At 37.3% G+C, this 60,948-nt stretch overlaps 1 protein-coding gene across 2 annotated transcripts; it reads right to left on the minus strand.

Moving 5' to 3' along the window:
* Positions 1-18,615: 18,615 nt before the first annotated feature.
* Positions 18,616-60,696, minus strand: LOC135229097 (zinc finger X-chromosomal protein-like). 2 transcript variants are annotated; one of them, XM_064278897.1, is made up of 9 exons: positions 60,630-60,696; positions 44,201-44,386; positions 42,891-42,979; positions 31,784-32,353; positions 24,581-24,730; positions 24,227-24,370; positions 23,733-23,888; positions 23,092-23,232; positions 18,616-22,330 (listed from the first exon to the last, which is right to left on the minus strand). In XM_064278897.1, exons 3-9 carry the CDS (start codon positions 42,949-42,951, stop codon positions 21,147-21,149), a joined length of 2,406 nt encoding a protein of 801 aa, XP_064134967.1. In that variant the 5' UTR covers positions 42,952-42,979; positions 44,201-44,386; positions 60,630-60,696; the 3' UTR covers positions 18,616-21,146. The 2 variants fall into 2 exon arrangements, with proteins under 2 accessions (XP_064134967.1, XP_064134968.1); XM_064278898.1 differs by lacking the exons at positions 31,784-32,353; positions 42,891-42,979; positions 44,201-44,386; positions 60,630-60,696 and adding an exon at positions 26,111-26,217 and having other exon boundaries at positions 18,617-22,330.
* Between the last annotated feature and the right edge of the window lie 252 nt (positions 60,697-60,948).

Raw genomic sequence — 60,948 nt, forward strand, 5'->3', positions numbered from 1 at the left:
TAACCACAAAGGAAACTCACAATCCTACACATCAAAATAAAAAAGAAAAACATGAAGACTCATCAAATGCAAAAGCAACAATAAAAAAAAAAAAGAGGAAAAGACAATATATAAAGAAAAACAACTCAGCACAGAAAATTAAGTGGAACAAAGAAACCGTCAGCAACACACACACACACTCACACAAGACATCAAAATGACAGCATTAAACTCCTACCTATCAATAATTATGCTGAATATAAATGGACTAAATGCACCAATAAAGAGATAGAGAGCGGCAGGATGGATTAAAAAAAATCCATCTATATACTGCTATAGGAGACACACCTTAGACTTAAAACATAAACTAACTAAAATTCAAAGGCTGGAAAAAATATATTGAGCAAACAACAATCAAAAAAGAGCAGGAGTGGGAATATTAATTTCTGAGAAAAAAAGACCTTAAAGTAAAATCCACCACAAAGGATGAGGACAGATGCTACATAATGATTAAAGGGTCAATATACAATAGGATATAACCATAATAAACATTTATGCACCCAAAAACAGGGCTCCAAAATACATAAAACAAACTCTAACAACACTGAAGAGTGAGATAGATAGCTCCACAGTAATAGTAGGCGACTTTAACACACCACTTTTGGTGAAGGACAGAACATCCAGAAGTAAGCTCAATAAAGATACATTTAGATTGTCTAAATGTAACAATCAACCAACTTGATCTCAAAGACATATACAGAACACATCACCCAACAGCAGCCAAGTATTCTTTCTGTTCCAATGCACATGGAAAATTCTCCACAATAGACCACACATTAGGCCATAGAGCAAGCCTTAAGAGAATCCAAAACATCAGAATATTACAAAGCATCTCTTCTGGCCAAAAAGCCATAAAAGCAGAAATCAATAACAGAAAAAGCAAGGAAAAAAATCAAACACATGAATGCTGAACAACATTTTGCTCATAAACTACTGGATTACAGAAGAAATTAAGGACAGAATAAAGAAATTCACAGAATCAAATGAGAATGAAAACACTTCCTATCAGAACCTTCGGGACACAGCAAAAGCAGTACCCAGAAGTCAATATATAGCAAAAAATGCACACACCCAAAAAGAGGTGCACACATTCAAAAAGAAGAAAGGGCCAAAATTAAAACATTAACCATACAACTCAAACAAATAGAGAGCAGCAAAAGAAGCCCTCAGGCACCAGGGGAAAGCAAATAATAAAAATAGGAGCAGAATTAAATGAAATAGACAAGAGAAGAACAACTGAAAGAGTTAATAAGATCAAAAGTTTATTCTTCAGAAAGATCAACAAAATCAACAAGCCACTAGCCAAATTGACAAAATATTTGTCAACTGATGCAGAAAAGGCATTTGACAAAGTCTAACATCCACATATGATAAAAACTCAGCAAAATAGGAGTACAAGGGAAATTGGTCAACATAATAAACAGCATTCATATAAAGCCAACAGCCAACATCATCCTAAACAGAGAGAGACCAAAAGCATTCCCCTTGAGAATGAGAACCAGGTAAGGATGCCCTTTATCGCCAATCGTATTCAACATTGTGCTGGAGGTCCTAGCCAGAGCAATTAGGCTAGAAAAAGAAATAAAGGGTATCCAAATTGGTAAGGAAGAAGTAAAGGTACCTCTATTTGCAGAGGTTATGATCTTATACACAGAAAACCCAAAAGGATCTACAAAAAAGCTACTAGAACTAATAGAAAATTTCAGCAAAATATGAGGATATAAGATAAACATACACAAATCAGTTGGGTTCCTCTACACCAACAAAGAGAACTTCAAAAAGGAAATTACCAAACTGATACCATTTACAATAGCCTCCAAGAAGATAAAATACTTAGGAATAACTCTAACCAGAGACTAAAAGACCTATATAAAGAAAACAAGATTCTACTGCAAGAAACCAAAAGAGACCTACATAAGTGGAAAAACATACCTTGCTCACTGATAGGAAGACTCGCTATTGCGAATACGTATATTCTACCCAAAGTGATCCACAGATACAATACAATCCACATCCAAATTCCAATGGCATTTTTTAATGAGATGGAGAAACAACTCACCAATGTCATATGGAAGGGGAAGAGGCCCCAGGTAAGTAAAGCATTACCAAAGAAGAAGAACAAAGTGGGAGGCCTCACACTGCTTGATTTTAGAATGTTTTATATCACCATGGTAGTCAAAATAGCCTGGTACTGGTACAACGACACAGAGACCAATGGAACAGGATTGAGAATCCAGACATAAATTTATCCACTTATGTGCAACTGATATTTGACCAAGGCCCGAAGTCCATTAATTGGGGAAAAGACAGTCTCTTTAACAAATGGTGCTGGCATAACTGGATATCCACCTGCAAAAAAATGAAACAAGACCCATACCTCACACCATGCACAAAAGCTAACTCAAAATGGATCAAAGAGTTACATATAATATCTAAAATGATAAAGATCATGGAAGAAAAAATTGGAACAATACTAGGAGTGCTAATTCATTGCATAAACAGTATACAAGACATAACAGTGCACAAATACCAGAAGAGAAACTAGATAACTTGGAGCTCCTATAAATCAGACACTTAGGCTCTTCCAAAGACTTCACCAAAAGAGTAAAAAGACAAGCTAGAGAATGGGAAAATTTTTTGGCTATGAAAAGTCCAATCAGCATCTAATCTCTAAAATCTACAAGATACTGCAAAATTTCAACAACAAAAAGACAAACCAATTAAAAAATGGGCAAAGTATATGAAAATGCACTTCACCAAAGATGATACTGAGGTGGCTAACAGATATACGAGGAAATATTCACGATCATTAGCCTTTAGAGAAACGCAAATCGAAACTATACTGAGATATTATCTCATGCCAGCAAGGCTAGCATTAATCCAAAAAACACAAAATAATAACTGTCGGAGAAGTTGTGGAGAGACTGAAACACTTACACACTGCTTGTGGGAATAAGAAATGGTACGACCAGTTTGGAAATCGATTTGGATCTTCCCTAAAAAGCTAGAAATAGAAGTACCACAGGATCCAGCAATCCCACTCCTTGGAATACATCCTAAATAAGAACCCTCATGTGAATAGATACATGCACACCCGTGTTCATTGTAGCACTGTTTACAATAGCAAAAACATGGAAACAACCAACATACCCATCAAAGAATGAATGGAAAAACAAATTATGATATATTCACATGATACAATACTACGCAACAGTAAAGAACAATGATGAAACATCTCATAACATAGACAAATCTGGAAGACATTGTGCTGAGTGAAATTAGTCACAAAAAACAGATATTGTATGAGACCATTATTATAAGAACTCAAGAAAAGATTTAAACAAGAAGATAACACTCTTTCATGGTTAGGAGGGTGAGGGAGGGGGGTATTGACTAACTAGATAGTAGACAAGAATTATTTTAGGTGAAAGGAAAGACACCACACAACACAGGGGAAGTCAGCACAACTGAACTAAACCAAAAGCTAAGACGTTTCCTGAATACAACCAAATACTTCAAGGGACAGAGTAGCAGGGGCAGGGGTCTGGGAACCATGGTTTTAGGGCACATCTAGGTCAACTCACATAACAAAGTGCATTAAGAAAATGTTTTTCATTCCACCTTGGCGAATGGCATCTGGGGGGCTTAAAAGGTAGCAAGCAGCCATCTAAGTTGCATCAGTTGGTCTAAACCCACCTGGAGCAAAGGAGAATAAAGGACACCAAAGACACAAGGAAAATATGTGCCGAAGTGACAGAAAGGGCACGTAAACCACAGACTCCATCAACCTGAGACTGGAAGAGCCAGATGGTGCCTGGCTACCTCCAATGACTGCCCTGACAGGGAACACAACAGAGAATCCCTGATGGGGCAGGAGAAAAGTAGGATGCAGATCTCAAATTCTAGTAAAAAGACCAAACTTAATAGTCTGACTGAGACTGGAAGGGCCCCAGAGGACATGACCCCCAGACTCTCTGTTAGCCTAAAACTAAAACCATTGCCGAAGCCAACTCTTCAGACAAAGATTACATTGGATTATAAGACATAAAAAGCATACTGGCGAGGAGTGTGCTTCTTAGCTCAAGTAGACCTATGAGGCTATGTGAGCCGCTCCTGTCCAGAGGTGAGATGTAAAGGCAGAGGAAAAAAGGAGCTGGTTGAATGGACATGGGAAATACAGGGTGGACAGGAGGAGTGTGCCATCACATTATAGGAAGAGCAACTAAGGTCACATAACAATGTGTGTATATGTTTTTGTATGAGAAACTGACTTGAATGGTAAACTTTCACTTAAAGCACAATAAAAAAATAAAATAAAATAAATAGAATTAAGGTGAAATTAAGACATTCCCAAATATAATCCTAAATATATAAAACAAGCACTAATAGACTTGAAGGCTGTGTACTAGTAGTAGGAAACTTCAAAACACCACTTTCGATAATGGACAGCACACCTGGAAAGAACAATAAAGAAAGAGAGCCTGAATGACAATAAAAATCAACCAGACTTAACTCACATAGACAGAACACTCTACCTAACAAGACTATACTATATAGATTCCTCTCCAATGCACAGAAATCATTCTGCAAAATAGATGACATGTTAGATCACAAAGCAAGTCAAAATAGACAGAAAAATATTTAAATCATGTGAGTTGTTTTCTCTGACAAAAAAGGGAAGAAGCTAGAAATTAGTATCAGTTAAAATATACAAATACATGGGAATTAAACAATACACAGAGCCCTGGTGGTACAGCGGTTAAGAGAATGACTACTAACCAAAAGGTTCAGCAGTTCAAATCTACCAGCCACTCCCTGGACACCGTATTGGGCAGTTGTACTCTGCCTGTCGGGTCACTATGAGTTAGAATTGACTCAACAGCAGTGGGTTTGGTTTTGGGTTTTTAAACAACATGCTGTTAAACAACCAACAAATCAGGAAAGAATACAAAAGAGAAGTCACAAAATATTTAAGACTGAATGAAAATGACAACACAACGTATAAAAATTTGTGGGATACAATGAATGTAGTGCTCAGAATCATAATTATAGCTGTAGATGCCTACGTTACGAGAAGAAATATCCCAATCAGTAATCTAACTTAACAACTTGAGGATTCAGAAAAAAAAAAAGCAAACCAGACCCAAAGGGACAAGATCAATACAATTTACAAACCTTTATTTACATAGATTTGAAAAGAGAGAGAGAAAACACAAATATCTAAAATCAGAAATAAAAGCAGGGTCATTAAAACTAACCCTACAGAAATAAAAAGGATTTTAAGAGAATACTCTGAAGAGAGACTTGTATGCCAACAAACTAGATAACGTATGTGACATGGACAAATACCCAGAAATAAATAAAATTCCTTCATTAACTCAAGACGAAATAAAAACATCTGAATAGATCCATTACATGTGAAGATACTAAATCAATTAAAAAAAAAAAAATCTCCCAACAAAGAAAAGTCCTGAACCAGATGCCTTCACTGGAGAATTCTACCAAACATGTACAGCAGAATTGGCCCTAATCCTTAAGCTTTTCGAAAATGTGTAAGTGGGAACATTGCCTAACCTAGTCTTTGAAGTCAACATTATTCTGATACCAGAACCAGACAAAGACACCACAGAGTGAAAAAAAAAAGGTACACACGAACATCCCTTATGCATATAATTGCAAAAATCCTCAACAAAATACCAGCAAACAAATTCCAACAGCACATTAAAAAGTTTACACTTTTATGTTAACAGTGGAGAAATAATTCAGAAAAGAAGGATGAGAATGGTTACACACCTTGAACAGTGTAGTCAGTGTCACTGAATTGTACATGTAGATTTTGTTGAATTAGTGTATGTTTTGCTGTGCATATTTTTAACACCAAGAATATAATAAATTATTTTTAAAAAAGACAATATGATCAAGTGGGATTTATTACAGGAATGCAAGTGTAGCTCAACATTAGAAAATCGGTGTAATATACCACATTAATAGAACAAAGTAAAAGAACAACAGGATCATCTCAATAGATGTAGAGTTGGCATTTGACCAAATCCAATACCTTTCTCTGATAAGAAAACACACAGCTAGGAATAGTAGAGAAATCCCTTGATATAATGAAGGCCTCTTATGAAAAACCAACAGCTAACATCATACTTAGTAAAGATTAAGAGCTTCCCTATTGTGTGTTTCTGTGTAAAACCAAAACTAGACCAGGCTCATTGCTGCCAAGTTGATTTCCACTCATAGTGACCCTACAGGACAGGGTAATACTACCCTACAGGGTTCCCAGGGAGTGGCTGGTGGATTCAAACTGCCGAGATTTTGGTTAGCAGCCTTAGCACTTAACCACTGCACCACCAGTGCGCCGTATACATATATAGAGCTTGTTCTACTCTGTAACACATGAGTTCACAATAAATCAGAATTGATTGGATGGCAGCGATATATGTATCTGTAAATATATGTGTATATATGTACATACCACACATATGATGGCACTGGGGTTTTTTTTGTGGATTATATATAATATTATATGTATTACTTTGGCTAGTAGCCATAAACAAATATATATATATATACATACGTACATACATTTATATGCATGTAGGAGACCCTGGAGGTGTAGTGGTTAAGTGCTATGGCTGCACACATACACACACACACAGATATCACTGCCATCCTATGTGTGTGTGTGTGTGTGTGTGTGTGTATACCATTGCCACTAAATCAGTACCGACTTGTGGTGAAGCCGTGAGTTACAGAGTAGAATGAGCTCCATAGTGTTTTCTTAACTGTAATGTTTATGGAAGCAAATCGCTAAGCCTTTCTTCCGTGAAGCCTCTGAGTGGATTTGAGTTACTAACCTTTTGGTTAGTAGCTTAGAGCAAACCATTCACACCTCCCAGGTATCTCATAAAACATTACTAAAGTAAATTAAAGAAGACCTAAATAAATGGAAGGATTAAAGAAGGCCTAAATAAATGGAAGGACATTCCAGATTCATGGATCAAAAGAATTCATATTGTTATGCCTACACTACCTAAAAATAAAAAATAAATTAAAAAAAACCCAAACTCATTGCCATTGATTCTGACTCATAGAGACCCTATAGTATGATACTACCTAAAGCTACCATAAATTCAATGTAATCTTCATCAAAATTCCAACAGCTTTCTGTGCAGAAATGGAAGAGGCAATTCTCAACTTTATATGAAACTTCAAAGAGGCCTGAATTACCAAATTCTTCTTGAAAAAGGAAGAACAAAGTAGGGGGACCCACACTTCCTGATCTCAAAACAATTATAAAGCTAGACCATCTAACAATCTTATACTGGTATGATAGGCATATTGATCAATTAAATAGAGCTGAGAGTTCAGAAAAAGCCCATACATGTATGGTCAATTTTCAACAACAGTGCTAATTCCATTCAATGGGGAAAGAATAGTCTCTTTAATAAGTGGTCTTAGGAGAACAGATTTCCACAAGCCAAAGAATGAATCTGGACCCATACCTCATACAATATACAAAAACTAACTCAAAATGGATCAAAAACCTAAATATAAAAACTGAAAACACAGGGATAAGGCTTCAGAACCTAGTTTTTGACATTGGGTCCTTAAATATGACACCAAAAACACAAGCCAAAAAAAAAAAAAGATAAATAGGACCTTATCAAAATTAAAAACTTTTATCCAACTTCCGATCAGTGCCTGACCTCTAAAATCTACATGATGCTGCAAAAGCTCAACTACAAAAAGATAAATAACCCAATTAAAAAATGGGCAAAAGATATGAACAGACACTTCACTAAAGAAGACATTCAGGTAGCTAGCAGATACATGAGGAAATGCTCTTGATCATTAGCCATTAGAGAAATGCAGATCAAAACTACAATGAGATTTCATTTCACTACAACAAGGGTGGCATTAATCCAAAAAACACTAAACAATAAGTGTTGGAGAGGCTGTGGAGAGATTGGAACACTTATACACTGCTGGTAGGAATGTAAAATGGAAATTGATTTGGTTTTTCCTTAAAAAACTAGAAGTAGAAGCACCATACGATCCAGCAATTCCACTCCTTGGAATATAACCTACAGAAATAAGAGCCTTTACACTAACAGATATATGCACACCCATGTTTATTGCAGCACTGTTTACAATAGCAAAAAGATGGAAGCAACCAAGGTGCCCATCAATGGATGAATGGATGAATTGTGGTATATGGAATACTACGCATCGATAAAGAACAGTGATGAATCTGTGAAACATTTCATAATGTGGAGGGACCTGGAAGGTATTATGCTAAGTGAAATTAGTCAGTTGCAAAAGGACAAATATTGTATAAGACCACTATTATAAGAACTTGAGAAATAGTTTAAACAGATAAGAAAATATTGTTTGATGGCTACAAGAGCGAGGGGAGGGAGGGTGGGGCAGGGGAATTCACTACTTAAATAGTAGATAAGAACTACTGTAGTTGACGGGAAAAACAACACACAGTACAGGCGAGGTCAGCACAACTGGACTAAACCAAAAGCAGTTTCGTGAATAAACTGAATGCTTTGAAGGCCAGCGTAGCAGGGGCAGGGGTTTGGAAACCATGGTTTCAGGGGACATCTAAGTCAATTGGCATAATAAAATCTATTAAGAAAACATTCTGCATCCCACTTTGGAGAGTGGCATCTGGGGTCTTAAATGCTAGCAAGCTGCCATGTAAGGTATATCAATTGGTCTCAACCCACCTAGATCAAAGCAGAATGAAGAATACCAAGGACACAAGGTAATTATGAGCCCAAGAGACAGAAAGGGCCATGTAAACCAGAGACTACATCATCCTGAGACCAGAAAAACTAGATGGTGCCTGGCTACAACCAACAGCTGCCTTGACAGGGAACACAACAGATAACCCCTGAGGGAGCAGGATAGCAGTGGGATGCAGACTCCAAATTCTCGTGAAAAGACTAGACTTAATGGTCTGACTGAGACTAGAAGGACCCTGGTGGTCATGGCCCCCAGAACTTCTGTTGGCCCAGGGTAGGAACCATTCCCAAAACGAACTCTTCAAACAGGGATTGGAATAGACAATGGGTTGGAGAGGGATACTGGTGAGGAGTGAGCTTCTTAGATCAGGTGGACACTTGAGACTATGTTGGCATCTCCTGCCTGGAGGGGAGATGAGAGGATAGAGGGGGTTAGAAGCTGGCAAAATGGACACGAAAAGAGAGAGTGGATGGAGGGAGGGGGCGGGCTGTCTCATTAGGGGGAGAGCAATTGGGAGTACGTAGCAAGGTATATATAAGTTTTTGTGTGATAGACTGACTTGATCTGTAAACTTTCACTTAAAGCACACACACACAAAAAAAAAAAACAACACTTTTATCCAAAGGCTTTATCAACAAAGTGAAGAGACAACTTATAGATTGGAAGAAAGTTTTTGAGAACCACGTGTCTGACAGGGTTTTCAAATAACTCTCGCGTTTAACAACAAAAAAGACAAACAACTCAATCCAAAATGGACAAAAGACTTGAATAGACATTTATCCAAAGAAGGGATACCAATGACAAACAAGCACATGGAAAGATGTTCAGTGTCATTACTCATTAGAAAAAAGCAAATAGAAAGGACAACGAAATATTTCACACTTACTAGAATGGCTGTGATTGAAAAAGAAATCCAACAGGTGTGGCAACAATGTGGAAGATTAGGAACCTCATCCATTACCTACGGGACTGTAAAATGGTTGCAGCCACTGTGGAAAACAGTTTGGAGAGTCTCAAAAGTTAAACATAAAATTACCAAGTGATCTAGCAATTTCACTCCTAGGTATATACACAAGAGAATTAAAAGCAGGACTGCAAACATATACTTGTACAGCAATGTCCACTGCAGCATATTCACACAGTGGAAACAACCCAAGCGTGTACAGACAAATGAATGGGTAAACAAAGTGAGGTGTATATACACATATATACAAACGCATATATATGTATATATGCGATGGGATATTATCCAGCCATAAACAGAAATGAAATTCTGATAAATGCTATAACATGAATGAGCCTTCAAAACATTTGCTGTTGAGTTGCAGGAGTTCTGTATATGTACTGGCTATTACAGCACAGAAGTTTTTGTGGTTTTGACTCCCTAATGACTAGAGGAGTTCTCGATTCTATGAAATCCATTGGTCTGTAGGTCTGTACTTACTCCAGTACCACACTGTTTTGATTACTGTAGCTTGATAGTATGTCTTGAAATCAGGAAGTGTAAGTCCTCCTACTTTGTTCTTCTTTTTCAAGATTGCTTTGGCTATTTGGGGTGCCTTGAGATTTCTTATGAACTTCAGGAGAAGGCCTATATACGGCAATAATAATTACCACAAGGAAATAAGTATTGGGGTGAGTTTATTAACTTAGTATGCATACTTTTGGTGTTGTTCTACAATCACTACAATAACAAGTATTGTCTGTAATTTCAAAAAATCTAATAAAAATGGATAATCCCATACAGACCTTTGAAAAGGAAATTATAATTGTTTCAGATAATGGGTTAATTCGACACACTTTCCTTTCTTCTGTGCACCGTTCTGAACTTAAAAATTCTCTCCAAAATGAATATACACTTAAAAAAAAAAAAGAGCATGGGTGAATAGTCAGTAGATACAGGAATACTTGATCCTTGAAAGAAAAATTGCTGAACACAAAATATTATCACAAAACATACGGCAAAGGCTGTAGTGAAAAGATAAATCATTCACTGAATAAGGAGGATGACATGGTGGGTGATTACTTAATGTTTATCAAAACTTGCAATATAAAAAAACTTGCAACAGTTTCATCAATATATGGTAAAGAATTTTGCCACTATGACACTGTAAATCATGTGGTTTCACCTGTATGCTCTATAAGCACACACTGTTGTTTTTCCTGCTGCTGGTGTTCATATAGTCGCTGACTTTGGCAAATTTTCTGGTGTTTTAGCTACAATATTGTGGTAATTAGCATGGAGGGGTGGCCGCTAGTGACACTGTTATTTTCTCCCACAGAGTGGGATGGTGAGTTCAAACCACTCAACTTTTGGTTAGCAGCTGAGTGCTTAGGATGGCAAACTCTGCTTTGCTTTTCCCTGGACTATGGAGGACCCTGCAGCCGTTCTATACCACTTGCTGCACTTCTCTGGTGAGAGGGCAACCAGTCTCTCTACAGCTCACTCGGAGGAAGGTAAGGTACATCCCAGGCCTTCACATCATTGGCTGCATTATTAAACGGCTAGGCAAGGCCTAGATTTGGAGAAAATAGCACATAGACACATTTTAGCCTCCAAGTATCCCAATCCAGTTTTATTAGATTAAATCACACATTCGGCGTGATTAGAATTCAAAAGGCAGAACGTATGTGATTAGCACCATCAAAACCTCAGCAGATGTCTTTGCAATACCTTCCATTATTTCAAGTAATCTCCAACTAAAGGAAATAGATTCTGCATTTAAAGGCAAACATAAGCATGAAGCAATTGGATAGCAAATGTAGGTTTAACGAACTAATCAAGTTTAATTGATACATTTTGAAATTTCTGTCATAATTCACATAGCTAAATATCATCTAGAATTTCTAAGCATTTTTTCTGACTTTTCAATATCAGGAGGTCACTATGATGACAAATCCTTTGTTACTCATTACCAGCAATACAAGTAACACAGGATACCAAGTAGATCCAAAAAAAAAACCCAGAGCTGTCGAGTCGATTCCGACTCATAGCGACCCTATCAGACAGAGTAGAACTGCCCCATAGAGTTTCCAAAGAGTGCCTGGTGGATTCGAACTGCTGACACTTTGGTTTAGGAAAAGCCAAATCAGAAAAAATAATTCTTGATTTTTTAACTCAAATTTCAGTAATTTACTGCATATTGCCACCTCAGAACTTGAGAAAATGATTTTAAAATCTAAGTGGGCACAAATATTATGGCTACATGGATGCAACAGTCATTCATAGTTTCACTGGTGCTAGAAATGCCAAACTACTCAAGGGGTCACATTTCCTGAATGTAGAACATGTAATTTTAAGCAGCCTTATTTCTCTGCGTGTGTGTATCTGTGTATGCATACTCATGTATATATACATATACAGTCACACATACATATATGCCCAATAAAATAGTAAGTTATTTGTAAATATTAGCAAATATTTTTAAATAGCAGGAACAATATATTTAAAATTTAAAACTTGTTTTATAGGCAGAACAAATAATATATGTACAACAAAGAAAAACATAAAATCCAAAAACAGTACTGATGGCTGCACATGATGAACATAATGTCTCTAAATTGTGCAAGTGAAAATGTTGAACTGACAAATGTTGTGCTATGTATGGTTTTTGTTTTCTGTTTTCACACACAAAAAAACAAATCAATAAAGGTCTACTTAATTTTGACCTTAACTAAAATAGCTACAGGATGGCGGGGGGAAAGTTTTCTAATATGAATTACTTAAGTCTCCCTACAACTACTGAGTTGAAATTACTTATTTCCCTATGACGCACACAACTTTTTAAGTCCTTCACCTTTACTTGCCTAATATGCCTCTGACTTCTCTTTACCTTTCAAGAATTTAATTTTTGAGAGTCTATACAATCAACTCTTTGGCAACGGGTTTTATTTTTCATACAAGGTTTGAAAGGAGCCCTGGTGGCACAGTGGTTAAGTGCCTGGCTGCTAACCAAAAGGTGGTGGTTCAAACCTACCAGCTGTTCCACAGGAGAAAGATGTGGCAGTCTGCTTCCACAAAGATTGAAGTTGTTGTTAGGTGTTGTTGAAATGGTCTAACTCACAGCAGCCCTATGTAGAGTAGAATTGAAAACACTGCCCAGTCCTGTGCCACCTTCATAATTGTTGTGATGTGTGAGTCCGTTGTTGCAGCCACTATGTCAATCCATCTGGTTGAAGGTCTTTCTCTTTTTTTGCTGACCCTCTGCTTTACCAAGCATGAGTCCTCCTCCAGGGACTAGTCCCTCTCGATGACCCACCCAAAGTACGAGGTGAACACTCTTATTCAACATTGTGCTAGAGGTCCTAGCCAGAGCATTTAGGCTAGACAAAGAAATAAAGGGCATTCGGATCAGCAAGGAAAAAGTAAAAGTATCTCTATTTGCAGATGACATGATCTTACACACAGAAAACCCTAAGGAATCCTCCAGAAAACTACTGAAACTAATAGAAGTGTTCCGCAGAGTCTCAGGTTACAAGATAAACATACAAAAATCACTTGGATTCCTCTACATCAACAAAAAGAACATCGAAGAGGAAATCACCAAATCAATACCATTCACAGTCGCCCTGAAGAAGACAAAATACTTAGGAATAAATCTTACCAAAGATGTAAAAGACCTGTACAAAGCAAACTATGAAGTACTAGTGCAAGAAACTAAAAGGGACCTGCATAAGTGGAAAAACGTACCTTGCTCGTGGATAGGAAGACTTAACATAGTAAAAATGTCTATTCTACCAAAAGCCATCTATACATACAATGCGCTTCTGATCCAAATTCCAATGATATTTTTTAAAGTGATGGAGAAACAAATCACCAACTTCATATGGAAGGGAAAGAAGCCCCAGATAAGTAAAGCATTACCGAAAAAGAAGAAGGAAGTGGGAGGCCTCACTCTACCTGATTTTAGAACCTATTACACAGCCACAGTAGTCAAAACAGCCTGGTACTGGTACAACAACAGGCACATAGACCAATGGAACAGAATTGAGAACCCAGATATAAATCCAACCACATATGAGCACCTGATATTTGAAAAAGGTCTAGTGTCAGTTAATTGCGGAAAAGATAGTCTTTTTAACAAACGGTGCTGGCATAACTGGATATCCATTTGCAAAAAAATGAAACAGGACCCATACCTCACACCATGCACAAGAACTAACTCCAAGTGGATCAAAGACCTAAACATAAAGACTAAAACGATAAAGATAATGGAAGAAAAAATAGGGACAATGTCAGGAGCCCTAATACAAGGCATAAAGAGAATACAAAACATTACCAAAAATGACGAAGAGAAACCAGATAACTGGGAGCTCCTAAAAATCAAACACCTATGCTCATCTAAAGACTTCACCAAAAGAGTAAAAAGACCACCTACAGATTGGGAAAAAATTTTCAGCTATGACATCTCTGACCAGTGCTTGATCTCTAAAATCTGTATGACGCTGTTAAAACTCAACCACAAAAAGACAAACAACCCAATCAAAAAGTGGGCAAAGGATATGAACATGCACTTCACTAAAGAAGATATTCAGGCAGCTAACAGACACATGAGAAAGTGCTCTCGATCATTAGCCATTAGAGAAATGCAAATTAAAACTAAGATGAGATTCTATCTCACTCTAATAAGGCTGGCATTAATCCAAAAAACACAAAATAATAAATGTTGGAGAGGATGAGGGGAGATTGGAACTCTTAGACACTGCTGGTGGGAATGTCAAATGGTACAACCACTTTGGAAATCTATCTGGCGTTTTCTTAAAAAGTTAGAACTACCATACAATCCAGAAATCCCACTCCTCCGAGTATACCCTAGAGAAATAAGAGCTTTTACACGAACAGATATGTGCACACCCATGTTTATTGCAGCACTGTTTACAATAGCAAGAAGATGGAAGCAACCAAGGTGTCCATCAATAGGTGGTTAAATAAATTATGGTACATTCACACAATGGAATACTACACATCGATAAAGAACAGTGATGAATCTGTGAAACATTTCATAACATGGAGGAATCTGGAAGGCATTATGCTGAGTGAAATTAGTCAGATGCAAAAGGACAAATACTGTGTAAGACCACTATTATAAGTTCTTGAGAAATAGCATAAACTGAGAAGAACACATTCTTTTGTGGTTATGAGAGTGGGAAGGGAGGGGGGGGGGAGAGGGTGATTTACTGATTAGTTAGTAGATAAGAACTGCTTTAGGTGAAGGGAAGGACAATACTCAATACCCAGAAGGTCAGCTCAACTGGACTGGACCAAAAGTAAAGAAGTTTCCTGGATAAACTGAATGCTTCGAAGGTCAGCGGAGCAAGGGCAGGGGTTTGCGAACTACGGCTTAAGGGGACTTCTAAGGCAATTGGCATAATAAACTCTATTATGCAAACAAACAAAAAAAAGAAACAAAGTACAAGGTGAAGTCTCCTCTTCCTCTGTTCTAAAGAGTATTCTGGCTGTATCTGTCCGTGACAGGTTTGTTTGTTCTTGTGGCAGTCCATGGTATATTCAGTATTCTTTGCCAACGCCATAATTTAAAGGCATCAATTTTTCTCTGGTATTCCTTACTCATTGTTCAGCTTTCATATATATATTAAACCAAAACCAAATCTATTGCCATCAAGTAGATTTTGACTCATAGCAACCCTATAGGCCAGAGTAGAACTGCCCCATAGAGTTTCCAAGGAGCTCCTGGTGACTTGGTGATCCGTCAGTTAGCAGCCATAGCACTTAACCACTACACCACCAGGGTTTCCTTTCATATGTATATAAGGCCACTGAAAATACTGTGGCTTGGGTCAAGCACACCTTAGTCCTCAAAGTGTTGTCTTTGCTTTTCACCACTTTAAAAAGATTTTATCCAGCAGATTTGCTCAATACATTGATTTGACTGTTGCTTCCATGGGCTTTCATTGTGGAGCCAAGTAAAATGAAATCCTTCACAACTTCAATCTTTTCTCCATTTATCATGGAGGCAATGGCTGCAATGTTATCAGGTTGCTTATTGGTTCAGCTGTCAGAAGTTTTGTTTTCTTTAGGCTGTAGTGTTTGATCTTCATCAGCAAAGATTACAGCCTTGGAAACCCTGTGAGGCAGTTCTACTCTGTCCTATTGTGAGTCAGAATAGACTAGAAGGCAATGGGTTTTTTCGGATTTATATAAGATTTGAAGGAGCCCTGGAGCACAATGGTTGAGTGCTGGTGCTATCTTAAGTTATCTATCTAGTGCTGCTATAACAGAAATAAGACAAGTGGATGGCTTTAACAAATAGGAATTTATTCTCTCACAGTTCAGCAGGCTAGAAGACTGAATTCAGGGTGCTAGCTCTAGGGGATGGTTTTCTGTGTCAGCTCTGGAGGGAGGTCATTGTCTCTTCAGCTTGTTTCCTGGTTCCTTGGAGATCTCTACATGGTTTGACATCAATCTTCCCCAATCTCTGCTTCTTTGTTTGCTTTTTAAATCTGTTTTGGTATTTCACCTTTGCTGCTTATTTCTGAAGAAATTGTTGGTGTTTGTTATATATATTACAACACAAAATGCTGCACCAGTAATTCTGTAAGTTCCGTCAAGCACTCTAAACCATGGGCTATCAGACTTAATAGTATACCAAAATCACATTAATGACTTGCTAAAACACAGATTTCTGGGCCTATACATAGTTTGATTTAGTACATCTGAGGTGAGGCCCAAGATTTTATATTTCCAACAATTTCCCAGGTGAGGCTAATGCTAGCTGTCCCTGGCCTACACTTTGAAAACCACTGCTCTGACATACCCTCACAATATTGATTGGTCATACTGCTTTCATTAATATGAATCCTAGAATTTGTGGTAAACAAAAGAAACTGTTAATACTGATTCCCAAAGAGCAGAACAGTGTCATCTGACTGGTTGGGCTCACAGATTGATTGCTATTTGTTAATCCAAAACCAAATCCCATTGCCATCTAGTTGATTGTGACTCATAGTGACCCTAAAGGACAGGGCAGAACTACCCCATAGGGTTCCCAAGGGGTTCCTGGTGGATTCAAACTGCTGACCTTTCGCTTACCAACTGTAGCTCTTAAGCACTATGCTACCAGAGTTTCCTGTTACTTGTTAAGTGTTCTATTAAAACAAAATTGTTCAGCATAATATTCAGTCATCTTACCAATTTCTGGCTCTTGAAGTGATGTTCACCACATGAAAAGGCAACGCTGTAAGAATGAACACAACATTGGTTCACATGAGGCAGAGGTCATGTATATATAACCCCATTTTCCAACATCACAATTTCTAACAGCTGCCCTGGCTTCCCTCCCACTCCTCCCTCTACCCATGCTCCATTTGTTCTGATAATTCATTGAGAGACAGGAGAGATGTACTTCCTTTGGACACAGACCCAGAGCTGAAATTCTGCTGCCATCACAGGTTTACCTGGTCTAAATTTCAGCTCTGGGCCTGTGTCCAACGGAAGTACATCTCTCCTGTCTCTCAGGCGGCCTTATCTGAGCCTCCACGTTATAGGATTTTTATCAGTCACTGGGCAGATCCCCAACCCAGGAGTGGTGAGGGAGGGAGGGGAGCCCCAGCAGGGCAGTCAAGTCAAGCATAAAGATCAACTACAGGGCCGGGCTCCCAGCCAATCCCAGTAAAGCCAGTAAAGGTCAGGACTCAAGAACTGCAACCAAAATGCCAAGTTACTTTTTGGCAAGGTGATTCCTATGTCTTACACCATGTCCTCCTGATGATTTAACTAGTTTTAATTATTTACACTTTGAAACTCTTGTTTCTATATAATTTAAGAACTGCGAGAGCTTCATCAAAGCTGTTTTATAACTAGATCGATGTGATTGCACAATTTGACATACTAAATGACACTGAATGCAACTTTAAAAAGTTAACCTTAGAAGAATTTTACCTTCATTTAAAAAAAAAAAAAAACCAGGTGTCTCAATTCTTTTTCTACGTCCTCGACTCCTGGTAACTTTTACCAAATCGCACCATGATAAGGGCCCATTTTATGTCAATGTCTACTGTTATTCGGTACCTTGGTGCCACAGAGTCAATTTCTACTCATAGTGACTTCATGTGAGAGTAGACCTGTCCCCACAGTGTTTCCTAGGCTGTAATCTTTACACGAGTATAGCTGGTCTTTCTCTCACAGAGCTGCCAGGCAGGTTTGAATTGCCAACCTTTTGGTTCGCAGCCCAGTGGCTTAACCATCCCGCCACCAGGGGCTTCTTCAAGCCCTCCAAACTGGGCACAAAGGGATATTAAGGTACAAAGTGGTAACTGACTCCAGGGAAGGCTCTTGTGATGCAGAGGTGGTGATAATCTCTACAGACTCAATATGCTGTGAATTTATGCTGAACTTTTAAGTGCTCTCAAAAACAGAAAACTTATCTAAAAGAGAATTAGAAATACTAATAAAACAAACTCTTTATGAAGGTAAATGGAAAAAATAAATTTAAAGGATATGCCCGTCAAAGAACTCACAAATGACTTCTCTGAAATACAAGTTGCAAATTCCCAGGATTATCAATATAGCCACAAAATGAAGCAATCTGCATCCCACTGCTCCATAGATTTGTAGTGGTTAACAGCCTGGCTGCTTACCAAAAGATCAGCAGTTGGAATCCACCAGTCGTTCCCTGAAAACTCTATGGGGCAGTTCTACTCGGTCCTACAGGGTTGCCAAGAATTGGAACTGAGTCAATGGCAACAGGTTTGATTTTTTTGGCCCCACAGAACGAATTAAGAAGTGGGTAAATGAAGACAATCAAGTACGTTTATGTTTATCAGATTTAATAAAACTGCATTTTTTTCCTTAACAAAAAGCATTAACTTAGTACTGGTATCAAACAGACTAAACATTCATTAACAGGAAAATATTCTTATTTTTATTTTTGCATGTTATTCTCAAGTACACATTTACAATAGTGTCACACTTCCCTATGTGAATTTCTTTTAAAGTATTTTATACTTATTTTACAATGTATACAGAGAAGGAACATACAATATTTAATCGGATATTTCAATAGAACAATAACTTATATTATGTTCTTGTAAATATCTGTACCTCTTTAAAGCATTGAACTGAAACAACTACTTTTTTAGCTTCGCTAATTAAATTGTCTTAAGTATAAAACCAGCCTGTAACAAATGTTAGTATGTAACGGTAACTGCAATTTTTTTATACATGTTTTACCATATTCACTTGACCAAACCCTTTGTTGTCTTTTAAAGGTTTCAGTATTGTGCTTCAAAACAAAACAACTGTGATGACTCCAGACTATGTAAAAGAAACGAAGTATGTCAAGTGTTGTGTTCTTTATCTTTCAGTTTGTTTCTTAAAATATATTTAAACGGCTAATTATATTTTCTCTATTAATTTTATGGAATGTTTTCAAATTCTTAAATTTCAATTTTTTTAAATTTTCTCTTGTATTACTCTAGGGAAAAATACAAAATCAAGGAAGATTTAAAAGACTTAAAAAAAAAAAGGAAAAAACAGCATTCAGGACAATGGATGACATTTAAAATGTGCGGGCCAGGTATGGGAGTTAACTCAGCACAAAGGTTCCAAAATTCATGCCTCGGCTTTGGTTAGCAATAGATTTGAATTCCTACGTGCCTAATGAAATTAAACAAACTTGTACTTAAGAGGCTGCAACACCAAATATTTGTATTTCTTACTCTATAAATAAAACTCTTGGCTATGATTATTAGTGGCACAGAAAAAGGTAAAACCTGACAGCAAGAATGGAACGTAACACCACAATGAAGTGGAGCAAAGTAGATATTAAGTGAGAAGAAAAACCTCTTAATATATGTTGCTAACACTTATGTTAAAGGACCTAAAAAGTGTTTTATTTTCCAAAATTGTTAACGCAACCAAATTCTAATTAACTGCTCAAATTCATTTTATATTATATTCATGTTCATAACGGCTTAAAATACATCAATTCAATAAAAAAACAAAACTGTGAAAGATTTGGTAATGTCAGACCTCAGGTTTTCATTGTATATTTAAAACACCTTTATCTTCTAATCAAAGCCAACTTTTAAACTTTGCTAACAGTAGCCTTTTCTGTCTAAGACAGAACAAAGCACACTAAAATATGCCAAGTTTTAGTTCGCTAATTAGCAACCATCCTCAGTTACTGGCATTTAGTTCACTGGTGGGCTCAGAGAGAAAACTGAGGGTGGTTATGTCTACACATTCAGCTTCTCAGAAAAATACAAAGCCATGAAGCTGAAACTGTATGGAAAAACATTTTATCTGGAAACATCTTCTATTTCTCAATTACCAAAGAAATTTAAAATAAAGTACCTTTACTCTTTAAAGATCCTGAAGGATAATTAATAATTTTCCTTCTATTTCTTCACCAGAGTAGTCTCGCTGAATAGCAAGTTTACAAAATGCTGTCATGAATCCCTAGATCTTTCAGGTTACTGTAAATTTGATACTTTTCATGCAGATTTAAAATTTGGGATTGTGTATAAATATGTAAAATAAGCAACACACAGCTAGACTACATTTACACATCAAGTTTCAAAAAGATCTTGTGAGCCTAATTTTCCTCAAAAAGATTCCAAAATTTAGTGTACAATAAGCCTCACTTTCAGAATGCAACTGTTCCAAGACAAACAGCATGAATGGAACAATAAAATGAACAGGAATGAGCAAAGCTTTTCAATGAGATTTTCTAAAAGTTTGCTCTGCTAGAAACCTAACAATACAAAGAATGTCAAAGGAAACATATTTGCCTGCTAAACAAAATGAAAATTAAATACAAATCTAACTATTCTTCCATGTTCAACAATGTCCGGCTCAAACAGGAAGTTTCACTGTCATGTCATCGGAAAATGTTAAGGCAAAGGAAATGATTTTTTTATCACAATTAAAGCTGACAGTACAATCTCCCCTTTATATTAGCAGATGTCTCTGTTGTATGTAAAGATTTTTTATGTGTGCGAGGAAAAGCCGAAAAAATTATCTTTAGAGTTACCAACCTTAAATTATTTTAGCTTTAAGTCAAGAGTCTTAGAAGAATACCATGAAGGTGAATGAAGTATTTAAATAAACAGTAAAACTTCTAAGACTGTAAAGTTCATTACAGTTTCTGGGGCTATGAATTAAAAGCAACTGAATTTTTGTCACTTTTCCTCACTATACAAACTGGAAAGAATTCAGAACACTATCTTGAATAACAGGTAAAGAAAAGTTAACTAGAGGCAATAATCCTATTGGCACACAGCAGAAATCAATGTACACAGTACTGTATGTGAATGACACTGCGTTTAAAATCAATTTTCTGTTTTACGGTGGGTATCTCTACAAAAGACTGTAAGGAGTACAGTTAGGGCAGGCCAACTTCTTTATGATGCCTCATTATGTGCTGGTTCTTTTCTGAAGGTCTCCGGAACCCTTTCTTGCAGTGCTCACAACGGTGAGGATAGTCTTTCGTATGAATGGAAATAACGTGCCGTTTAAAGCCTGAGGCATCCGTAGTGCTATACTCACAGTACTCACACTGATACACTTTCCTGCCACTGTGGGTCTTCATATGCTTCTTAAGCTCATTCTGTTGCCTAAATCCCTTTCTACATCTCTTACACCTAAATGGAAGATCCTTTGTGTGGACTGAGAGAATGTGGCGACTTAGAACAAATGGGTCTGCAATCTTAAAGTCACAATGTCTACACTGGTGCATTTTTTTACCCTTGTGGGCAGCCACATGTTTCTTGAGTTCTGAAGGCCTGTGAAAGCCCTTATCACACATGTCACACTTGTGGGGGTAGTCCTTCGTGTGAACTGAAATTATGTGTCGTTTCAAATCACTTGAGTTCGAACTCTTGTGGTCGCAATGCAAACACTGGTGTGTTTTGCTTTCTTGGTGGATAACAGCATGTTGCTGCACCTCTTTGGTATCCGAGAAAGTCAGAAGACAAATGTCACACCTATATGGCATCTCTTTACTATGCTTAGTTTTTACATGAGTTTTCAAGTTAGAAGAGTCTGCAGACCTATATTCGCAGTACTGGCATTGGTAGGGTTTCTCCCCAGTATGGATTCGCATGTGCTTTTTCAGCTCTGAAGGGTGACGAAAACCTTTACCGCACTCCACACAAATATGAGGAAAGTTCTTGCTATGGACTGCCAAAAGGTGGCGATTCAATAGCCCCTGCTCAGCTGTCTCGTATTCACAGAATTTACACTTGTGCATTTTGCTGGATCCCTTTTCCTTATGCACCATTTTGTGAGTAAACAAAGCCCCAGTGTGAGAGAAATGCTTCCCACACTCATCGCATTCAATGGCCTTCTCGGCCTTGCTGGTCAACTTGTGGCTCTCTAGGTGGTTGTGTAAACTTATCTTCTTGTTGGTAGTGTAATCACAGTCAGTACAGCGGTATTTCTTCTTGGTAAGATGTTCAGGATGGTTTTTCATGTGCCTTTTCAAGAAGCCTCTCGACTTAAACTTCTTCCCACAAATCATGCAAGGATAAACAGTCAAGGGATGTCCATCAGGGCCAATAATTATTGCTAGCAAAAGGAAAAGAAAGGCAAATGCAAGATCAAAGTTGTTTTCTTCAAGAATTTAAATTGTGTGTTCTGAACCTAAAATATACCATTTACCACTTAAAATTCCTTTGTTTTTCAACATGAACGATTTAACAACCTAGTCATAAAGAAAACCTGGTCTGGAAAGTTCATTCAGTATTACTATACCAATCTATCTCCAGTCTAAAAAATATAAATCAGAAGTTACATCAATTTAGAGACCTGCATAAAAATCATTTATTAAATTAAAATTCACTACTTCTGCTTTGATTATTCAAAGAAAATATATGCTTAAAGTTTAACTACACCTATAAAAATCTTTTAGTATGCAAATATATACACAAAATATACAAGAAAGGAGTTTGTCCTATGTGCAAGTACTTGTCCTGCTCCTCTGTAAATTATGCTTGCTCTATACTAACATAGTTAGATTTTTAAATTTACGTTAATTAATCCATTTTAGGGATCCTTGTCTATATAATCACTGTGGGGGGGGGGGGGAGATCACCTGAGCCTTTTAACTGTTTATCCTGAAGGTTTTAGTCACCATTTGTTTCTTTTTATCTAAGAAAATCATTCATGAATATCACTGAATTCTTAAAATGATGTTTTATGATTCAATACAGAAAAGCTGGATACGGTCTAGCAGCTAAAATGCCATCAGAACACCTCTGTGGACACATACTAGATTCAGTCTGGGAGCTGGCACAGAACTCTGTGCTGTGGAACTTGTGAGCCCTCACCTGTTTGGTACTGCCTGGAATCAGGTCTTCTCCTTTTCTTTGGTTTCTGTTTAGTCACTCTGCCAAGCCCAGCAGACTCATCTATGTGCAAGAGGGCACTTGCAGTGCCATTCCGGTTTTCAATTCCATCAGAATTATTACCTAACAATGCGCATTAGAAAAAAAATTATACAGTATTATAAATGATAAAGAACTAGGGATTCTTTATTAAGCACAACAGTGAAAAATAAGTCATGACAATCATGTCAGGAAACGTCCCTTTCTCAGTAATGGGCTTTGTGAGCACATTTAGAGCAGGATCGTAGGAAATGTCTAACTTTCAGATATTGTAAGAAGTACACAGGCTTTCACAAGCTGAAACTTTTCATCTTGATTATAGCTGGCACATAACTTTAAAATTTTGTAGACAACCAGGGAATCCACAGGGCAGAATGCTGACATGGGTTTTTTAGGTTTGAAAGCTAGACATGATTCCAGGCATGAAGGAAGTGGCTGTTAATATTAAAGGCAAAAAGTAGACTTTATAATGCCGTTCTATTTTTACTTATATAACAATATTGGCACTTCAGAGATCTGAAATCTAAGACCATGAATTCAAGTTAAAAAACCAATGCAAGCCTAAGAGTGGTTATGTGACTTACCATAAGCAGCTGCCCATGCTATCGGCACAAAAGTTTTAATTTCACTGTCATCCATTTGCTGTTCATGCACAGCAGCAGCTGCTGCTGCAGCAACAGCAGCATCCTCCTCTCCTACTATCACTTCCATATAAACTTCATCAGCGATTTCAGCAACATCTAAATACAGAATAAAAAAAAACTTTTGTAACTGTCTTTAAGGAGATCACAAAGAAAAGATACTGATTTGAATTCAATTAACAGACAAATACAAAGTTCAAATGTTGCACATCTAGAACACTGCTTTCCCTTAAGAAGCATTCAATAAATGAATCACATTTATTGGATTTCACATTTTTTTTTTAAAGCAACATTCTAAGAATATGCAGTTACTGATGTACTTCCTTGGAATGTGGCATCGTAATTATCTCAGAAATAGTGCTGCTTGTTTCCTTGCATACAAAAGAAAAAAAAAGTACAGAAACAAAACTGTCTCCCACAGAAAGGGCGCTACTTACTTAAATCTTCATCTTCTTGCTGAGAGTCATTTACAGTCATATAAACCATCTTTTCCCTTGGAACACGAATACTGCTATTCTGATCAAGTAGTTCAACTCCATGATCATTCTCAGGCTCACTTTCTACAATGTCTACCGTCCCACCTACAAGGGAAGATGAGAGCTCCAAAATTTTATTTCCACCTGTTTTGCTTTCTACCTTTTACAATAATTTTATATTCCTACATTGGAATTCTTTTCTAAAAAGTTATCCTCAGAAAAGATTTCAGATGTTCTCAAATTAAGTAACAGCAAAGTAATCAGACTGAAGAATTTGGATCAAGGTATGTCCCTATGCTGAAGGTTTCCTCTTACCTAAGTCATCTTCCCCAGGATCAGCTTTAAAAATATAGACTTTGATGACTTCAGGACAAGTGCCATCTACTTTACAAGGATCGATTTCAGACTCTGTGTCCATGGTTATTCCAGAGGTACCATCGTGTCCCAGTTTGCGGGCATCATCCACTAAAAATGCAGGAAAAACACCACAAATAGTAGCATATACTGAAACAAAATGTTACAGTTTTCAAACAAATATAACCTCTTAACTGCTTCACATAACACTGGATGATTTCACCTAGACAATTAGATGATTCAATAAATACAATTCTAAAAGACTTTTAAAAATGAACATATTAAAGAAAAATCTGATGTAAAGAAAACTTTTGTAAGTAATGAAAAGGTACACTTTGCTTATCTGTAAGGTAAAAACATTGCTGTATTATAAATATTCTTAAAATACTGACAAGTGAAGACACTGGAAGAAATGTCCTAACAGTAAAATCAGCAACTCTTCATGTACATAAATTATCAGCACTACCTCATGGCCACTATTTATGAGTATTATTTGTTCTTATCTGTTTCCATTAGACTGTACATTTTTAAATAATCAAAACTTGACTGCCTGAAAGGTACACTGCAATGAAATAGCCAATGTAAACTCTAGTATTGTTTAAATTTGAAACTACACACACATTACATACACACAAATGCACACATACTTGAGTTCATGAAGGTAATAAGTCTGGTTCTTAGCTGGCAAATGCAGCAAATTATATCAACATTTTTTTCATGTCTTAATGAAAGCAGCCTGTTTTATGGTTATTTTACTTCTTACAAAAGCCACCCTTAACAACAGAGTTAAGTATAACTTCCAATAGTACACACTCAAACAGTATACACAGATGGCACAAACGGTTAAGTGCTCAACTACTAATCAAAAGACTGGCAGTCTAACCCACCCAGAGGTCCCTTGGAAGACAGACCTAGTGGTCTGCTTCCAAAAGGTTGCAGCCCTGAAAACCACATAGAACAGCTCTACTCTGTACAAGTGTGGTCATCATGAGTCAGAATCAACTTGTAAGCAAATAACAACACAGTGAATACAACAAACATTATATATTTCAAGCTTTATATAGTAAATGTGATATGATGCTTAGGACTTGGAAAATTAACAAAAATAAAAAACGCTGTCATAAAGCAACAGATTCTGGATTGGATTAAGTACCAAAAATATAAGCTCCATGTAATGTAACTTCTCAGTCCCACCCAGTCCTAGGCAACCACTGATCTACTTACTTTGTCTTTACAGGTATTCCAATTTTGGGCATTCTGTGTTTTTTCTTAGCATAATGTTTTCAAGACTCATCCATGCTGTAGCATGAATCACTGCTTCATTTCCCCTTATGTTTGATATTCTATTCTATGGATAGACCATTTTGTTTAACTCATCAATTGAAGAACATTTGGGTTGTTTCCACTCATTTCCTTCAAATACCGGTTGCATTTTAAAAAAAACCTTACAGAAACATAAAACTGTCTCCCACAGAAAGGTCACCTACTTACTTAAATCTTCATCTTCTTGCTGAGTCATTTACAGTCAAATATGAATGCTGCTATGCACATTCGTGCACAAGTTTTTCTGTGGACATATGTTTTGAATTCTCTTGTGTATATCCCTAGGAATGGAATAGTTGAGTAACATGGTAACTTTTTAATGAACTGCCAATCTTTTACAAAGTTGCTGTACAGTTTTTCATTCCTATGAGCAATTTATAATGGTTACAAATCCTTCACATCCTTGCCAACACTTTTCTTTTTCATCATAGCCATCCTGGTGGATGTGAAGTGGTATCTTGCAGTTTTGATTTTCATTCCCCTATTAACACATGAGAGGTCCCTGGGTAGGACAAACAGTTTGCATTTAACTAGAAGTCTAAAAGTTGGCTGTTTTAACTCACCCGACAGAGCCATGACAGAAAGGCCTGGCAATCACTTCCACAAAGAGCCCAAAACACCCTATGTAGCAGTTCTACTCTGAAAAAGATGGTGTTGCCATGAGTCATGATCGGCTCATGGCAACGGGGTTTTTTTTTTTTTTTTTTAAAGGACTAACACGGGAAGGCAGGGTGGTTCACCGGGAGAATTCTATCCTTCCATGAAGAAGATCTGGGTTTGATCTCAAGCCAATGAACCTCAAGTGTACCTACCATCTGTCTCAGTGGAGGCTTGTGGGCTGCTAAGATCCTGAACAGATTTAAGCAGAGCTTCCAGATTAGGAAAAGGCCCGGTGACCTACTTCTGAAAAATCAGCAATGAAAACCCTGTGGATCAATGGTGAAATACACACAGCTTGACAAAGCTAAACTGTCACTAAAAAGCACACAAGAAAACAGGACCTGAAGGTGATTGCCATGCCACATATAATTTTGAAGCAATAGCAAAAACAACCAAACAAAATAAGGTGTGGCTATGTGTGTGTGTGTGTATATATATATATATATGAAGGCATATATGTGTACAGGTATGTACATATGTATATGCATACAGGTTTATGAATAAACACGTATATGGATCTATGTGACTATGAACATGTACCCATATATGATACGGCTCATAGTTAAATACTTTAGACTAACAAAATACAACCTGTGACTGGACTTCTGGATTTGAAGGATTAGGACCACAGCCTCATGGGACATACCAGTCAGCTGGCATTATACAGTTCATGGAGTTACGTTCTATATCCTAGTTTGGTGAGTAGTATCCGGGGTCTAAAAAGTATGTGAGTGGGCCATCTAAGATACAGCTATTGGTCTCTACTCACCCAGAGCAGAACAGAAAGAAGGAAAACAAAGGCTGAAAGAAGAAACCAGCCTAAAGGACAAATGGTCTATACAAATCACATACTCATCTACTATCCTAAGAACAGAAGTACATAGTGCCTGGCTACTAATACCCAAATATTCTAATCAGGCCCACAACAAATGGACCCTGATAGAATAGTAGATAAAAGTGGAATAGAACCTCAAACTCCTAAAAACAAAAAAAGCCTTACCGGACTGGCTGAGGCTGGAGGACTCCTCAAGACTAGTGCTTGAAGTAAATTAATGGAAAAGGAACAACCTGACGGACATAACTACTATGTTCACGTATTATGAAGAATGTAATCTATGTCACTGAACAACCTGAGTAGAAATTCTTGAACAGGAGCATAAACTACTGTGTAAACCTTCACAGAACACAATAAACTACTATTAAAAAAATAAAAACAAAAACCTATGGATAGAAATGATGCAATCCTGCTGTGCATGGGTTTACCATGAGTCAGAGACCAACTCAATAGCAGTTAACTACAACAATCACTAATGAATGATGTTCAAGTTTCTCTTCATGTACGCATCTGGCCGCTTGTAAATGTGCTTTTAAGAAACGTCTATACAAATCATTCGCTCATTTTTAAGTTGGATTGTCTTTTTGTTATTGAATTTTTAAAGTTTTTATATATATCCTGGGCCCTCAATCTATTTATTGGATGTACAACTTGCAAACAGTTTCTCCCATTCTCTGGGTTATCTTTTTCTTAACTGTGTCCTTGAAACGCTACACTTTAATGACAATGAAATTCAATTTTTTTTTTCTCCTTTTGTTGCTTCTGCTTTTGGAGCCATTGCTGACTAATTGAAGATAAAGAATATTTACACCTGTGTTTTTTTCTTAAGTGTTTTATAATTTTAGGTCTTTTCATTGAGGTAGCTGATCTGTTTTGAGTGAACTTTTGCATATGGTATAAGGTAGGGGACCACTTTCATTCTTTTGTATATGGATATCCACTATCTTAGCACTATTTGTTAAAAAGGCTTATTTCCACACTGAATTTAGACACCCTCGTCAAAAAAAATCAGCTGGCCAAAGGATCGTGGGTTTATTTTGGACTATTAATTCTATTTCATTGATGCATGTATCTATCCTTCTGTCAGTATGAATTACTGCAGCCTTTTTGTGTAGCTGGGATTATAGTTTGGCTGGATATAAAGCTCTTGATTGACAAGTGTCTTCTTTCAGCATGTTTACTGTTATCCCATTGCCTTCTCACCTGTTTCTGATGATAAATATCAATTTTTTTGAAGAAGGATCACCTGCATGTGATGACTGACTTTTTCTCGCTATTTCGAAGATTCTTTGGGTTTCAACAGGTTGATTATGCTGCATCTAGAGGTGGAGCTGTTTGAGGCTATTCTATTTGGAGTTTGTTGAGTTCTTAGCTTACGTATGTAGGTTAACGTTTTTCATCAAATTTAAAGTTTTCACACCCAGTACTTCTTTAAATATTATTTTGACTCAGCTCTTTCTCTCGTCTCTTTTGATGCTTCCATTAGGCACGTGTTAGTATGCTAGACGGTATTCCATAGGTCCCTGAGGCTATCCACTTTTCTCCAATCCTTTTGTTTCTCAGCCTGGAAAATCCTTCTTTAAATTTACTGATTTTTCTGCCTCAAATCTACTTTTCAGCCCAGTTTGTGAGATTTTCATTTCAGTCATATACTTTTCAAATTTAGCTTCTTTCCTGAGGCTAAGAGTTTAATATCTACCTCCCTTTATTGCCTAGTGTATCTTTGTTGAAACACTGTATCTCTTGTAAGATTTTCTAAACACATTTTAGAGTTCTATATAAAAACACATCAATTCTAGTGTAACAAACGCCTCTTTCTAAATTTTATCAAATTTAAAAAAATGATCAACATTCCTCTATAAAATATCCAGTAAATAAAACTTTTCTCCCTTTTCAGAAACATTCTCTTGTAGATATTTATTTTTTAAACTCCAAAATTTATTCTGTGTTTTAACCAAATGGTCTGATCGGGAGCATACAATGGCAAGATACATACATATCTAATAATTAGCCTACAGAAGAAAGGAAAAAACAAATAAATGATTACTTATACAAAAAAATAAAATAATGACTATTTCACCATACTTTCTGTACTGGTAGGCACTAGAATCAAAGTAACCGTTATGCTGAATGAATACTCAGAATGTATGCATTAAACACCTAATATGCATAGGGTTTGATGGGGAAAACACATAAGTAGGTAAGACAGAAGTACGTTAAGATCGTGTCCTCAAGAAATATAATCAAAGAGAGGCTAAAGAGAGGGAAATATAATAAGTTACTGATTGATGGATACCGAGTTTGTCTGGGGTAAGGAAAAGTTCTGGAAACAGAGTGGTAATGACTTTACAACATTGTGAATGCATTTAAAGTCACTGAATCATACACTTACACATGGTTAAAATGCAAATTTTATGTTACAATATTTTACCACTATACATATAAACACATACACGCATATATAAAGAAGAAACAATCTATTTAGAATCAAGTACGAAGATTAGATAAAGACATCATCTTGATCTCAAAGGCATTTATGCTGCTACAAAAAGGATTCAGGTCTAGATATGCTTCTGATATTGTTAGTTGCCACCAAGTTGATTCCAGCTTAGGGTGACCCCATGTTTGCAGAGTAGAACTACTCCACAGGGTTTTCAAGGTTATGACCTTTTGGAACCAGATCACCAGGCCTGTCTTCCAGAGCACCTTTGGATGGGTTTGAGCCACCAGCCTTTCAGCTACTAGTCAAGCACTTAACCATATGCACCACCCAGCCACCTATGAAAACAGTATAAACAATGCAAACTCTTCTTTGTGAGTCTTCATTCTTAAGTGAGACCTTCCAAAGAGACAAAAACAACCAAGATGGATACCAAAGACTTTATGAAAACTCTATGTTAGGCTCTTAAATAACTTACTGAAAATTCTAAAGACAAAACAGTACTTACACATCTATTTATTTTCTTTGGCCAATTATACTAAGTAGATATACCATAAATTCAGAGACAGTATCATCTCTCCTAACATTATGAAAAGCATTAAGACTGTCAACAGCATCTGAGTTTTCTCTATCATGTATAAAATTTGGCAAAGTTCCTCTAAACACTTACAAAAACCCATCAACCCTAAATACGGTTTTAAGTTATAAGGCATCATGAGAGAAAGTATCTTCCAGGGAGGCAAAAACAAGAGAAATACCAAGAAAACAAATCTCTAGATAACTTCACCTGATGAAAGTACTTTAGATTACACCGTTAAATAGTTATGATAAATAACCCCTCTTCCCTCTTTGTCTTTCACACTGGATTGTAAACTCAAGGGCAAAATCTGTAAGTTCTTCTTAAATAGTCGGTAACAGTCCTTTATAAAAAGAAGTCAATCAATGATTATTAAACCAGGCTCTTGGCACTTATTAAGCAAGTTCAGCTGCAGGTAGAAATTCATCATCATCAGGAAGAAAGGACTTATTATATAAGACTTAAGAATGTCTGTTATTCTACACCCAGCAAAATGCCTGCAAACTCTTTTGCTGTGCTATGCTCAATGATAGTGGGTAAGCGGAAGAGACCTGCAACTTGTATTAATGGGAAAACTGAATTCAATCTATACTATAAATTATTATTCCAAAGACATTAGCAGTCACATAAAATGGTGATTAAGGATATGTTAAAGTTATTTAAATCAACAGACTATGAGGCTAGTCTATAAAGCTGGAATTTCATTAACGTTCTCAGAACGTACGTAAAAATTGAAGTTATAGAGACACCATTGAGGTATTTTAATAACACTGAATTATCATGATTTTCTACCTAAGCAAAACTATGTCCAATCATGTCCTGGATGATAAAGAGGTAAACACAGTCAAGGCTGTCAGCATCCCACAAGGGCAGTGGACAGAATACAAAACCAAATAATGCTAAATTTCTATCAATCTAAACTCACTGTAAGTTAGTTGTTTATAGTCTTGTTCATGGCTACTTTATTTTAGATACTTTTTTTCAAGTTGAACCCCTTTCAAGTTTTAAATGGTAATTCTGACAAGGAGGGTCACAGTTTAGCCATGTCTTTCATGATTTCACAAAGCCCAATCTTATCCAATTAAGCCATTATCTTTCTCAGGAAATTTCATTTTTCTATTCCTTTCTTATATAGAAACAAATCTTTACTCTTAACATCTCACTTTTCTTAACTTTGGCTTATCTCACAAAATGCAAACTGAAACAACAACGTATGTAGGTTTACCCTGATTTTTGAGCTTTAAGTCAAGAATATGTCAACCTTGATTCCAGTTAGAAAAGACAGTACTCAAAACCACCTCTGACAATCACGTTAACCTCAGCACTTACAGGAAATCATAAGGTAGTCCTCACAGTTGCCTTTGTCATCATCTTGCTGGTCCACAGGGATCCCATTGGCATCTATGACTGCTTCAGATGTACAGTCTGCTACCAACACTTCTTCTGAAACTATGTCGGTTGTCAACGTATCAGTGACGATTTCTGCTTCTACTACATTATCATGAACCACATGTTCAACATTCCCAACATCAGGCACACGTATAGGTTCATGTGTCAAGACATGTTCTGGCATAGACATTGAGGCTGAAGTAACGTCAGAAGCTAAAACATCATTTGGCACTGTGCAATGTGTTAAAGAAACTTCTTCGGATATATCTGACTCCAGTACTTGCTCAGGAATAATGACATTTTCAGATACATCTGCTTCTTCTAAGATATCTGAGCACTGAACATTCTCTATAACAACATCCTCAATAACATCTTGGATTACAACGGAGTCGGGGTCTTCAGGAGGAAAGTTATGCACGGTTATGTCTGAATCCACAACATCTGAAACAAAAACAGTTTCTTGTACCTCCACAACAATTTGATCACCAACCATGTGTGTAACATCAGCTCCTTAAAAAAATAAAAATTAAAATGACAGTTCAGGTAGGCATGCAGGGTTATCTCAAATAATATGTTATTTAATTTCTACAGGGAATACAGACTATTTCCTCAGTTTTTTTCAAACATTAAAATAGAGTAAAGAAATAAAGAGGGAATCCATTTTTTATTCTTATCAGAAATTGAAAATTATAACTTAAGAACTTTATTTAAAAAAAAAAAAAAAAAGACATTACTAATCAATGAGCACATAAAGAAATACTAGGGAAACAAAATATGAGGCAGCCACAAAAGAAAAAGACCTATAGAGGGAAAAATCCAGAATATCTGCATAAAAAACTTCCTCAACCACTAAATTTTAAGGGATGATTATAAAAACTGCATAAGTAGCCAAGTTTAGAAAACAAGTATATCACTTTCCTTGATTGCATATGTTTCATTCCTTCTTTTCCTGACTCCCTTCAACACATGGTTTTTCTTTTTTCCATCACTCTTACAGATTTTCTTTTAGTCTTTGTTTTTTTGCTTTCACCTGTCATAATTTTCTCCTTTTGATCTGATGCACTATTCCACCAGTATCTCTCCCCTGTTGCTATGCAAATTTAGAAATCATACTTTGAACCCAGGACTAGAAAGGACTGATATAGAGGGAAAGAAGGCCACAGATAAGGAAAGATTATTCACTGAGGGACCTCGGTGGATAGGTAAAATGAATAAAATTATAGCTGCTTTGGTGTGACTGAAGGTGAGATTAGTTGGAGAAGGGCCTGCCACAAATTCATGAGAATGAATCAGGTCTAACTACCTCCATACCTCTATCCTCCTCCCTATTCTTCCAGTCTCTAATACCCTGCACATTTCCACAGAATATAATAAACTCTAATCTAGTCCATTCTGAGGTTAAGGAATAAAGGTACAAGGTTAAACTAATTGAAACCCAGTGAGATTAAAGGATTTAACCAAAATCACTGGGTTTGCATACAGTATGGTGCTCAGGAAATATTCTCAATGAATGCTATAGATGAAAATAGAATTTATGTATCTTAACCAAAGATATTAAAAAAAAAAAACCAACTGGGTATTGTGGCTCCTGGTTCAAGAAAAGCAAGCAGTGTATTATGAAAATTTCACATAAAATGCAATTAGTCAGTCAATTAGTGCTTCCAGCTGTGACTCAGAACAGGCTGGAGCCAAGCAGTGCCTAATTCAATGACTGTGTGCCACTGACCAGGCCCCAAAACAAATAAAAGGCTTTCAATAAACAAAAGTGGCCAAAGAATAATAAAGTTGTAAGAAGTTTTTAAAGTCAGTTAATACCCACTATAATTTACATATAAGAAGAATGTGTTTGCTTTCTCCTCTATAGTACAAAATGCTTTATACTCATTTGTCTTCAGTAGTCATAATATTAACAAAAGGCCACTTGGATCTCCATTTTGCAATGAAACATGAAAGCATTTAGTGGCCAAGAGCACTGACAAAAGGTCTAAATTATAGAGCGGATTTGGATACATTATTTTTGTGATCTCAGGCAAGTCATTTAACCTGTGAGTTTCGGTTTCCTCATCAGTAAAATGAGGACAGTAGCGTCTGCCACACATACCTCACAGGACTGTTTTGATAATCAAATGGGAAGGTATGCAAAATGTTCTGAAAAACTCTAATGAGAGATTACATTATTATTATAACATGAAAATGGAGGCACTGGCATATTAAGTGACTTGCTCAAAGATAAACATCGGAAGTGCTAACAATCAGGACTGAAATGGAATAGCCCTTCAATCTACCTTAGGCTATGACCCATGACTGCTGTGACAAAATTAAACTATTAAGTACTAGCTTTTCCCTGAAGAACTTTCAGGCATATTTATACCAAAGGGTCAGCAGTTCACAAATCCACCAGCCACTCCTTGGAAACCCTATGGAGCAGCCCTACTCTGTCCTACAAGGTCACTATGAGTTAGAATCAACTCGATGGCAACAGGTTTTTTTTTTATATTCCAGTAAAGAAAAAAATCTTAACTTTGTATTTACCATTATCAAAGTGAAACTACCAAATGTGAGTTAAGACTATCCCAAGTTGTTCTCTTTCTCTCTCTCTCTCACACACACAGCGATACATAAATTATACATAACATACCTTGTATTTCTTGCTAAGGTTAATTGCTATCATTAATACATAGCAAATGACCACTTAAAACTTAATGAATAAAATCACTGCAATTTATAAGAGTAGCTATATAGTATAATATAATTTTATATTACAAAATCAGCTGCCATCACCTACATTATTATATACTTTGAACTAACAATAATCTGAAATTTGGAATACTTTTTTAATACTATTACAACTCCATGAATATAATCCTTCTTGTGCAGTCTGGGTGAGCTAGCATTATCTGCCTGAGGCAGAAGGCTCCTTTGAAACGAGATGACCTTGTTTTATATGTTACCTCTTGAGCAAGAGACGAGACAAATGATGTGTTCCATGTGTTATTTTAGGATGAGTAATTTGTTAGGCAGATTGAAAAAGAGGCTAAGGGTAAGGAAAAGAGTTTAATACTACGGATTAAGAATGAGACAGCAGAGCCCAGCTAAGCCAAAGGAACTGGCATGAAGAGAAGCAGTATAGAGGACAGAATGCCCCTTCCCCCTCAAAGACATCTATACCCTGATCTCTGGAACCTATGAATATACCACATTATAGCTTATGACAAATGAACTTGGCAGACATAAGTAAGTTTACCGTACAATAAAAGATTATTCTGGGTAGACTAAGTGGACCCAATCTGATCACATGAACTCTTAAACCACTAAACTTTCTCTGGCTATAATTAAAGAGTTGCAGTCAAAGGATAACTTGCAGAGAGGCTGAACATGTGAAATTGACTTAACTTGCCTTTGCTGGAGGGAATACATGCCGAGAGCATGAGAAGGAACACAAGTCACCATAACGAAGGAGCAAAGACCACTCCCCCAGGTGATGTCAGCAAGGAAACAGAAATCTTAGTCATCCAACTTCAAGGAACTGAATTTGGCCAACAGCAGGAATGAGTCTGGAACAAGGTTCATTTCCAAAACCAAAAAAGCAAACCCATGGCCACTGAGGTGATTCTGACTCACAATTACCCTGTAGGAAAGACAAGAATTGCCCCATAGGGTTTCCAAGGCTGTAAATCTTTACGGAATCAGAGTCCACATCTTTCTCCCAAGGAGCAGCTCGTGGGTTCAAACCACTGAGCTTTTGGTCAGCAGGCAGGTGCTTAACCACCATACCACCAGGACCCCTAGATTCCTTTTCAGAACTGAGAACGAAAACATCTTGATTTCAGCCTTCTGAACCCAAAGCAGAAGATCCAGCAATGTTATGCTAGCCTTCTGTCCCACAGATACTAGGAGACAATGAATTTTGTTTTAAGCTAGTAATTTTTTTTTTGGTCATTTTCAAGGCAGTAACAGAAAACTAATTCAAATTTTGGTGACTGACAGTAGAGTGCTGCTATACAAATATCTAAAAATCTAAGCGGCAACCATAACTAACAATAGACAAACAGCAAAAGATCAACTAGGTAACAGAGATCTTCTAAGTTAAGCACTTATGCTCATTGAAGATTTCACCAAAGAGTAAAAAAGAACCTACAGAGTGGGGAAAAGAACTGGCTATGGTATATATGATAAAGGTGTAATATCTCAAACTTACTAGTAAATCCGACACCTCTACAACAAAAAGATAAAGAATCCAATATAAAAAATGGACAAAGAATACGAACAGACACATAACTTTATGAATGGCAGCAGAACACTGTTTGATACCGTGCTGGAAGATGAGCTGATTGATGTGGCATGACTCAAAATGAGAAGAAAACTGTTGCAAACACCCATTAGTAACTGGAAAGTGCAACGTACAAAGTATGAATCTAGAAATACTGAAGTAGTCGAAAATGAAATGGAACACATAAACAATCAATATGGTAAACATCAATGACCTGAAATATACTGGGATTAGCCATTCTGAATCACAAAATCATATGGTTTACTATGTCAGAAATGACAAACTGAACAGAAATGGAGTCGCATTCACTGTCGAAAAGATTTCAATATCTCTCCTGAAGTACGACACTGTCAGTGGTAGTATAACATCCACACACCTACAAGGAATGACTATTAAGATTTACATACCAGCCAAAGATGAGGAACTTGAAAGATTTATACAAACCTCTGCAGTTTGAAAATGATCAAATATGCAATCAAGGTGGATCAATAATTACTTATGATCAGAATGAGAAAGCTGGAAATGAAAAATGACTGGTAGTTGAAAAATATGGCCTTGGTGATAGAAACAAGGGATTACATAATGATATTTTGCAAGATTAACCACTTCTCAATGCCAAATAACTTTTCTCAACAACATAAAGGGGGACTACACATGAGGACCTCACCAAATGGAATACACAGGAATCAAATCAACTACATCTGTAGAAAGAGATGATAGAAAATCTCAATATCATTTAGAACAAGGCAAGGAGCTGACTGCAGAACAGAACATCAACTGCTCATGTTCAAGTTCAAGCTAAAGCTGAAGAAAATTAAAACAAGTATACAAGAGCCAAAATACAACCTTGAGTACATCCCAGTTGAACTTGGAGACCATCTCAAGAAGAGTTTTGATGTATTTAACACTAATGACTAGGCATGTTGCAAAATGACAGCAGGGACATCATACATGAAGCAAGCAGGTAGTCATTAAAAAGAGGAAAGAAAGAAAAGATCACAATGGATGTCAGGAGAGACTCTGAAACTTGCTCTTAAATACAGAATAGGTAAAGTGGATGGAAGAAAAAGCTGAACAAAAGATTTCAAGGAACATCTCAAGAAAATAAAGTAAAATATTAATAATGAAATGAGCAAAGACCTAGAGACACAAAACCAAAAGGGAACAGCTTGCTCAGTATTTCTCAAGCTGAAAGAACTGAAGAAAAATTTCAAGCCTTGAGAAGCAATTCTGGAGGATTCTACAGCAAAATACTGAAGGACACCAGAAGCATCAAAACCAGATGAATGGAATACACACAGTCCATGTACCAAAAAGCACTGGTAAACGTCCAATCATTTCAGGAGGCAGGATATGATCAAGAGCTGATGGTGCTAAAGGAAGATGTCCAAGTTGCACTGAAGGCATTGCAAAAAACAAGACTCCAGATATTGACAAAATACCAATTCAGATGTTTCAACAAACAGATGCAGCACCAGAGGTATTTATTCGTCTATGCCAAGAACTCAGAAGACAGCCACCAGGCCAACTGACTGGAAGAGATTGGTATTTGGGCCCATTCCAAAGAAAAATGATGCAACACAACGTAGAAATTCTCAAACAGTATCATTAATATCATACACAAGTAAAATTCTGCTGAAGATCATTCAAAAGTAGCTGCAGTGGAAGATCAACAGGGGACTGCTAGGAACTCAAGACAGATTCAAAAGAGGACATGAAACAAGGGATATCATTGCTGATGTGAGATCATGGCTGAAAGCAGAAAACACCATTACCTATGTTTTATTGGCTATGCTAAGGCATTAACTGTATGGATCATAACAATTCATGATGATATGGAGTCGCTATGAGTTGGAATCAACTCGACAGCAGTGGGTATTGTGAAAAATGGTAATTCCAGAACACTTAATTGTGTTCATAAGGAAACTGTACATAGATCAAAAGGCAGTCATTCCAACACAGCATGGTTTAAAATCAAGGAAGGTGTACATCAGGGTTCCATCCTTTCACCATAACTTATTCAATCTGCATGCTAAGCCAGTAATCCGAAAAGCTGGACTATATGAAGTGGCATCAGCACTGGTGGAAGGCTCATTAACAATGTGGGATATGCAGATGAGACAACTTTGCTTGCTAAAAGTAAAGAGGACTTGAAGCACTTATTGATGAAGACCAGAGACTCCAGCCTTCAGTGTGGATTGTACCTCAACATAAAAAAAAAAAAAAAAAATCCTCAACTGGACCAATAAACACCATCACGATGAAGAAAAGACTGAAATTGTCAAGGATTTCATTTTACCTCAATCCACAATCAACGCTCATAGAAGCAGCAGTCAAGAAATCAAACAACATATTGCACTGGGCAAATCTGCTGCAAAAGACCTCTTTAAAGTGTTAAAAAGTAAAGATGTTGCTAAGGTAAGCCTGACCCAAGCCATGGTATTTTAAATCACCTCACAGGTACAGAAAAGCTGAAAAATGAATAAGGAAGGACGAAAAAGAATGATACCTTTGAATTATGATGTTGCCAAAGCATACTGAAAATACCACAGACTGCCATAACAATGAACAAGTCTGTCTTGGAAGAAATACAGCCAGAATACTCCTTGAAAGGGAGGATGGAAAGACTTCACCTCACAAAGTTTGGACAAGTTATCAGGAGGGATCAGTCCCTGGAGAAAGACATTATGCTTGGTGAAGTAGAGGGTCACCGAAAAAGAGGAAGGCCCTGAATGAAATGGATTGACCCAGCGGTTCCAACAATGGGCTCAAACGTAACAATTATGAGGATGGCACAGGACCGGTCAGTGTTTCTTTCTGTTGTACGCAGGGTTGATATGAGTTAGAACCCACCTACGGGCACCTAACAACAGCAGTTTATAAAGAAAATGTTCTACACCCAACTGTGGTGAGTGGCATCTGGGGTTTACAAGCCGGTGAGCAGCCATCTAAGATACATCTACTGGTCCCATCCTGTCTGGAGCAAAGGAGAATGAAGAAAACCAAAGATACAAGGGGAAGGAAGATTAGTGCAAAGGACTAATGCACCACAACTACCACAGAGCCACCTGAGTCCAGAACAACTAGATGATACCTGGTTACCTCCCCTGACTGCTCTGACAGGGATCACAATAAAGTCTTAAGAGAGAGCTGGAGGAAGATGTAGAAAATTCAAACTCAAAAAAAGACCAGACTAACTGGTCTGACAGAGACTGTCAGACTCCAAGAGTATGGCCTCTGGACATCCTTTTAACTCAGTACAAATGTCATTCCTAAGTTCACTCTTTAGCCAAAGATTAAACAGGCCTATAAAACAAACAACCCACATGAGAAACGTGCTTCACAGTTTAACCATGTGTACCAGACTAAATGGGCTCACCAGCCCAAATGCAAAGATGAGAAGGAAAGATGGGACAGGAAAACTGGATGAATGAAAATGCAGAACCCAGGTTGGAGAAAGGGAGAGTGGTGACACGTCACAGGGTTGGCAACCAATGTCACAAAACAATTTGTGTGTTAAATGTTCAATGAGAAACTAATTTGCTCTGTAAAATTTCATCTAAAGTACAATAAAAAACAAACAAAAAAGTGAGTGGCTGTGGAATTATCTAATTCCCTAAGAATTGTGAGAAGCGTCACTGAAGAAGCCCAAATTGACCAGACTACTGGTACCATTATGAATATTAACAACTCTACTACTGAGGACTCAGAAAGTAAAGAAGAGTATGGTAGAGAGAAATTCTACTTCGATTTGGAGAATTTCTAACTTGCAATGAATGACCAGGAGCAGTAATCTAGACTTTAAGAATGTTATTGATGAAATAGTGAAATACAAGTATTGGTGGTCTTTATTCATCTGGAACAAAAGTGAAAGAAGGAAACTCAAGAATCAGAGAAGGTATAGGACCAATTATCTCCATGAATCACTGCCTCCTCCACCATGAGACCAAAAGAACTAGGTGGTGTGCTACTAAGCATTCAGAGTAGGAACACAATAGATGAGTCCTAATCAGAAGCGAGAATAATGTGGAAAAGACCTTCGAACTCCTAAAGAATCCAGATTTACTGGAAGGATCTACAGAGGCTGGAGGAGTCCCCAAGACTATAGCTCCAAATTGCTCTTCAAACCTGAACTGAAACCACCCCCTGGATCGCCTTTAAAGTAAGTAATACCTTAGCCCAGAGTAAAGACTGAAAGATTATCACCCCTGAGCAATGCATTAAAAAAAATACGTATATATACACATATATATAAGACCAAAGGATTAGCAACTATTTTAAAGTACGGTTGTGAAGGTTGAAGGACAGGGAATTTAAGTAAATAAAGATGAAACAACTAGTAGAGAAGAATGATAATGCTAATATGTGAAAAATGTAATCAATGTCATTGATCATTATGTCTTTTGACTGTAGAATAGGAGCCAGTATGCTGCACTTTCATCAAAAATAAAATTCAAGTAAAAAATGCAAGTGAGAAACATGTTATTGGAAACTAGAGGAAAGAGGGGATTCTTATCATGTAGCAGTACTGAACACAGTAAAATTGTGTCCAGTAGTTATGTGGAAAAAATAACTTGTAAATGACGAACTTAGGATATTTAGCTGAGGAGATCTGCAAATAATTTTTGAAGTGCCCTGGCTTCTTCTTGCAGGTTATAGTAAAACACCAAAGAGATACAGGCTATGGTAATAACTGTTAAAAGGGAAGCTGGACACAACAATCTGAGAAATAGTCTATCCAGAAAGGATAATGTTAAAATTAAAGAGATTTGCTGTAAGGGAAAGATGTTTGACAGAAAAAAACAATGTGTGACTCTACAATACTTGCCGGATTTTTCAGGAAATCAAAAGGTTAAACAATTCATATAAACTCACATAAAACACTCTCTGAAAAGGCTGAGTGTACCTCACCGAGACTCCTCAATCAAACATAGATACTTCCGGGAAGCTTAAGGGTATTGTTCCTCACCCTTCTCAGCCCAAGTAAAAAAACAGAGATGGAATTATGCCAGAAAGATCTGCAGATAAGCCTTTTGTCTAATGCAGTGAATCCCAGTGACATATGCAGAAGAACCATAAAGTTTTGAGAAATTTATATAAGTGGAAACTCTGCTAGCTTAGGCTCAAAGACTCTGAGAAAGTACAATATGAAAGAGCGTCGTTCACGGCCCCCAAAATTATAGAGTCAGGAACCAGACCGGTAGATCTACTTAGCTAAAAACACATGAATGTTATCTTTCTTGAAAAAAGCAAAGACAACTCAGAGCAGAACCACAGCTCATGAAGACTACTGTTGTTGTATACCACTAAATTGATTCTGACTCATAGTGACCCTATAGCACAGGCTAGAACTGACCCATAGAGCTTCCAAGGCTGTAATTTTTACTGAAGCAAGCTGCCACTTTTTCTCCCAAGAAGCAGCTGGTGGGTTCCAATGCCCAACCTTTTGGCTAGCAGTGAAGCACTTTGCCACTGCACCACTAAAGAAAAAAAAACCCAAACCCACTGCCGGTGAGTTGATTCCAACTCACAGCAACCCTATAGAACAGAGTAAATTGTTATTACAAGGCCTCAAAACCTAGTGGAGTTTACCTAGCTGGATTTGAAAACTTCTTTGGATCAATGACTCATTTTACATTCTGAATTTCCCCATCTGAATCAGGATGTCTAAAACTGTCCTATTAGAGTATACTGGGAGTAGACAGCTTGTTTACTTTCTTAGACTCACAGACCCAGAGAAATTGTGTTCCAGATGTTATACTTAATGAACTACATCTGGAGCATCAGCCATACCTGTTTGCATGATTCAGGTATCTGAAATTTTGGAGCTGATTAGCTTTAGGTAAGATTTTGCGGACCATGGGAGCAAATCAACGTATTTTTGCATTTGGGAGGGACATAAATGTTTAGAGACTAGAGTGTAGACCGTATGTGGTAGGTAGAATGGTTCCCCAAGGATACTTCAGTCCCTAAATTTTTAAATGTGTTACAATGATACGTCAAAAGGAACTCGGCAGATGTAAGGCTATGGGCCTAAAACAGAGAATTATCCTGGATTATCTGAACGAGTCCAATCTAATCAAGCTATCAAAAGGAATAAAGATTTCTGGTTGGCAGAAGTCAAGTCAGAGAAATTCAAAGCTTGAGACCCAAACCACTGTTGCTTGAGGGGGCCACATGAAAAGCATGAGAATGAACAAATGTAGGCAGTCTCTAAGAAGCAAAAAACGGCCCAGCAAGGAAACAAGGATCTCTGATCTACAACCAAAAGAACCAAATTTCACCAAATTTTTCAAGGAACTTCAAAGTGGATTCTTCTACAGAGCATCTAGAAAGGAACACCACCCTGCCAACACTTTTATTTTGGCCTTGTGAAACTCTAACCACAGGACACTCTTGAGCCATACTATATATTGACTTCTGATTTACAGAACTCTGAGGTAACAAATTCAGGTTAAGTCTCTAAAATTTGTGAAAATGTATTATGGCAGTAATAGAAAACTAATATGCCTAACACAGATATAAACAAGAAACACTTTCAAAGTGAGAACTAATAGGACTTACTGGTATAAATGGGGAAAATGAGGATTAATGATAACAGTAAGATTTTTACACTGATGGTGTTAGTAACAAGAATATAAGAGTTGGCTACAAGATTATGACAGGATAACAAGATACCTAAGTATGAATCAATATCAGATCTAGCAATTTTTCTTCTTGATAAACAACTCTAAATTTGGCAGATGGGAGGTAGAATAACCCAAGAAACAGTTATACCTATTCCATCAAAAAATGAGTTTGGCTCTTGAGGTTGTAATTCAAGTTCATCTTCATCCATGGCCTTTAATTCTCATTAGTCACAGCTCCTAAACCAGGGAATAAAGTATATCAAATATTAATTTTTCATACCATATATTAAAGATGTCATCATATTTACATTTCTAAAGTGCTGAAATAATTTATCAAATATCTATCAAATAAAATAAGGAACATAACTGATTTCCACTGATACATGGACAGTTATGTAGAAAGAGATGACGGCTAAATCAAGCAGGTTGATTTTGGGTAGACCATATTTAGAGTATTTGTCTGAACTGAGGCACTACTCATATAGAGTGCACAAATCTTAGTGTAGATTAATGACATATTTTTGCATAGGTATTTCCACCACCCAGGTTAATATATAGAATATTTCCTGCAGCCAAGAACATCCTTTATTTTCCCCCGCTCCATCAACAGCCCAGTGACTCCTTCAAAGTTCAACTCCAGTATGCTTTATAAAATTTCCTTACTGTATCTCTAAAGTAGTCTACAATCTTTCCATCAAAAAATTCCATAATGATAAAAATTCCAAGTTTGTGATTACGGTAAACACACTGACATATCTTGCTAGCTTACAACGACCTTTCCTAACTTACCTCTTGATTAGAGAAAAAATTTTCACAGTACTCTCCAACTACAGCTAATTGATACTAAAAATATATATATTTTATACTAGTTATCTACAAAATGGTAAAAGTGAATTCATTTTTGGACACAAGAAAATCAAAGTCTTATCCCTAAAATATCTAGAGTTTTGAGGGTGGCAAGAGGGGTTTCTAAAAAAGTGGATCTATGACTATTCAGCTCTCACAGTAGAGTTAATAACTGCACAAATATCTTCATATGTATAAAGATGATGCCAGTGTCAACAACTTAGGGATGTGGTGATAGCAACTAATTCATATAATCATATGTACCATAAACATGTAAATCCTGGTTTAAGGAAAGAAGAGCTCAAACAAATAAGAAACCAATTAATTAACTCCTGAGCTGGATCCTAGGACTCTATTCAGCAAAGGCTGCTACTCACAGAAAATCTTCAAATATAAGGGCCAGCTTTTATATCATATACATTTCCTATTACACAGCCTGGCCTAATATTTTGTCTGGCTTGTCATATATCTTATTTTTACTAAAATGATCAATCATTGCTCAACAATGCACTTGACTAGTTATTCTTCCCTTTATTTCATCATCATAAAAATGCAAATGGGCAAAGAAAAATTTTTTTCTCCATTTCCAAGGCAAAGATGACTATATCTCACCTTAGTAACCTTCCTTGGTTTAGAAGTTAATTCCTCCCAGTAGTCAGAATAAGACCATGTTCTTAAAATGGAAAATACTCAAAAGAGTTCCCAAGATTGTGATAATGCAAAGGCAGAAGAACATGCTCTGATGATTTAGCCGAAACTGACCATGGTGTTGCAGCAGGAATCAAGCCTAGATACAGACTGAAGGTGAAGACAATGAGAATGACTCAGGGAACCAAGAGTCTAAAAATTCAGCGTGAAAATACTTCTACTTTTGAGGCCCCACTATCATGTGAAACTCAGTATAAGACTTTCTGTCCAGCTGTTAGGTCTTGACTTTGAAAATTATAACCTGGACCCTGAAAAGTAAGATTATGAGCTGCCTGGGGAGAAATTAATTTGAAAATTTTACAGTTTAAAGGAAGATAAAGGCTTGACAGAAATCTGGGAGATTCATAAGAACAGTCCTCAATTCTTTAAAATAATCAAAAAAAAATCATTCTAAGTTAATAATACAGAAATATTTTATCTAAAACTAATGATAATGACTATAATTTATTTACACTTTATATCTCTTGATACTTAGACACTTGATCTCACCCTCTGGCAAGTTTCAAGACAGTGATTATATACCCCTTTCTTCTTTACAAAGTATGTGCTTTTTAACATGCATGCATAAATCATTTTTCTAATTCTGGTCTCCCAAACATACATTCAATGCCTTTTAATATTATTGCTTTATTTTAGTTCCTCTCCCTAAGTCATGCCCAAAAAACCAAAATATGTATTATACATGGTAGACAGAATCACTAAAAAATGCTAGGAAATCAAAATAAATTCATCTGTAACAGATTTTTTCACAAAAGGAAGTTGTAACCAGTGAAAAATTAACTTATGTTTAAAGTCACTAATACTACTGCCTATTGAGAAACGACATTCTTTTTATTTTTCTGTGCTGTTCAGTGTTAAACATCATTCCTCCAGGTATCTAAACTTCAAATCTAGAGTGACATTTCATTCATCTTTCCACTTCAGCCCTTAAGTGAATAACTTCCTCTTTATTCTCACTGCTATCTTATCTCCCATTCAGACCAGCTCCTTTCAACAAAAACATATGAGCTTTTCTTTTTTCATTTTTGCTAAAAATTTCTATCAGGATGTAAGAACAACTAGAAATAGTCTTTTTATCACTTTATCCGATTTCTCTATTTTCCATCCTTACCTTTACAATGCTTACTAAGAGAATCTCCATGCTCATTTTTCTAAGCTCCCAATTTGATCTTGAGCCACATACATTCTGTTATCACCGCATCCACTAAATTGTTCTTATTTAAAAGATAACATAAAATTGTACATACATGTAATAGTAAACAACTAGACATAACCCAAATGTTACAGCAATAAAAAGAAACTAGTGTTTGCACATATAACTTGAATAATCTCAAAGGCACATGCTGATTTAAAAAAAAAAAGGCAGTCTCAAAAGGCCACATACCTAGAAGAGAAACTAGATAACCGGGAGTTCCGAAAAATCAAACACCTATGCTCATCCAAAGAATTCGCCAAAAGACTAAAAAGGTTACCTACAGGCTGGGACAAGTTTTTAGCTATGACATTTCAAATCAGCGTCTAATCTCTAAAATCTACATGATACTGCAAAAACTCAACAAATAATCCAATTAAAAAAACAGGGAAAGGATATGAATGGGTACTTCACTAAAGAAGACATTCCAGTAGCTAGCAGATACATGAGGAAATGCTCACAATCATTAGCCATTAGAGAAATGCAAATCAAAACTACAATGAGATTCCATCTCACCCAAACAAGGCTGGTATTAATCCAAAAAACACAAAATAATAAATGTTGGAGAGTTGTGGAGAGACTGGAACACTTATACACTGCTGGTGGGAATGTAAAATGGTACAACCACTTTGGAAACTGATTTGGTGCTTCCTTAAAAAGGCAGAAACAGAGCTACCATACGATCCAGCAATCCCGCTCCTTGGAATATATCCTAGAGAAATAAGAGCCTTTACACAGACAGATATATGCACACCCGTGTTCACTGCAGCACTGTTTACAACAGCAAAAAGATGGAAGCAACCAAGGTGCCCATCAACGGATGAGTGGATAAATTATGGTATACTCATACAATGCAATACTATGCAACAATGAAGAACAATGATAAATCTGTGAAACGTTTTATAACACGTAGGAATCTGGAAGTTCTTATGCTGAGTGAAATTAGTCAGTTGCAAAAGGACAAATATCGTATAAGATCACTATTATAAGAACTGGAGAAACAGTTTAAACAGAGAAGAAAATATTCTTTGATGGTCACGAGCTTGGGGAGGGAGGGAGGGAGAGGGATATTCACTAATTAGATAGTAGACAAGCAATGGGAAAGACAACACACAATACAGGAGAGGTCAGCACAACTGGACTAAACAAAAACAAGGAAGCTTCCTGAAAAACTGAATGTTCTGAAGGCCAGAGTAGCAGGGGCAGAGGTTTGGGGACTATGGTTTCAGGGGACATCTAGGTCAATTGGCATAATAAAATCTATTAAGAGAACACTCTGCATCCCACTTTGGAGAGTGGTGTCTGGGGTCTTAAACACTAGCAGCCAAGTGGCCATCTACAAAACATCAATTGGTCTCAACCCACATAATGAAAGGAGAATGAAGAACACCAAAGACACAAGGTAATTATGAGCCCAAGTGACAGAAAGGGCCACAAAAATAAGACTACATCAGCCTGAGACCAGAAGAACTAGATGGGGCCCAGCTACAACCGATGATTGCCCTGACGAGGAACACAACACAGAATCCCTGATGGAGGACTCTAGTGGGATGCAGACCTCAAATTTTCATAAAAAGATCAGACTCAATGGTCTGACTGAGACTAGAAGGACCCCAGAGGACACAGTCCCCAGGCCTTCTGTTAGCCCAAGACTGGAACCATTCCCAAAGCCAATTCTTCAGACAGGAATTCGACTGGACTACAGGACAGAAAATGATACTGATGAGGAATGAGTTTCTTAGCTCAGGTAGACACATGAGATTATGTAGGCAGCTCCTGTGTGAAGGGTGGATGAGAGGGCAGAAGGGGAAAGAAGCTGAATGAATGGACATGGGGATACGGGGTGGAGAGATGGAGTGTGCCGTCTCATTAGACGAATAGTAACTAGGAGTATATGGCAAGGTATACATAAATTTTTGTATGACACTGACTTGATTTGTAAACTTTCACTAAAAGCATAATAAAAATTTTTAAAAGGCTACATATCGCATATACTTGACATTCTCAAAAAAGACAGAACTATAAATAACAGAGAACAGAGGAGCGTCTGACAGAAGAAATGTCTACGGAGAGAGTGTGGCCACAAGGGATTGTTTTGGGTGTTCCGTACCTTGACTGTGGTGGTGGTTACACAAATCTATGTATATATTAAAATACATACCAGCAAATTTTAAAAGTCAATTTTACTGTGCCATAATTTAAAAGATATTTTCAAATAAAAGGAAAAAATTCATGCTTTAATTTCAAAATCCAATGGTTTCCTTTCCACAGTAATGTTTTTTTTCTTTTTTAAGCAGGCACAATATATTTTCAAACATCTGATGATTTAACGTTTATTCTATACCCTGTATTAAACTGTCCCCACAACTGCTTCAATTTCGTGCCTCCTTTCAAGCTACTGAATGATTTTTATCAAAAAACATACTTATTCTTGGTTTTCTGTTCATGTTTATACACAAGGATCTTAAAATCCATACTTACAGCTGGGGGTGTGTTTCCTCAGCCCAAGCAAGAATCCCTGTTTGCCTAGCAGTTAATACATTCTGACTACAGGATCCTTATCTCAAATGGGTCAATGATAGACAAAGAAACCACATAACCAGACAGGCTTTAACAGTGAACTGGCATCCTATCAGAAGCCATTATGTCACAGTGGTTAAGCACTCAACTGCCAATCAGAAGCCACCCCTCCAAAGAAAGATACAGCAGTCTGCTTTCATGAAGATTTACTTCCTTGGAAACTCTACGGGGCAGTTCTACTCTGTCCTAGAGGGTCACTATGAGTTGGAATCAACTCAACGTCAACTGAGGCATCTGATCTTCCAGGTGCTGGAGCTTTAATATCCTCAGGACAGCTGCAAGCTATCTAAAAGCACTGCTTTTACCTCTCTCTTCAAGCACCTGCTCTAGAATTCTCTCTGTCTGAACAGCAACTGAGAAAGTTGAATTTTTTTAGTTATGCAGCCCAAGAAAGGCTTACCTTTCAATGACCCAGGCTATCTGGTTGTGCTATCTCCCAGACTCACTACTTTTGACAATGGAATTATGCTAGCGGAAAATTTCATTTGTGGGGGAAGGCCCATCCTACTGATTGAATGGAGCTGAGTGTCCATTAAGCTCTCTTGAGTTTTGCCATTAATCCATTCACATTTGTTCTCTTCAACAAGAAATTTGTCATATTCTAGTCTGCCACTGGCACCTCCTCCACATTTTTCATCTTTTTTAGCTTATTTTCATACTTCTTCCTTATTTTGACTTTGGGAAGAGTAAAATGTAAATGTAAACTCTAAGCTATGTTCAATCTGAAGTCATGGATCTTTAAGGAGCCCTGGTAGCACAGAGGTCAACAGCTCAGCTGCTAATCACAAGGCTGACAGTTTGAATACACCAACTGCTCCCTGGAAACACTACAGGGTGGTTCCACTCTGTCCTATAGAGTCACAATAAGTTGGAACCAACTACATAAAAATGGGCTTGTTTTTAATGAATCTTTATATACCAAACAGAACACAGAAGCATGCAAAGAAAGATTAAAAAAAAAAAAACTACAAAACAAAGAGGAACCCCAAAACATTCATTAGTAGTAGAAGGCTACAGCAACTTTATGAGCACTTGACAAATCAACTTGTCAAAAAATAAGGAAAAAGAAAATTGCAATAATTAATAAGATTAATCTTATAACCTTCATTCAAATTACATTACCTAAGAATGGCATATTTTCTCCTCAAAGAACTCCAGAATATTTCAATAAGTGGTCATCCAATAGGTGAAAATGAAAACCTTGATACATTTTATGAATAGAAATTAATGAACTCTGGTATATAAAAATTTTAATAATGTAATAAACAATACAAGACTTAAACAGTCAAATAATTCTTGGATACAGAAAATATAAAATTCAAAACTTTAAAAAATAGGTTATCAATTTTTAAATCAAAATTGATAGAATGAGGCATTTGTGTATATACAACCATACAAGTACACACACACAGACATAACCTGAGGAATATCAAACATACAAAAAAAGGACTCAAACCAAGCAAAACATTCAAAAAACCAAAAGCTTATGATTTTGGGAACAGTTTACAGCAATAAACCCTATTTAAGTAAATTTAAGTTCTATCAAAGTTTCTAAATTAAGTAAAAACTAAAATACTAAAAAAAAATGGATCTGTACAAATTATATATAATTTGAGGTAAAATATAGTCTATATAAAAGTACAGTAGCAGGAGCATAGGAAACCATTACACTGGATGACCAGTTTTGAGTGACTGCTAATCAAAATGATATATCCTGAGAGTTAAAAGGCTAGTTATAAAAACCGAACAAAACAGCAGTGGGAGAAAAAAAGTAAAAATCAAAAAAGCAGACTGGGTAATGTATGAGCCGGTTTGCAATCAGTGACTTAACAACTTCAACCCCCCCAAAAAAACAAACCCAGCCAGTGCCATCAAGTTGATTCCGACTCATAGCAACCTATAGGACAGAGTAGAACTGCCCCATAGGGTTTCCAAGAACGCCTGGCAGATTCAAACTGCCAACCCTTTGGTTAGCAGCTGTAGCACTTAACCACTACGCCACCAGGGTTTTGTTTTAAGTTGAGTAACTGGAAGCATTTCTCTCATGGTACTTAATCATTCTCCAGGAAGCCCTGGTGAGCCAAAGGTTAAACACTTTGCTGCTAACTGGAAGGTTGGCAGTTTGAGCCCACCTAGTGGTTCTCATAAAGACTTCTTATAGTTATGGGTTGTGGAATCAACTTCAACTCACAATGACCCCATGTGACAGGGCAGAACTGCTCAGCAGGGTTTCCTAGGTTGTAATTTTTATAGGAGCAGATTGCCAGGTCTCTCTCCCATGGAGCCAGAGTGTGTGTTTGAAGGACCAATCTTTTGGTTAGCAGACAAGTTCTCACTTATTGTATGGTATGACCAAGTATCCTTTTTGGTAAACATGATAGTGTCACATGGGGTCATCGTAAGTCAGAATCAACTCAACGGCACCTACCGACAACAACAATCATTCTTCAGCGTAAAAGCTAATGAGCCAGCTATTTAAAAAACAGAACTACAAATCTAGCTCTTTTAGACAGTAAGAAGAGACAATGAAATATGAGTAGTGAGTAAACTAAAAAAGGGCAAATAAACTGGTGAAAAACACGAACATGTATGTTTCTAAAAAGAAAAAAAAAAACAGATACAGAAAAAAATGAAAATACTTAAAACACTAGTTCTGAGCTAGCATACTAAATTAAACAGATTAAAAATGATCTACCAGGAAATATAAACTATCCGTATTAATTTAAGAAGAAACAGAAAGCACTGTAACCTCATAAAAAATGTTAACAAAATTGTCTAATATCATCTTTTACAGCGTTTGAAACTCAAATGGTTTCACAGGGAAATTTCTGCACAGCTTCCAGGAACAGACAATTCTCAAGCTAACTTTCTCAGAACATGAGGTGTCACAATTCCTTCTACAAGCCAACAAATCACTGAAAACAAAACCTAACAAAATAATTCAAACTAAACTCAAACTCTATTACTTCTGAATCCAACTTAAATATTTGCAAATGTGACCCATCATGTAAAAGGAAAAAATACATACACACATACCTTAATAAAGTAAGCTGTTCTAGAATGTACATAGGGAGGCATATGGAAATCCTGGTGTTGTAGTGGTTAAGTGCTACTGCTGCTAACCAAGCAGCTGGCAGTTCGAATCCACCAGGCACTCTGTGGAAACCCTACAGGGAAGTTCCACTCTGTCCTATAGGGTCGCTATGATTCAGAATCGACTCAACGGCAGTGGGTTTTGGTATAGAGACATATATGTATACAGGTATGTACATGTGAGTATAAATGAGTAAATACAAGTATATATAACGATGTATGTGTGAATGTGCATAGTCACATGTATGTAATAAAGCACACAGGAGGCACAGTCACAAGCATTTCTTAGATATAACCAAACACCTTATGGGATTGATTTCCTGGGTTTGAAGGCTTAAGACCAAAGTCTTGTAGGAAAACTTAGTCAAGTGGCATAATGTAAGTTTATGCTCTACATCCTAGTTCGGTGAGTACTGTCTGAGGTCTCAGAAGTTTTCGAGCGGCCATTTAAGACAGTCCTATTGGTCTCTACTCATCCGGAACAAAAGATAATGAAGGCAACCAAAGACTCAAAGAAGAAACTAGTCTACAGAACAGACAGTCTATATGAACCAGGGCCACATCTACCCTGAAACAAGATGTGCCCAACTACCACTACCAACCATTCTAATCAAGCCCACAACAGATGGACCCGGTAGAACAGGAGAAAAACGTGGGACAGAACCTTAAACTCTTAAAAATCCAGATTTACTAGACCAACTGAGATTGGAGGATTCCCAGAGACTACTGCCCTGAGCTACTTCAAACCCTGAACCAAAACTATCTCCTGAGGTCACTGGCTCACATAATAAAGAGTATCATTCACGAGTACTGCATTCCTTTAAAAAAAAAAAATCGCCCATATGCACTCAAAAGGTGAAGAATTACTTGAAAACTGAGATGAGAATGTAAAGGGACAGGAAAACTACATAAATGGAAACGGAAGAACCAGAACAGAAATAATGAGAAAGTTCATGCATTGTGAAGAGTGGTAACCAATGAGAGGAAAAAGCAACCAGTGTCACTGAACAATCTGCACAGAAATTCTTCAAAGTGAGCCTAAATTGCTGCAATAGCCAGGATTGAAAACATAACAAAGTATTATTTTTAGAAAAATCTACTCACAAAAAGATACCACATACATACATTTTGCAGATGAATTCTACCTTTCAAGAAACACACAGTCCCTTTTTAATACAATTTGTTAAAATAGGGGAACTCCCCCACTAATTTTATGAGGGTTACACAACCTTGTTATCTAAAAAAAAAAAAAATTATGGAGCAGTAATAACCCAAAAAAAACCCCATGGCCACTGAGTCACAGCTACCCTACAGGACAGAGAGCACTGTCCCCAAAGAGCACCTGATGGATTTCAACTGCAGACTTTCTGGTTAGCAGCCATAGCTCTTAACTACTACACCACCAGGGTTTCTATACAGCAATAATAAAAGGGTGTAAATACCCAGGGCATTCATGGAGAGCTTAAAACTGAGAAATCTATCACTACAACTGACCACCTAAGTAGATTAAAAAGAAAAAAGCATATAGTCAATTCAACAGATGCAGCAAAATCATTTTTAAAAAATTTTAATTCATGATAAAAACTAACTGTGAACAGAAGGCAATTAAAAGATAATCTACTCAAGAAAATACTACAATGTCATACTTAAAAATACTGAAAGCACTTCTCTCAAGTACCTAGGTATAAAAGCCGATTGGGGGGAAAATGTAACACAATTATTCACAGAAAACTATGTAGTAAATGCAAAAGAATCACTGCCTAGCATTACTCCTGTACTTAATTGTAAGACGTGTCACTAGTTAAACCACTAAGAAAAAATACTGCCAGGTAAACTGAAATAATACTTTTTCATCGTTTGAAACTTTTATTTGAAACATACAGTTCTTTTAGACTTATACATATTTTTAAAAATCATATGTCATTCTTGCGATATAAAGAAAGAAAAATACACCCAAATAAAATTGGTTAGACTATTGCTAAAACATCACATTCAGGACACTACTTTGAATCACTTTTCTACCCAAAGTGCCCTCTTGCCAACAGCAGTATTGATGCATTCTTATTATCTCTGAAATTTTTCAGGTCAATGACATCTACTATGCAAAGTTTTCCTGCTAGCACTTTACCAACTGACTAAATGTTTCAATTTTTTTTTCCTCAACTGAAGCTTGTTTATGCATGTTAACCAGCTTCTATTCAAAGCTGGAAAATCTGCAACCAATAGCCACTCTATAGAACTAATTATCCCATGATTAAACTATGAATCAAACACACCAGCCTGAGGTTGCTTTGAATCTTCTTTGAACATTTCTAACGACCTTGACAATTTATTTTGTCTTCAGTTGCGTAAGTTGGGATCCTTTAGCAACAGGTATAGATGGTATTCACCATGCATGTAACTCATTTTAAGTTATACTACCTAGTCAACAGTAATTACAGGACTATCAACAGTTGCAAAAAACATCCTGCTTTCAGAGATGTTAAAATATAAAGGGAAAAGTACATCTCAGAATGTGTGAAATATAGCCATATGTGAATTCAACAAGGCTGCATGATCACTAAATGAAGACAATTAGAAATTATTTCTTAAACACTATTCACCATGACAATAAAAATCACTCAATATCTAGAAGTAAAGTTAACACAAATTCTGCAAGATCTCTATAAAAAGCAGAATAGTAATACGTATAGAACCTGTAGTAAGAATAGCAAAATTCAAATCCTAGCTCAAACACTTAGCTACGTAACCTAAAATTTATTTCATATCCCTGGGCTTTGGGTTTTCACAAGACAAAGTACACAAGGGCATTTACTTACTTACAAGGTGTTGACATAAGGATTAAATGGGTTACATACGTAAAGCCTCAAGAACAGCACCAGCACACAGTGTTTGCCATGATTATGGCAAAGATGATAACATAATGGTGGAGAAAATTAAAACGCTATAAAACAACATAAAAACCTTAAGGAACAAAGAGACATACTATGTTTAGCAAAAGGCGTGTGTCTATACACACCCATTTTATAAATCTGATGCAAATACAATGAAAACCTGTTTTTCCATGAAAACTGACAAACCAACCTTAAATGAGCTAAAGGAAAAAAATAGTTAAAATACTTGTACAGAATTCATATTAATATTTACAGTTTTTAAAACAAGACACAAAGATATGCAAATAGACCAGCTAAAAGCAATATCATTGTCCTTAGCTGTCATCAAGTCAAATTCAACTCACAATGACCCCATGTGATATAGAACTGTTTCAAAAGGCTTTATTGGCCGTAATCTTTACCAAAGCAGGCTGTCGGGTCTTTCTTCCATGAAGCCACTGGGTGGGTTTGAACCGCCAACCCCTTTGTTAACAGCCAAGCGCTTAACACAAAACCAAAATACAGAAACTAAAATAATGTACATACATATGGAAATCTGACCCATCTCATGAGTTGCATTACAAATCAGTGGGGGAAAAGCTAAACAGTAAATAAATCCATGTAAAAAAGGTAAAATTAGAATCCTGTATCACAAAACATAAAAAATAATTCCAGATGAATATAAAAATATATATATAAATATAAAAAAAGCAAACATTAAGACCTACATTTTAAAAATACAAAAACAGTATCTTAATAGCCTTGTAACAGGCAACAAAAGACGCTGGTGGCTCAGTGGGTAAAAAATGGGATGTCATCAAAAAGGCTGGCAGCTTGAACCCACCAGCCAACTCCTTGGGATACAAATGTGGCACTCTCCTTCCTGTGAAGATTTCAACCTAGGAAACCATATGGGGCAATTCTACTTTACCCTATACAGTGTTGCTATGAGTCAGAATCTACTCCAAGGCAACAGACAGAGGTAAGGGAGAAGTTTCTTGAAGGCACAAAAAAACACAGGCCATATATGAAAAGACTAAAAAAACCTACCCTCAAATTAAGTCTGACTCAACAAAATATACCAAAAACAAACTAAAAGTCAAGATATGCCGGACTGAGGAAAGAGATCTGCTGTATAAATAATCAGCAAATTATTGTTAACCAGAAAATAAAAATAAAATCTAAAAATCAATAAATAAAAGGCAACAACACAACAGAGAAATGGGCTAATGATATGCACAAGCCATCACTGAAAATGACAGCAAAATGGCCAATAAATACACACACACACAAAAAAAAAAAAACTCAACCTCGCTAGTAATCTAATAAATGAAAAGTTAAAGCAGCAATGAGATACCACTTCATACCCAAAACATTAGAACTAATGTCTTGTCTTTGGCAATATGGAGAAAGAGAGGCTTATCTATAGGTCAGAATCTATTTAAATACAATCACACCGAAAGCACTTGGCAATTCCAAGTAAAGTGAAAGCACATTTCACCTATATTATAAATCCAAATCATACACAAAAGCACTGCTTTGAAATAGCAAAAAGAGTGAAAATCTAACTTATCTAGAAATGAATAAAACACAGTTAATTTACACACTAGAATGTATGAAGGAATTAAATAATTTCTCAAATGCTTTCATTTCAGGACTCCTTTATAATTTTAAAATTTGAGAGTCTCAAGGAGTTTTTTGTTTATTTGAGCTATATTTATTCATATTTATCATTTTAAAAATTAAAGCTGAATAATTTTTACATTGTTATTCACTTAAAACTAGTTTTAATGTTAACATAAATAACTTTATATAAAAAATGTTTTCCAAAAAAAAAAATTGTACCAATCTTTTTAAAGTCTGGCTTATTAAAGACATCTTGGTCACCCTATCTGCTTCTGTATTCATTTTACAGTATTACAAGTCACACACCCTCTGGAAAATCAAGAGTAAAAAGGCAAATAACTTATTATTAAGAAAATAGTTTTTCCATCACCAAACCCACTGCCATCGAGTAGATTCTGACTCATAGCAATCCTCCAATATTTTGTAACTTAAATGTTTAATAGAGCAATGTTAATGTATCTGCTGAAAGCCATTCAGACTGCGTAACTTCCTTGCCTTGATTAAAATTCCTTTCTTTCAATAAACCAGTATTTGCAATCTACTAACTCTTTTTATGTTATGTTTTCCAATTACAAGAGACCTACTAGGTTTCATAAAATGTTGTTTTGGAAATAATTTGGTAGAAATAGGAATGGGTTGTCCACATTCTCATCAGTTAAAGTGTAACAGGAAGAGAAGTTGTTTCTGAGCTCCTTTGGATGGACCGGGTGCCTTCCCAAGATGGATGCGCTATGCCTCAACAGTACCTTCTGTAAAAAACTCAATGTCTACTTGGGTACTGAATTTCTACTCAAAAGCTAACCATCTCCATATAAGTTAATTTTTGGAGATAATGATCATGTACCAAGTCATCCTACTAAGTAAACAAAGCAGAATGAGAAACATGGTTCTGGAAAAAAAATGTTAAAGGAGGGACACTGGTGAAGTAGTAGCTAAGAGCCTGGCTGCTAAACTAAAGTCTGGCAGTTTGAATCCACAAGCTGTTTCCTGGAATTCCTACGGGGCAGTTCTCTCTGTCCTATAGGTTCTCTATGAGTTGGAACTGACACCATGGCAAAAGGTTGGGTTTTTTGGTATGGGTAAAAAAAAAAAAAGGAGGTGACCTAGTGGTCAGTAGTTAAGGGCTCCGCTACAAACCAAAAGGTCAGTGGTCAGAGCTCACCAGCTGCTCTGCAGGACAAAGATGTGGCAATCCGCTTCTGTAAAGATTTACAGCCTTGGAAACCCTATGGGGCAGTTCTACTGTGTTCTATAGGGTCACTGAGTCAGAATCAATTCAGAGACAATGGTATATACACACATAGATTTCAATAACTGTTACTGAGTACCCATATGTGCCAAATTTTATTTCAGCTATGTTGAGGGCGAGCGGAGATATTCAGTAGGCAATTAGAAATGGTAGGTGAGAAACACAAGGGACCCTAAAAGTGGGTCGAAGAGTCAACAAAAAAAGATAGATGACTGGCCTTGAAGGAAATTCTACATTTAGGTGATAGAAGAACCACAGAAGACAGAAAAGGCACAGAGAGTACTGAAACAGAATTATTTTGTATGAAATACCCACTAACATGCTGTGAAACAGTTTCCCTAATTCAGGAAATACTGGATTCAGAAATAAGTGGAATAATAATAAAGGTAGTGGGAAAAGAAAGTTTTTTTAAGTTAGCAAACGTAGAAATATATATAAGGCCAAAAGGGGACACCAGATTCAGGGAAGAGCACAGGCAGAAGAACCTAGTTTTAGAAAGGGGGCAATTCCAAGAAGGGCAGCCAAAGACAAAGGAGTAAACCCTAGGTAGAAACAGAGGGGAAAAATCAAATGTTTATATCAGATGGCTGTTAAACCTCAATTAAGAAAAGATTAGGTAATTTGCTGGGGGTGAGATTTCAAGGACTGGGATTCAGAAATTTTAAGAGTTATTTGGTTTAGTAATAACAATTACTTTAAAACACAGATGAGAATGCAAGCAGGCAGGGAAACCAGATTAATGGAAATGAAACAACCAGCATGGAAATAATGAGAATGTTCAAGCATTTTGAAGAATGTAACCAATGTCACTGAACAATTGTGTAGAAATTGCTGAATGGGAACCTAAACTGCTGTGTGAACCTCAATAAAGAACAGTTTTTTTTAAAAAAAAATTACAGTAACAAAGAAGATTTAGACTTACTAGTATCCACAAATACAAATAAAAAATCAATCCTTGTCACTACAAGGAATTAGGGTTAGAGAGCAAGCTTTTACAAAAAGCACTGAGAAAGAAATTTTTAAAAAGCATCTTTGCAGCTACCTGAAAAACACATGTAGGTTAAAAATACCTCTTTTGTCTAGCATGACTGGGTAATAAGATATTTCACCAATTTTGCAGGTCAGGAAAGGTTATTAAAAAAATTATATTAAACCATTTCTGATGGAAATCCTTCTAAACCATACATTTTACCTGTCTTCTTAGTCATACAACTTGGGTCTAATGAGTCAATCTTGAGCATCCATTGTTGCTGTGTACTGGAACATCTACAGCTGCTGTACTGTGCAGTAATACAATTCTATCTTCTTTGTAGATCTCTCTCAGCTGTCAAGACATAAAGCAACTAATTCTTCTACAATTTAGGCTTACCTTTAACACCTCAACTACAATCTACCTTAGCAACTCGCTTCTGGTCTGATTGCTGCAACCCACTGTTTTTCAATTTTTTCTAAACCACAATTCTTTATGATAAACATGAATGTCCAATTCCCTCTCTCTCATTGACCGTTATTGCTCTGACCTGATGCAGTCTAAAAAATGGAGAAACTTGATTTTTCTACAATAAATTTCTAGGAATCAAGTGCTGTCCGTGTTTCCCAAACTTCACAACTAGCACATTCAAAAGTCAATCAAACTGTGGCTTTGGAAGGAAGCTTGGCTAAGTGTACCAAAAGGTTACTTTCACCTGGAGGAAGAACAAAGTTTGCACTGAGCCATCTGAACGCCACTGCATTAGTAATAATTGTTTTTCTAGCCTACTGTTTAAACCATGTTTTCAACTATGGTAAATGAAACTTTATTACAGAAGCTATGAAGCTTCTGATCAAAGATTACTTGGGGTTAGACTTTAGAACAGAAAAAAAAGAGCAAGTTATTTAGAAACAAAGCAGCAACATTATTTATAATCTTTCCAGTAGTGAACAACCACAATGCTCAACTGAAGCTACTCACTTGCCTTGTTTCTCAACTTTGAAACTTTTCCTAGTCCAATAGCTGGAACCAAAAGTGCTAAGTGACATATAGAGCCCCGCTCAGGTGTGTCATCCCTCTGCCACTTGAGGGCTTCACAAATGTCTCTTACCACTAGTATAAACCCCTTAAGCTAGGCAAGAAAGCTCTTTTGCGACCATTCTTTGCTAATCCGAGTTCGCACCACTCCTCTATCAACAGCATTCACTTCAACCAAAATGTATAGAATTAGAGCCTCACTTCTGGGATTCCTTTCTCCTACCACGAGCTTTGCCTAACGAAGTCCTACTCACTGATAGTAAACCTTTCAAAAAGTCATCTACTTCATGAATTTTCCCAGATGCTCCAAATGGAAATCCCCTTTCTCCGAAGTCCGAGCAGCTAGTCTTGCAACAACATTCTAACAAACTTTTGAATATTTCTTAGCACCTAACATCGTGCACGGATAACACGACTTCGAGTTTACCAAGAAAGTTGTATAGTGCTCAATCAAAAGTACTCTAAGGACAGGAACGCTACTTAAAACTTTCGAAAAGATATTAAATTTAAAAAGCTTCACAAGTACATGAAATATAAATAATGCATCACATTACGTTGTCCTTCAGAAAGAAGTGCTTTCAGCCTCTTTTGGTACCCTTCTTACTGAGAAAAATACAAAGAGATCATAGTTCAAATGCAGTTTATCAAGATAGCTGTTTTCAGATAAATGAAACAAAAGGACTGCGGCAAGACGTTAATCTTCCGCTTTAGTAATGTGCATTTGCATTTTTGTGTACACTTTTGCCCTATTAATAGGACCCCTTTGCTATCAAATGCCATCTTTAGCTTGGTTATTCAGGTACTCGAGGAGGCAACGATTGTGCAAAATATTCGCACAGAGGACACTCTAAGTGCAACTTTAAAATTTCTTGGTGTCCCGTCTGCCTCGGTAAAGTCGACATCAATCGACAGCGTGAGTTACAAAGCGGATCCGAGCAGCGGCGGCCCTGAACTCTGGGACTCCGCGCCTGAGCTCTGTTAAAGTGTCCACTTGGGTTAAACTCAGCTCGGTTGAAAACCAAGAGTCACCGGCACACGGCCGACAGACGGCAAGGTGGCGCTGCCTCCCAGGACCTGGGGTGCAAAAGCTCAACATGGCGGAAAAAGCAATGGCCGCTGTAGGGAGCGGGCACGCCCCCTCTGCGCGCACACGCCATCGCGCCAGACCTCCCAGACCCGTTAACGGCGTCTCCGCCGCAGCAAGCAGCTCCCCGACACCCCCCGACGGGTTGCAGCGGAATTTCCGCTCCCGACACCGCCTTCAAGATGGCGGCCCCCCCTGACGGCAACCCCCTCAACCGTCCCCAGCAGCAGGCGCCGAGCCGCCGCCATTTTATCCCCCATCCCTCCCCTCTTCCAGCAATATTTACATAGTGAAAATCAGCCCGACCAGCCTGCGGCCTTCACCTCACGCATGCAGCCTTAGCCTCCTCACTAGGCCTCGCCCCCGCATGGTACCCAGGGCCGGTCGTGGCGTCCACCGGAGGCCCCTGGGCGACTCTTGGGCTACCGGGCGACTTTCCTCAAAACCCCTCCCGCTTACGGAACGCGCCTCCGCCACCGATCGGGACAACCGAGCTCCTCCCCAGGCCTAACTGCGGCCTCCTCAGCGCCGTATGGGACACTGCCCAGCCTATCGCAGGAGGGCGCCCTGCGGGCCACCGACCAGGCCCAGACCAGGCCCTGCGGCCCCGCCGGCGCCCGGGACTCACCGGACGGGCTTGCGGGAGGTCGGCGACGGTGGCGGGTGCCGCAGACCGGCCTTTCTCTGGAGCACTGGGCCGGGCTCCGGCTGGTGGGACGGGCGGAGGGAGGGAGGAGGGGCCGAGCTCGGAGCTGACAAAAAGCGGCCCAGCTCCCCGGCACGGGCCTGCCGTCAGCACGTCACGTCAGCGCCCGGGAAAAAGACCCAGGAAAATGCGGAAGGGTAGAAAGACCCCTCCTCCGCCCGGTAGGTGCCTCCGGCGCCCCGGGTCGGCGCGGCTCACGCCCCGCAGCCTGTGAGCCCAGTGGTCTCGTGGCAGCTGGGTC

The sequence above is a fragment of the Loxodonta africana genome, chromosome Y (assembly GCF_030014295.1).
Source record: "Loxodonta africana isolate mLoxAfr1 chromosome Y, mLoxAfr1.hap2, whole genome shotgun sequence".
NCBI classification, from domain to species: Eukaryota; Metazoa; Chordata; class Mammalia; order Proboscidea; family Elephantidae; genus Loxodonta; species Loxodonta africana.

Bases quoted from the DNA above. Each gene is read 5' to 3' on its own strand.
- LOC135229097 (XM_064278897.1), bottom strand. From the start codon at position 42,951: ATGGATGAAGATGAACTTGAATTACAACCTCAAGAGCCAAACTCATTT. The intron at 24,371-24,580 runs GTAAGAGGAAAC...CTTCCCTTGTAG, and splicing joins TCCTGGGGAAGATGACTTAG to GTGGGACGGTAGACATTGTA. The intron at 22,331-23,091 runs GTGAGGGCTCAC...TCCTTTTGCTAG, and splicing joins TTCCAGGCAGTACCAAACAG to CAATAATTATTGGCCCTGAT.